This window comes from Schistocerca americana, chromosome 8, assembly GCF_021461395.2.
Source record: "Schistocerca americana isolate TAMUIC-IGC-003095 chromosome 8, iqSchAmer2.1, whole genome shotgun sequence".
Lineage (NCBI taxonomy): Eukaryota > Metazoa > Arthropoda > Insecta > Orthoptera > Acrididae > Schistocerca > Schistocerca americana.
This window is the reverse complement of record NC_060126.1, coordinates 449,823,287-449,884,234: the sequence shown is the minus strand read 5'-3', so window position 1 is coordinate 449,884,234 and position 60,948 is coordinate 449,823,287. Positions and strand designations below refer to the sequence as shown.

At 44.0% G+C, this 60,948-nt stretch overlaps 1 protein-coding gene across 1 annotated transcript; it reads right to left on the bottom strand.

Moving 5' to 3' along the window:
• Nucleotides 1–2,698: 2,698 nt before the first annotated feature.
• On the bottom strand, nucleotides 2,699–27,865 carry LOC124544926 (serine protease inhibitor I/II-like). Its single transcript, XM_047123671.1, has 4 exons — nucleotides 27,710–27,865; nucleotides 15,220–15,369; nucleotides 10,190–10,309; nucleotides 2,699–2,876 (listed from the first exon to the last, which is right to left on the bottom strand). The coding sequence occupies exons 1-3, from the start codon at nucleotides 27,786–27,788 to the stop codon at nucleotides 10,194–10,196; spliced, it is 345 nt and encodes a 114-aa protein (XP_046979627.1). The 5' UTR covers nucleotides 27,789–27,865; the 3' UTR covers nucleotides 2,699–2,876; nucleotides 10,190–10,193.
• Between the last annotated feature and the right edge of the window lie 33,083 nt (nucleotides 27,866–60,948).

Genomic DNA, 60,948 nt, shown 5'->3' with positions numbered 1-60,948 from the left:
GGCCACATCGGCCGGCTGTATTTTCTCCTTTCATCAATTAAATTCAGTATCTCTCCTGTTACCGAAGGATTTCTACTAGCCCTCGTCTTTTTACCTACTTGATCCTCTGCTGCCGTCACTATTTCATCTTTCAAAGCTACCCATTCTTCTTCTACTGTACTTCTTTCCCCCATTCATGTCAATCTTTCCCTAACGTTCTCTATGAAATTCTCTACAACCTCTGGTTCTCTCAGTTTATCCAGGTTCCATCTCCTTAAATTCCCACCTTTTTGCAGTTTTAACCTACAGTTCATAACCTATAGTTTGTGGTCAGAGTCCACATCTGCCCCTAGAAATGTCTTACAATTTAAAATCTGGTTCCTAAATCTCTGTCATACCATTATATAATCTGTCTTAAACCTGTCAGTATCTGTAGGCTTCTTCCATGTAAACAACATTCTATTATGATTCTTGAACCAAGTGTTACCTATAATTAAGTTATGCTCTGTGCAAAATTCTACCAGGCGGCTTCCTCTTACATTTCTTACCCCCATTGCATATTCACCTACTACGTTTCCTTCTCTTCCTTTTCTTACGACTATGTACAGAAAATGGCTGAAATTTTGCGATATAATCCTAATAACCAGGTATCGACAACTTTGAAAATCTTCTTGTTGTCTTTATTCGTTTTCAAAATACAGTGGTTCGGAGTGACCCTATTTCTATACGTAAAATCCGGTATGAGACGAAATCTAAATGATATGTAAGAGCATCAAATTCCTCAAATTTTAAGGACATTTATCTAGATGAGCCATCTCTTCGTTTTTCAAAAATATTCATCCGTTATCAAGAAACACCACAAAAATTAGTTTTTTGGGTACCAAAACCCTACCGCGATTCCGAAACGGCTGTGCACGTGATATGGCTGTAATTTTTACGATGCGTTCCTAAGATCCCAACCTCGAACAACCTCGAAAATTTTGATCATACCTTTATCCGTTTCTGAGATGCAGAGATTCAAATTTACCGTACACGTACACTTAAGATACGAGTGTGAAATCTGGTGTGAGGCGAAAACGTAGTTTATTAAGTGGCACAGCATGGAGAAATATGCTGATAAGTGTCTCCATTATCATATGAGTACTTCATGTTGTAGTACTGAAGCATATCCAAATTTTTTCACATAAAATCAGATCTGAGGTGTAAGATTAGTTTTGTTTTATTTCATTTTTGCGTAAGTAATCAAAATTTTACGGAACAATACACTTCTTTTCATATAAGTTACATGCCCTGCTGCAGCAGGAAACCACCAACAAATGCCCCTGTCGGAGCATATAAAATGCGAATACGTTCCTGTATATTTAAAAGGCACTGACTGAAAAGTGGGGTACCAACTGTTTAAGTTTACCTTCCTCGGCAACTTCAAAAATTTTCCCAAAAATTTCGGCATGCGAACATATTCGCCCTTTTTTATGTTGAAAGAGAAGAAGACAGTGGGAATGGCAAAGAGATGGAAAAGTAATAAATACTTTAAGATAGTAGACAGTGCTTGTATTATAGAAAGAGAGGAGGAGATGACTGCATTGTGAGAAAAAGAGACGGACCCAGTGCTACTGGAACATAGTTGACGGTGACTGAACAGTGTTAGGAAAAGAGGGAAAGAGGCAGTACCAAAGGGAGAGGAATAAAGAGAAGGAGAAAGTGGAAGTGCGCGAGAGCCGGTGATAATGAGACACTGAGTATACGACTATGGCAATGGGGAAGAGAGAGAAGCTGACCGCGAGAAGAGATAACAGCAATAGGAAGGAAGGAATGAGGTATTAGCATTAAGAGAAAGCAAGAGGGAGAAACTGACAGTGAGAGGAGACTGTAGTAGTAGGACAGGACGAAAGGGACGGTGGCTTTGGCACAGGACAAGACAGGCACAAAGAGTTAATGACAGTGAGTTGGGCTGATTGAGTGAGTGAGTAAGGGCAACTGGGAGTGGATGGGTATGAGAGACTTACAGAGATGAACATCCACGATGTGAGAGAGTTACAGTGAGGGGGCGCTCGTGGGAGTTTGAGGTGATTTGCATGTTTAAAAAAGATCGAATATGTTCACGTACCAAAATTTTTGGGAGCATTTTTAAAGGTAAGGTTGAATGAGACAGCTAGTACCCCACTTTTCGGCCAGAGTATTTTAAACAAATAGGTAAACATTTGAATTTTTGTTATCCGATAGGAATATTTTCAGATTGTTTCAAAATATTAATCCTTAAGAAACAAAGAATTTTCGATTATGGTAATTTTAATGTAATTTTGTAACAGGTTATGAATATGACTTGTTTGGTCTGGTTTACAAGGTTGTAAATATCTGGCGCTGTTGCGCCTCGTGCAGCCTCGTGCTCATTTTGCAGCCAGCCGTTCTTCTGAGGCAGGCTGTCTCGTGGAGAGTTGGTGATGCGTCTGGGTAGCGTGGGGACTGATGCTCGAGTTGTGAGATGGTATGGACATCTCGGAAGGATGGAGGAACAACGATGGCACGCAGTCTTTGCTCCACTCAACTCCGTCAGGTAGAAGGAGCCGAGGGGGACTGAGGGCGAACCGGAGGGAATCTGCTGTAGCCATATCCACAGAAAGTAGAGATCTGTTGCAAGAAGAGTGGCAGGATCTAAGTTTGTGGCAGACAGCTGCCGGTAAGTGGAAACGTCTGCCAAAGCAAGTAAAGCAACTCCATGTTATGTTCTTGATTAATGTATTTCTTCTATTTACAATAAAAATAGCTGCTATATACAATGAAAGTCACAGATTGGGGAATACGTGTTGCATCTGGACGTGTGTAATGTCCTCTATGCGTCCGTTGAGAAATATCTACAAACAACATTTAATAAGTTGCGCGTCAGACAGCGTAGGTTCCTGAAAGAAAAGAAAACAGTGACATTATTTTCTAGAGTGAATACAATATTTTATCTTCCTGGGGCATTTTATTCTGTCGTTACAACTACAAGAACGACGGAACGAAAATCCCCTTGGAATGGTAAAGCAACTAGGTACAATATGGTCACACAAACGAAGAATACAGTACTTTGTTATTAAAAATGTTCTCTGGTCTTATTATCTCTATGAGTCACTGTATTTCGTGAGTGTACATTACATGTAAAAAATAACAGAAATACTCATGAATGCAGTTGTTAATAGTGATATAAAACATAACTTTCTTACAAGCTCAACTGTCGCGCGGGATTAGCCGAGCGGTCTAGGGCACAGCAGTCATGGACTGTGCTGATGATCCCGGCGGAGGTTCGAGTCCTCCCTCGGGCATGGGTGTGTGTGTGTTTATCCTTAGGATAATTTAGGTTAAGTAGTGTGTACGCTTAGGGACTGATGATCATAGCAGTTCAGTCCCATAAGATTTCACACACAATTGAACAACATACAAGCACAATTATCCCTATTTAAACGAGTACATCTTTTCTCTAGGGATGAATTGCAGCCGCGAATGTGAAGCAAATAAAGCAATGATTTTCGTGTACTTGAATTAGCAGCTACCACAAAAGATTAACCAACGTCTTGCTGATAGCTATTTTGAAACTCAATGAAGAAAGAAATATTTCGATTTCACTTGTTGATGATTTATCACAGAGAGAAATCATTAATCTACGTAGCCTTATGTACCACTGTCACTTTTCATACTTGATGTTCAGTTCGTGAATTATATGCGGGTATAGTGACTCTTCCTAAGTCTCCACAGACGGAAGAAATACGTTGCCTGACTGTTCCAAGAACGTGGGCTCCCGGAATTCACATATAAGGGGTGATCAAAACGTATCTATTTGAGGGCGTTGCTACAGCGTATATGCAACGTAGTGCATATGGTGATTTGCAGAAATATAGATGAAGACTTCGATTTGGATATATAAACACCGACATGTAGGCAATGTAGTGTGGCATTCATGTCTCTCCGAAATGCGTGCAGTAAATGCCGAAACGTGAACTATGGCGACGTTATTACCAGATGCGGCCAAACAGGACCAACGTGCTGCTGTTCTCGGAGGCCGAAGCACAAACACTGGTAGACATTCATGGGAAGGCGAAGAATGTGTAAGGGGCGACACGTCTGATGAAAACTGCCAACTTCGTCAAGGGGGCATTCTGCTTCATGATGAAGCACATCCCTATATCGCAAATTTTGTAACACGGAAGCGACGTCAACTCCAGTCCGAAATACTTTTGCACCCGCCCTGTAATCCTAACCTCTACCCATGCGATTATCACGCCTTTGGTTCCTTAAGAAAGGCCTTGAAGGGTCGACGGTTCCTGTCGGACAAGGATGTGCCGCAGGCAGTTAAGGACTTCTCCAAGCTGCAGGACACGGTGCCTTACGAAACGGGTGTGTTCGATCTGGTACATAGGTACGACGATTACCTCAATGCTTACGGCTTTATTGCCTGATTCGCAACCGATTCTGGTCTGTGAGGCCTTCGAAGGGAACATTTTCGATCGCCCCTTACAGTAACCGGATCTCTCTTACTGTCCGTCACTGGAGTTGAAGGAGCATGTTGTGACACTTCCTAAATGAACATGGGACGTTCTGCGGTGATCTACTGTGGGGCATCTGCATTTTTCCAATCAGTCCTCTCTGATAAGGGTGCGAGACTGAGCAGCCACACTTAATTGTCTGCAGTAAGGGGAGTTTGCAAGCTATCGCCTTCGTGTATGGGTTATACTTTTTGAGGATTCTTCTAATAAGTATATGGCATCGGTATTTCCTACGATTGATTTTATGTTGTCGTTCCACTTGAAACGACTGCCTCCGTAGCCGAATTATTATGGAAGGACACAGGTTAGATTCTCGGTACGTCCTCAGATGTTTCTTGAGGCGGGGAAGTCTGGTACGGGATCCAATCAGCCCTTGTGAGACCAGATCAGGAGGTGCAGAAGCACCGGAACCGTCAGGACGCTCTACAGGCAATGGCTGTTGGAGGGAGTGATGACATGCTAATCAAATGTCTTACGATCATAGATTGCTCATATTGCTGCCTTGTAGGCAGCAGTCGGGCAGTCGGAAGCCTAAGGCTTCATCGATGATTGATTACATTTGTGTATGCATATCAGCTGCCAATCCTGCACCTAGCGTTGATTCTTTGTAGGTGTTCCTGCATTTTGCTATTTTATAGTGCTGCACCTTCTTCATGTACTGCGTCATGCACGAATTGTCGTGTATATCATCCTATGTTATCCACTAGCTCATTTATATAGTCAAGGGTTCTATTTAGAGTCATCAGTTTTCTGAATGGTTTGATACGGCCCGCCACGAATTTATCTCCTGTTCCAACCTCTTCATCTCAGAGTAGCACTTGTAGCCTACGTCCTCAATTGTTTGTTGGATGTATTCCAATCTCTGTCATCCTCTACAGTTTTTATCCTTTACAGCTCTCTCTAACACCATGGAAGCTATTCCCAGATCTCTTAACGCATGTGCTGTCATCCGGTTCCTTCTTCTTGTCAGTGTTCTCCAGACCTTCGACGATTCTGAGGAGAAGCTTCTCATTCATTATCCAATCAGTCCACCTGTTTTTCAAGTTTCTTCTGTAACGCCGCATCCCAAACGCTTCAATTCTCTTCTGTTCCACACCATTATCACATAATGCTGTGCTTCCTAAAGTTAAGGTCCATGTTTGATACCAGTAGACTTCTTTTGGACAGGAATCTCTTCTTTGCCTGCGCTAGCCTGCTTTTTATGTGTTCCTTGCTTCTCCCGTCATGGATTATTTTGCTTCCAAGTTTGCAGAATTCCTTAACTTCATCCACTTTCTGATCAGCAATTATGATGTTAATTTCTCTCTGTTCTCATTTCTACTACTTCACATTACTTTCGTCTTTCTTCGGTTTACTCTCTATCCACATTTACTACTGATTATATTGTTCATTCAACAGACCTTGCAATTTTTCCCTTTCACTGAGGATAGCAACGTCATCAGGGTATCTTATGATTGATCAGGGTATCTTATCATTGATATCCTTTCACCACTGCTGGATCTTTCTTCTATTTATAACACTGTTTCTTCGATGTGTAGATTGAACAGCGAGGGTCGAAAGATTGCGTCACTGCATAACCCCTTTTTTAAACCGAGCCCTTCGTTGTTGGTGTTGCAGTCTTATTCTCTCTTGGTAATAATCCTACTAAAACACTTCCTGGGGATACACCCAAAGCTACTTTTGCACTTAACATTTCTCCCATTTCTCCGTTGAGAATAGCGCCTTGCGCTCTTTCCTGGCCTTATGCTGGAAAATCCAGATTATCAACCCACCGGCATGATGATCTGGATTCTGGAATGTTAGTGGTATAGAACGCCCGGATACCCTTCGTCTCGTCACCTCCCACAAAGAGAAAATATGGAATGTGTTCCCCAAGTGCCTCATATGTACTTGTCTACAATACATACGATTTTATCTGTATTAAAAAGAGCACCGCTCCTGTATTTGGGGGCTTTATCAACTGGACTTGACGAATAACGTTGACTGAATTGACACGTGCTGCTAAAATGATAACAGGCTGGTATAAATACAGATTCACAAGGATTTAAAAAAAACTCCTCATTACACATAGGAACCGGTAATACGAACTGTTTTTTAATCCGCTATGGATTTCTTAAGGTATACAAATAAGAAATGAACTACCATTTAAAATGGATGTGAATTTAAACAGAGACATGGTGGCTTCATGAAGAAAGACGTTAAAAAATTCCCCGAAATGTGGTTTTTCTAGCAACAAAGCAGAGTGAACCAAACCAACGGAAATAATTCCAAAGAGGCGGTTCGTTGAACGTGCTTCTATCAAGTTTACCGCGGCGGTGTAAAATCCTCGCTCGTACAAAATGAGCAACGATATCGACCAGAACTTACAAATCAACTGCACAAAAAACAACTTTCCACATCTGGCCAAAAAACTATTGTAAATTACGACATGGAAAACCAAACTAGGAAGCCGAGAATTTATCTGTATAGCGGATGATGACGATGTTGTTTGGTTTGTGGGGTGCTCAACTGCGCCGTCATCAGCTCCCGTACGAAGTCCTAATTTTTTACACAGTCGAGTGTATAGTGGACGTTCGGTTATTAACGAAGAGGAACCCGTCTTCGAGGCGAAACAGACAACATAACTTACCGTGCTGAAGACTTACTTGAAAGATGAAGAAATTCGCTTATTTACGCGGCTGTCTTTAACGTCCGTGAACAGCGATTACGTCAGTGGCAGAACTGTCTTGAACTCTGCGACTGTGCTTAGGCAGCATTCGAAGTAAACCAGCGTGCCAGATGATGAATTACTGTTCTCACCTCAAGATAACTTTTACGCCAATAACAGAACTTCTCTGATGCTGTTAGTTTCATGAGTTCAAGAAATTCATTTCATTCACACAAAGGCACTGTCACAACGTCTTCTGTCTCGAAATATGACTGGCATCCCTGTTTATGTCCTCCTGTGCGTCATCTTGAGACGCTACTGCCATGGCTTTTAAATTAAAGAAATCTCTAAAACTGGTGCAAGCACATGGCCAGTCCCTCCATTATCAGCCTGAACAGCATACTTGAAAGGTGTTATAACTGATGCACTATTTAGTGACTGTCACTATTCGCCAAAATGTACATTCCCATTCCCGTACCCAGGGGGATATCCTTGTGTACAATCTGCGCAGAAACACAACAGTTTAGCGGATGAATCAGTACACCAGTGTTCTAGAATTTTAGAGACCCAAACTACATCCATCGCCACGGACAGCAAAGGTTACATGCCAGTGCCTATTGCGTAAGCCAGCGATCACTCCTTGTTCATCTCTCCAGCAAGAGACGGTGAAATAGCGGCCATATGTCCTTTACATACTTTGGCATCTCGTGCACGCTTTCTTGCATAAGTTGCTCGTGAAAACAATAAATGGCAAATAAGCAATGGACAGTCTTTAAAACAACACATAATTTTCTGTAGTACTGGACTTACTAACCATTAAAATGGAATGGAAGGAATTGGATCATGGCCCCAATACAATGCCACGCTACACTTTTATCTGTAACCCCACACAGAAATGCTTGTTCTTTATCAGTGTAGCGTTTACTAACCACAGCATCATGAATTTACGCAACAACCCCAGCGCTGATGGTCACGAGACAGCCCTTGTGACTTCCTCACATGCAACAGGAACGACCGTTCAAATGGTTCAAATGGCTCTAAGCACTATGGGACTTAACATCTGAGGTCATCAGTCCCCTAGACTTAGAGCTACTTAAACCTAACTAACCTAAGGACATCACACACATCCATCCCCGAGGCAGGATTCGAACCTGCGACCGTAGCAGCAGCGCGGTTCCGAACTGAAGCGCCTAGAACCCGTCGGAACCACCTTAGTGGGTAAGGTTCAGCTTCGTAGGAAATTCCATTAAGGGACCTTATTTATTTCCAGCCGTGCTGAATAAAAATACGTATGCACACTTTCTTAGAAAAATTCTGTCAGTTGTTCTAGATGTGGTACTGATGATGAAGTCCCATACTGCTCAACAGAGCGTAGGGGACGATGCGGGAGACCCGCACCGCTGTACTAGGCACGGTCCTGGCTTAGGTGGTTTTCCATTGCCTTCCTCCGTCCGTAATGAAGATGAAAGATGGTGATGAAGATGACACAACAACACCCAGTCATCTCCGGGCAGGTGAAAATCCCTGACCCCATCCGGAATCGAACACGGGGCCCCGTGCTCGTGAAGCGAGAACGCTACCGCGAGATCATAAACAGCGGACAGAAGTGATACTATGGGATACTTACTTCCAAAAGTACGGTGATATGGTGTATCAAGCGAAGCTCAAGGCTGAAATGAAGGTATCTTGGTAAAGAGGAGGCAGGATGTCATCGCGGGTGATTAATGATCGACAGGTGTTGAAAAAATGCAGGTGTGTCCAAGGGACGTATGTTGGGCCCGTTGCTGTTCATGTTGTATATTAACGATCTTGCAGACTATATTAATAGAAGCCTCAGTTTTTTTCAGATTATACATTCACCCACAACGAAGTACTGTCTGAAAAAAGCTACACAAATGTTCAGTCTCATCTTAAAAACGTTCAAATTAGTGCTTTAAATATTCTGAAATGTAAAATTGTACACTTCATAAAACGTAAAGCGTCGTGTCCTTTGACTACAGTATGAACGAGTCGCAACTGAAACCGGTCATCTCATACAAATACTGGGTGCAATAATTTGTAGAGATATGAAATGGAACGATCACATAAGCTCAGTTGTAGGTAAACCAGCTGCAGTCCGTCTACAAAGGAAACATCACAAAACATTGGTCCGACCCACCCCAGAATATGAATCCAGCATATGAGTTCTCTACTAGATGCGACTAACAGGACATTACGAATTGTCACATGTTTGTTTGAAGCATGGGAGAGCGCCATGCTGAACAAAGCGGACAGGCACTCGCTTGAAGGCAGACGCGAACTGTCACGACAAAGCCTTCTTGTAAAGTTTAAAGAACCACCCTGGTTTGCGGAGTACGCGTGTAGACGTAGATATCAATAAGCAGCACTGTATGTGGTACAAGAGGCGGCTATCCACTTACTCTTCCCGTGTTGCAGAGCATATGCTCGTACTAAATGAAGAATTCCCTGACATGTGGATAGCGAGGAAAGCTGCTGTAAAACAGCCTACTGGAAATGTGCAGTGCAAGCGATGAGAAACAGAAGTGTGCTAAAGTGACACAAAAAACTACATTTCCTTAAGGGAAGTATTCACTTTCTGGATGACGGACAGTGACAAAATATTATTGAGTGCACTCCTTACAGCTCAGAGCACCACTTGTACTGGTATTTGTTCGACAGCGGTTAACTAACGGACCTTCCAAAACCTTCAAGAAGCATCCGCGAGTCTCCGGGAACAGACAGGTCAAATAGTATTTTCGGCAATGCAGAATGGAATACGGATGTTCTATCAGGGTGCTTTCTCTTATGGAGTACAGTCATGCAGCAAGCAAGCAGTCGAAATCAGCGACGTAAGGTCAAATGGAAAAGTGTGTGACATAAAGGCAAACTTTTGTAGGAAAACGATTTGCCTCGATGAGAAGACGTAAAAATGTTTGAAGTATTTTCCCTGTACTAGTTTCCCTATATTCCTTCTGATAGTTTAAAGTTAGCATTCAGTTCCACTTACAATAGTCATTGTGAATCTTGTGCTACTTCTACTCACCATACTAGCTGTTCCCTTCAGAGCAACCAATGGAGGCACAGATCACAGACTTCCCATCCTCACCGCAGAAGCACGTGTTACAGTTTTGTTTGAATGTTGTTCCCGGCTTACACGAAACATCTGAAAAAAGAGCATTAACAGCCAGAAGATAGGTGGAGAGAATCCACTGTAAACTTGGATTAGTAGAAAACGACGTCTAGCAACTTAATAGAAGAGGAGACAGAGATAACTGTCGAAAAACTAAGAGATCCAATACTGTCTTAAGTTTCATAGAGCATTCAAAGATGTTAGCACAGACCAGACAACGCGCGTCATAACTACCATGTTATTTCAATCACTTACCTGCATAGGAACTACATTAATGAAGATGATTTGAGAAGGTACTGGACTCGCATTATGGAAGACTGCGTTTCACATCTCCTGGCACCCACCCTAACATATTTATTGACAGATGACTCTTTTTATCAGTTAACCATGACTCATGGAAGTGAATCGACTGTTGTGCCCCCCCCCCCCCCCCCCAAAAAAACGAACAAAGAATATAAGCAGTGGAGATGTGGTTTCTAAGAACAGTAGCTGGGTACACACTCTATGACAGTAGGAGAAATACTGAATCAGGTAGGAACTGGGAGTGAAAAGCTTAAATAAACAGATTAAGGAATACAGAAACAACTAGAATGATCGTGTCAACAAAACAGAAGACGACGGAATACTAAAATCAATGATGAATTAATACACAGTGGGCAGAAGATTTTTAGGAAGATGGAGGAAAAGGTGGAAAGATCAGTACAGTCAAACAATGAGGCAGATACATAATACATGCAGAAAGAAGAAAAAGGGCAAGATCTCATCGTACATTCTTTCAAACTATACATCTTCTGCGTACAGAGCTGGCATAAATACTACCGTAGTAGTTGAGCGCCTCAGAGAGAACCTGCAGAACGTCGTGAAGAAGTTTCGTGATCATACTATTGTAATAGGGGGAGACTTCAATCTACCAGGTATAGAATGGGATAGTCACACAATCAGAACTGGAGCCAGGGACAGAGACTCTTGTGACATTATCCTGACTGCCTTGTCCGAGAATTACTTCGAGCAGATAGTTAGAGAACCAACTCGTGAAGCTAACGTTTTAGACCTCATAGCAACAAATAGACCGGAACTTTTCGACTCCGTGAATGTAGAAGAGGGTATCAGTGATCATAAGTCAGTGGTTGCATCAATGACTACAAGTGTAATAAGAAATGCCAAGAAAGGAAGGAAAATATATTTGCTTAACAAGAGTGATAGGGCACAAATCGCAGAATATCTGAGTGACCACCATCAAACGTTCATTTCTGAGGAAGAGGATGTGGAACAAAAATGGAAAAAATTCAGAAACATCGTCCAGTACGCCTTAGATAAGTTCGTACCGACTAAGGTCCAAAGCGAGGGGAAAGATCCACCGTGGTATAACAATCATGTACGAAAGGTACTACGGAAACAAAGAAAGCTTCATCATAGGTTTAAGAGTAGTCGAATCATAGCTGATAAGGAAAAGCTGAACGAAGCGAAAAAGAGCGTAAAGAGAGCAATGAGAGAAGCATTCAACGAATTCGAACATAAAACATTGGCAAACAATCTAAACAAGAACCCTAAAAAGTTTTGGTCATATGTAAAATCGGTAAGCGGATCTAAATCCCCTATTCAGTCACTCGTTGACCACGATGGAACCGAAACAGAGGACGACCGAAGAAAGGCAGAAATACTGAATTCAGTGTTCCGAAACTGTTTCACTGCGGAAAATCGTAACACGGTCCCTGACTTCAGCCGTCGCACGGACGCCAAAATGGAAAATATTGAAATAAACGATATCGGAATTGAAAAACAACTGCTATCACTTAGTAGCGGAAAAGCATCCGGACCAGACGAGATACCCTTAAGATTCTACAGTGATTATGCTAAAGAACTTGCCCCCTTTCTATCAGCAATTTATCGTAGATCGCTGGAAGAACGTAAAGTACCTAGCGACTGGAAGAAAGCGCAGGTCGTTCCCATTTTCAAGAAGGGTCATAAATCAGATGCGAATAATTATAGGCCTATTTCGCTTACGTCAATCTGTGGTAGAATAATGGAACATGTTTTGTGTTCTCGTATTATGACGTTCTTAGATAATACAAATCTCCTTCATCATAACCAACATGGATTCCGCAAACAGAGATCATGTGAAACTCAGCTCGCCCTATTTGCCCAAGAAATTCACAGTGCCGTAGACACTGGCGAGCAGATTGATGCCGTATTCCTGGACTTCAGGAAGGCATTTGATACGGTTCCGCACTTACGTTTAGTGAAAAAAAATACGAGCTTACGGAATATCGGACCAGGTTTGTGATTGGATTCAGGATTTCCTAGAAGAAAGAACACAACATGTCATTCTTAACGGTTCAAAATCTGCAGATGTAGAGGTAATTTCGGGAGTACCGCAGGGAAGCGTGATAGGACCTTTATTGTTTACAATATACATAAATGACTTAGTTGACAACATCGGTAGCTCCGTGAGGCTATTTGCAGATGACACGGTTGTCTACAAGAAAGTAGCAACATCAGAAGACTCGTACGTACTCCAGGAGGACCTGCAGAGGATTAATGCATGGTGCGACAGCTGGCAGCTTTCCCTAAACGTAGATAAATGTAATATAATGCGCATACATAGGGGTAGAAATCCATTCCAGTACGATTATGCCATAGGTGGTAAATCATTGGAAGCGGTAACGACCGTAAAATACTTAGGAGTTACTATCCGGAGCGATCTGAAGTGGAATGATCACATAAAACAAATAGTGGGAAAAGCAGGCGCCAGGTTGAGATTCATAGGAAGAATTCTAAGAAAATGTGACTCATCGACGAAAGAAGTAGCTTACAAAACGCTTGTTCGTCCGATTCTTGAGTATTGCTCATCAGTATGGGACCCTTACCAGGTTGGATTAATAGAAGAGATAGACATGATCCAGCGAAAAGCAGCGCGATTCGTCATGGGGACATTTAGTCAGCGCGAGAGCGTTACGGAGATGCTGAACAAGCTCCAGTGGCGGACACTTCAAGAAAGGCGTTACGCAATACGGAGAGGTTTATTATCGAAATTACGAGAGAGCACATTCCGGGAAGAGATGGGCAACATATTACTACCGCCCACATATATCTCGCGTAATGATCACAACGAAAAGATCCGAGAAATTAGAGCAAATACGGAGACTTACAAGCAGTCGTTCTTTCCACGCACAATTCGTGAATGGAACAGGGAAGGGGGGATCAGATAGTGGTACAATAAGTACCCTCCGCCACACACCGTAAGGTGGCTCGCGGAGTATAGATGTAGATGTAGATGTAGATGTATTATTGTGATGAAGATTGGATACCTGTCTTTCTTGGCTAAAAGAATGCATTCAATACGCTAATCACAGCGTCAGTTCAAAATAGTCCGTTAGAACTTACCCACAGTTACTTCTGTTTAGAGTTAACAGGTTCGTATTTCAGTTTTTATTACCCACGCAGCTCTAGACAACCAACAGACTGCCCACTATCGTGTGTCCAAATTGGAGTGGCGTCCATTTGTTTACCTGTCATGATTTATGGTTCAAATGGCTGTGAGCACTATGGGACCCAACTGCTGAGGTCATCAGTCCCCTCGAACTTAGAACTACTTAAACCTAACTAACCTAAGGACAACACAAACATCCATGCCTGAGGCAGTATTCGAACCTGCGACCGTAGCGGTCACGCGGTTCCAGACTGTAGCGCCTAGAACCACTCGGTCACCCCGGCCGGCTGTCATGATTTATGTGAACATTTTATGTAGGTCGTTTTTGACTGTATTATTTCCGCCCTTCATCGTATCGGTAGCAGCATTACGCCACAAATTTTGACGAGACTTTTGTAAGTCAGGAGAACGCGGTTTGACCTGACAGTAAATAAAAAGAATTTTAATATTTCATCTGAATAAAGGTAAGAATTTCGCTGACGGAAAAGGGATTGAAAAAGGCTTCTAACCTCCCCCGATGTTATTCAGTCTGTACATTAAGCAAGCTGAGAAGGAAACCGGGGACAAATTCTAAAACAAAATTAAAGTTCAGGGAGAAGAAAATCAACTTTTCGTTTTGCCGACGACGCAATTCTGCCAGCGACGATAAAGAATTCGAAGAGCAATTGAACGAATAGGGTTTTGAAAAGAGGTTATGCTATGAATATCAACAAAAGTAATACAAAAAGGTAACGGAAAGTAGTTGAATTAGATCTGGTGATACTAGGGAGATATACTAGAAATGAGACACTGAAAGTAGTAGCTCGTAGGTAGCAGCTCGTAGTTTCGCAGCAAAACAACTGACGATAGCCGAAGCAAAGAGGATACAAAAAACAGACCGGCAATAGCAAGAAGAGCCTTACAAAAAGACAAAATTGTTGTCATCGAATATAAACTTAAGTTCAAAAAATGGTTCAAATGGCCCTGAGCACTATGGGACTTAACTGCTGAGGTCATCAGTCCCCTAGAACTTAGAACTACTTAAACCTAACTAACCTAAGGACACCACACTCATCCATGCCTGAGGCAGGATTCGAGCCTGCGACCGTAGCAGTTGTGCGGTTCCGGACTGAAGCGCCTAGAACCGCTCGGCCACAGAGGCCGGCTTAAACTTAAGTATTAGGAAGTCTTTTGTGAAGATATTTGTCTTGAGTGTAGCTGAAGATTAGAAGGGTAGGCGTACATCGGATGACTAATGAAGTAAGGAACTGAAACGGGGGGGAAAACATATGTCCGTCACAATTTCAGTACAGGAAGGGATCGGTTGGTACGACTCATCATGGGACATAAAGGGACTAAAGACCACAAGAACAACAAAAACAAAAACCAAAAAACACACAACATAGTAACAACAGTGAGTACGCTATCGAACAGGCCAAATGAATAATACGGCATGGTGGAATGTGTTCAGTTTCTCTCACTAGGAGACTACATTGCCACCATGGATACACTGTATTATTTGTAGTCGACGTACCCCTGCGGCGACGGTCGGGACACTCCATGGCTGTGCAGGACGCCGACAAGCCGTCGATTTCGCAGATACACTCGTTGCAGTCCATCAGGAAGGTCGAGTTGGGGACGCAGAATTGATCCTCACGTTTTATCCGGAGCACCTTCTTCGCACCTGCACATAATAGGTTCATCGAAGATACAGAGTGCTTCAAGATGGTCCGACATCTCATAAGGCAAAAAGTACCCTCCTCCATTCAATACTTTCCTCGAACAATCTTTCCTTATGAGATTTATGTATACTTCTAGAAGCTCCGAATCGGGCCGTTCAGTTCTATCGTATTCTATTACGAAATAAGTTCTTGTTGTAAAAAGTGTTCCGTTTATTTTTACAACGTTTGACAGATTCACAAATCACTTTATCTGACATGAAGTTGACGAAATTTAAGCCACTTGGCCACATGCTTAACACCATTACTCTTTATTATGGAGTGAAAATTTTCTGTAGGTTACAGAAATTCGCTTCTTTTATTTTACACTGCAATCTCAATTTGCGGAATATAAAAAATGGCTCTGAGCACTATGGGACTTAACATCTGAGGTCATCAGTCCCCTAGAACTTAGAACTACTTAAACCTAACTAACCTAAGGACATCAAACATATCCACGCCCGAGGCAGGATTCGAACCTGCGACCGTAGCGGTCGCGCGGTTCCAGACTGAAGCGCCTAGAACCGCTCGGTCACACCGGCCGGCTGCGGAATATATTCCAAAAGTGGGAAAAACAAGTTAGTTGCTCATTGCGTGTAATTTCTTCAAAAATAACACAGGCATTACTGAGTTCATTTAATCTATGAGTCCATAAGTTATCCATCAGACTAGAACACATTTATTCCTGATAATGATGAAAATTAATTCTTGTGCTAGGCTTTCCATTTACTATCATCCCCCCAGAGGTTGAAAATACCGCTATAGTTGTAAGGTTCTTTTATTTAACAAAGGAACAGTGTCGGGCTCTTGTACTCCCATCTTCAGGTGTCGTAAGTTGATGCTGATACCCCGACCGCCGCGGTGGACGTGCGCAAGACGCGGCGTGCTACCAATGAGCGCAGGGCACACAGCGTCTTGTATACACCTGAAGATGGGCATATAAGAGCCCGAAACTGGTTGTATGTTAAATAGAAGAACCTTAAAACTGCAGCGGTGTTTTCAACATCTGGTATAATGCTCAGTTGCAGATATTCCTCCGACAAGATTGTTTGTTACTATCATCGGTTCGAGAAAGTGTTCTCTCACTATAGTTTTAACGCTTCAGTCCAAATTTGACCTAAGTCTTCGGACACGCACTTGAAAAAAGAATTTTATTGCACGATAGATTGGTCAACTACAGATGAGAAACAGGAACATAACATATTTACGAGGTTATTTCTGCACGACCTTACACTCTTTTACGCACGCACAGTGACCTACATTTAAAAAAATAAAATTCGATTTTTTCGTGCAATTTTCTCTTTATGTCTTTTACGTTACGTTATGATTCTACTTGATTTTATAAACATTACACGCAACTCTGTGCTGTTTTCTCTAATCGTGTCCGCTTCTAGTATTCAGAAATGCAGTTTATGCGAAAGAACATTTTTCTCCCAATGAGGATTGTCTATGATCAGTGTAGGCACTGTATGCTCTATGAATGTAACATGTATTTCAGTTGTATTGAAAATTCAATTGCCACATTCGTGTCGAAATCACTGGACCAATAACAGAACTATCCGTGACCTGAGATCAGCTGATACAGGGTGTTTCAAAAATGACCGGTATATTTGAAACGGCAATAAAAACTAAACGAGCAGCGATAGAAATACACCGTTTGTTGCAATATGCTTGGGACAACAGTACATTTTCAGGCGGACAAACTTTTGAAATTACAGTAGTTACAATTTTCAACAAAAGATGGCGCTGCAAGTGATGTGAAAGATATAGAAGACAACGCAGTCTGTGGGTGCGCCATTCTGTACGTCGTCTTTCTGCTGTAAGCGTGTGCTGTTCACAACGTGCAAGTGTGCTGTAGACAACATGGTTTATTCCTTAGAACAGAGGATTTTTCTGGTGTTGGAATTCCACCGCCTAGAACACAGTGTTGTTGCAACAAGATGAAGTTTTCAACGGAGGTTTAATGTAACCAAAGGACCGAAAAGCGATACAATAAAGGATCTGTTTGAAAAATTTCAACGGACTGTGAACGTGACGGATGAACGTGCTGGAAAGGTAGGGCGACCGCGTACGGCAACCACAGAGGGCAACGCGCAGCTAGTGCAGCAGGTGATCCAACAGCGGCCTCGGGTTTCCGTTCGCCGTGTTGCAGCTGCGGTCCAAATGACGCCAACGTCCACGTATCGTCTCATGCGCCAGAGTTTACACCTCTATCCATACAAAATTCAAACGCGGCAACCCCTCAGCGCCGCTACCATTGCTGCACGAGAGACATTCGCTAACGATATAGTGCACAGGATTGATGACGGCGATATGCATGTGGGCAGCATTTGGTTTACTGACGAAGCTTATTTTACCTGGACGGCTTCGTCAATAAACGGAACTGGCGCATATGGGGAACCGAAAAGCCCCATGTTGCAGTCCCTGCATCCTCAAAAAGTACTGGTCTGGGCCGCCATTTCTTCCAAAGGAATCATTGGCCCATTTTTCAGATCCGAAACGATTACTGCATCACGCTATCTGGACATTCTTCGTGAATTTGTGGCGGTTCAAACTGCCTTAGACGACACTGCGAACACCTCGTGGTTTATGCAAGATGGTGCCCGGCCACATCGCACGACCGACGTCTTTAATTTCCTGAATGAATATTTCGATGATCGTGTGATTGCTTTGGGCTATCCGAAACATACAGGAGGCGGCGTGGATTGGCCTCCCTATTCGCCAGACATGAACCCTTGTGACTTCTTTCTGTGGGGACACTTGAAAGACCAGGTGTACCGCCAGAATCCAGAAACAATTGAACAGCTGAACCAGTACATCTCATCTGCATGTGAAGCCATTCCGCCAGACACGTTGTCAAAAGTTTCGGGTAATTTCATTCAGAGACTACGCCATATTATTGCTACGCATGGTGGATATGTGGAAAATATCGTACTATAGAGTTTCCCAGACTGCAGTGCCATCTGTTGTCGAAAATTGTAACTACTGTAACTTCGAAAGTTTGTCTGCCTGAAAATGTACTGTTGTCCCAAGCATATTGCAACAAACGGTGTATTTCTATCGCTGCTCGTTTAGTTTTTATTGCCGTTTCAAATATACCGGTCATTTTTGAAACACCCTGTACTTGTCTCGTTGAAAGAGGAATTTTTAAGTTTGTTGTTTCGTTGACAATGTACAGCAGGCACATCCAACAATTGCGCCCGGCGGGCGCGCTCGCGCCCCGTGGGCGCAAAACGGTGTAGTTCAGCGCCCCGTCCGCGACCGTGTGTCGCTAGTGTCGCCATAGGGGGAGACAGAGAGAGAGAGAGAGAGAGAGAGAGAGAGAGAGAGAGCTGCAGAGCGAGTGAGACCGCACAGCACTGCTCTGCGCTGGACCGTCCCGCGGTCAGATCTAACGAAAACAAAATAATTTTATGTACGGGATATAGAGTCTCGTTCTTACTGTTAGCAGTTATAAGTAAGTATTTTTTGTTATACTTCGTGCTACAATTTTTTGTATCCCTTTTCAGAGTTTAGAAATCGGATCCTTAGTTTGCTGTTTTGTACGTAATAATTTTAACTGACCAAGTTTGAAAACTTATTAAAATAGAAATAAGGTTATAAAGCTCTTTAATTGTGACAGTCAACATTGTTATAGAAGACAATTAACATTTTACACGTTTTTCTTTTTCGAGGAAACGATTTTGTCTAGGCTTGATACAATATTACGTGAGACTGCTAACGTCAAAGAATTGGTCAAATTTGAAATGAACGGTTCTTAGTATTAGCAGGCTTTAAAAGAGAGGAAAAGCGCTCACAAATATACGTGGAACCAAACATTGAGAGAACTTTGCCCACGTGCTTATGCAAAAGAGGATATTTCTCTCGTGGAAGACAGCTGCAAAAGTCATCTAAAGTTTTACACATAAGAAAGCGGTCCTTCAGGCGGATACGGCACTGTAGGTCAATCAGCTCTAGTTGAAGCACTTGTGAGACGTCCACTGCCCGAAGGGAAAACGGGCGAACAAATATATCTGCCGGCTGGCGTTCGGGCGCTCCGCACGGCCAGCTAAGCGCCGCGGCTCGGCCACTGCAGCAACACACGAATTCGCCCGGGGCGCTGGCCGCGGGCGATCGCGGGCGCTAGCGCCCCAGGGGCACAGTTAGGACGAGCCTGATGTACAGTCACATACGCCATTAAATTTCTGGGGTCTAGTGAAGCAGGGGATACAACCCGTCGGCTTTGACCAACGACGTAATACATTACTCATAGATAATAATGTCTTCACTTTCAGCCATAGATAGTAAAACAGTTCTGCGTTGCGGATAAGCGCTATCATTGTACATTAAAATAATTGAATTTGATTTTTAAAAGAGATCCCTATATATTGCTCAAAATATTCTTGGTGTGAATTTATTTAAATAATTGGTTGTTTGCAATTAACTCGGTACTTAATTTCATTCTTAGTGATACTGAGGTAATTTGGACTATTACTTCCTTACTTTAGGACAATTTTTAGTATCTCATTTCCGTTTGTAGGTATGGATCTATCTGTTCTAATGAACCTGGATGATTTGAGAGAGGCTATGGGCGAAGACATTTTGGCCACGATTTGTTTTTTTACAAATGTGTGGTCTCGTTGCCGAGAATGTTCGACGTCATGAGTGCGCCGAACATATGCGCCTCACAAGTGTATCTCGTCGCCGTACACACGACTTATCGTATGGCGCTGCAGCAAAGGTCGGTTGTGGCGGTCCATCAGACGAGGGACGTGGTTCGAAAAATCTAAGCTCGCCTTGAGAGACATTATGAAAATCACGTACTGTTGTGTTTGAGATATCCTGGGTAGCTGTGTGTCCATGAATGTCGTGTGAGTAAGCGTACAGTTGTGGATTGGTACTCTTTTTGTAGGGAAGTTTGTGGGGAATACATGAAATATAGGGAGCCGTTGGGGGGGGGGGGGGATGGGGGTGTTATGAAGGAAGTTTTGGTCAGCTTAATTGAAGATCACGTTGCAGAGGGTTCCATTGTAATTTCAGATGGTTTTTCTTCATGTAGGGATTTAGGAGAAAGGGGTTATCAGCATCTCGTAATTAACCACAATTTTGAGTTCAGATCATTATGCTAAGGGGCTTGCACAAATAGCGTAGAGGTTTATTGGTCAGCTGTGAAATCTCTTTTAGCGAAGGGTAAACGCCTGATTTCCACACGTCAAAGTCACTTACACGAATATTCATGGAGGCGTAGTATTCCCCAAACATACTGCCCGTTTAAATGTTTCGTTAAACGTGTTGGGCAAATGTACCGTCCGAAATATGTTAGCTAATTCCACATTAGGAGGGGTGAGGGGGGGGGGGGGGTGAATGTGTGTGTCTGTGCGTGTATGTGTGTCTGTGTCAGTGTGTATGTGTGTGTCTCCGTTAGTGTGTGTGTGTGTGTGTGTGTGTGTGTGTGTGTGTGTGTGTCTGTGAGTGTTTTCGCAATGTTTTGTTTGTTGTGTATGTGGGTGTGTGATTTTTGTTGATGTCTTTCTAGGCGAGCTTCGGTTCTTTTAAGAAGTTCCTGTGTGGTAAGTTCAGTTTTCCATTTTTTTCTTTTACTGAATTTGACTATTTTGACGTATTTCATTTTTGTGTTACACCATTACGTATGTTTTTTAGCGCTCCAATACGTAACAGAAATTTTGCAGCTGTCGTTCTTCTTTCGTTTCCCAGCACTAGTATCAGTACGATTTTTTCGAATCTGTACTAGCAACGTTACAGGCGAAACGTCCGACGCAACTAAAATTTGCATTTCGTCCTTCAGTTGACCTCTAAACTGACACTACCTATTCGAAAAGAACGACATATGTAACATTTATTAGATTTACCTATATATGTCAACTGGAGAGCAGGATACAAATGTTGTGTATAGCTATATAGCTCAACTAAAGAATGGGATATTATTGTCACTGCTGTGATCAAAACTATAACTTTCAGTCGATACTATTAGCATCGCAGGCGAAAAAAAAACTGTACTTCATAGTGATGTACGAGATACAAACTGTATATGTGTCGTCGTAATGCCTCTTCGCGTAGTTCAACTGAGGTACAGGTTGCAAATGTAACATACGTTCATTTCCACGTTTTCGTTAGCAGTGTACATATATATACAGGTCAACGAAGTATGGGATACAAATATTATGTACGTAGCTCCTTCTGCCATCGGTAGTACTACTATCTGCGTAAGAACTATTAGTGGTAGCGAAGGCGAAAGAAACAAATTTGTATCCCGTACTTCAGTTGACCTATATAATTCAACTGAATAACAGGATATTAATGCTAACGAAAACGAAGAAATCGACGTACGCTAACCTTGTATCCCGTACTGTAGTTAACCAATACATTTCGAATGAGGTTCGAGATACAACCCATATATATGTGACGTGAGGTATTCTATGCTACCAATATTTCCATCCATTTTTTCCCCTTCATTTTCCACAGAAATAATACGATACAAACACGCGATATCCTTAACGTGAAAATACTACATGCCTTGATATATGTCAACTATATTTTTCGTCTCTCGTATTCCTTTGTTTCTGAACAGTCTTATCAGCTCTTACATCTGTGTAATAAATTATCTCTGGCCAATTCTGACGTCACTGGTCAAATCCGACGGATTGTATCCCCTGCTTCACTAGACTCAATTTCTGGCGTGCAAATACATAAATTCCACCTTTTCTTTTGATAGTTCAACTGAGTATCGTTCAGCCGTCTTCAGAGTGAGCTGAAAGACTGACATTCCAGCACTCGCTCCGTCCTTTTCAAGTCCCGGACCGCGTCGCTGTGCATGCAGCCACAGATTCACAAGGCACCAGAGACGTTCATCAGCGGCAAAGAGGTACAACATATGCATTAATTAGATCTGTGGCTGCGCGGTCGATTTACGCTAGGATATCGATGTGTAGCTGTGAGCTGTACTGGGGCGACGTCTTTGTAAGCTTACTACGGAAAGTGCCGGATTCCATGCTTTATTCAAGCTGAAGTCGCTATCTCTATTTATTAAAATTATCAGCAACAGAATTTCACTTGCCTATTTCACTCTGAGTCCGTCAAAGATGATGTCGAGGCTAAAATTTCGACGTTTTCGCTCACTATATAGAACCAAGTGAACGAAAACGTCCAAATTTTAGCCTCGACTTCATCTTTCTGGAAGTCACCAGTGAAAGAAGCAATTGAAATTCGGTTGGCGACGAAGTTAATTAATGGAGGTAGCGGCTTCAGCTTGAATGTATCATGGAATCCGGCACATTCTGTAACAAGCATACAAAGATATAGGCACAATACAGCTACCAGTGATATATCGGTAGCCAGCGTGGATGGACCACGCAGCCACAGATCTAATTAATACATATGTTGTATCTCCTTGCCGCCGATGAACGTCTCTGGCACCTTGTGTACCTGTGGCCGGGTGCTTAGCGGCGCATGCCGCTGAAGATGGCTGAACGATTCACAGCCGAAATATCAGAAAAGGAAATGAAAATTTTGCTGCTGCACGCCCGAAATTTGGTGGAGCAGTGATTGCGTCGCGAAAACATGAAGACGCACGGAGCTCTGATAGTTTCTAATCGATACAGTAAACGCTGGAAATACAGTGTTATATCCAGACAACTCCGCATTCCTTATTGTTTAGTTTACAGCAATAGTGTTGCGTATCATTAATGGGGACATAGCACGTGGAGACACCATAAACGATTCTCGCAGGATTCTCAACAGTAGTGACAGCTTAATAAATATGTGTAGATTATTCATAGTTATTCGCTGACTGGAAATTAAGCTTGGGATCAGAGATGGATATCCTTAGGAAAACACCTATGGTCACTGTCTACGATGACCCTTGCGTGCATGGGAGAAAGGCGAGGAACTTCCAGCTCATTTTGTAAGATCGCCGATTGTCGTTATAGTAACCGACTACATAAGCAGAATGCCTGAGAGGCACGGTATACGGACTACGTTTTTTCAGTTAACACGAGATAAAAGACTCCTTCCGACGTAGAATAGATGTGCGCAACCCTTTTCCACACTGCAGGAGTCTATGGCAAATGATATACATAGGCGAAACTGGAAGGTAAATAAAAAGAACGCATTAAAGAGCGTTACCACGCAGTTAAGACAAAATGTAAAATCAGCGGCAATGGAACACCAAGAAGAATGAGATCAGGTTATGGCTTTTAAGGACATATGCTTACTAGCAAGGGAAAGTAAAAATTCCAGAAGGAAAGCCGGTGAAGCTTTTGAAATACAGGGTGACAATTATTGAACTGTATCAAACACAATCCTCATGGCTTCTGAACGGTTTGCGTTAGAACGTTTAAACTGCACGGTTGGCCGCGGGGCATGACGGGAATTAGCAACCTAAGCGCACGCGCCTTGTTCTTGCTGGCAATTTCCAAGTGAAAATGTCACAGTACAGCGAGTCTGAGCATATAGCTCTTGTGAAGGCCTACTATGCGACCAATAACAACCCAAGTGCATCTCAAAGCAAGTTTGCGACCGAGTTCAAGCAGAAGAGAACCGGTCCATGTCTGCTAACAATCAAGAATTTGATTCGCAAGTTTGAGAGAACGGGTAGTGTTCGTAATGACAGTGTTGGCAATGTCAGCATGCAAACGCCTGAAAACATCGGGAAGACACGCTCTGTGTTTCAAACCATCCTCAGGCAATCGGCCAGACGAACTGCACAACAGGTGGGAACCGTTCGGAAGACACTGCGACAAATTGTTGTTGAAGATCTGCATCTCTTCCCGTACAAAATTCAAACCAATCAGCCATTAAGTCCCAGGGTCATGGAACAGCGGTTGTGCATCGCCAACACTGTTGTCCACAGAATTGACGAACAGGACTTTGATGTGAATATGGTTTGATTTAGCGATGAAGCCCACTTTCATTAGGATGGGTTCGTCAGTAAGCGAAATTGGAGCATTTGGGGGACTGAGAATCCACATTTCACGATCTAGAAGTCTGTTCACCCTCAATGGGTGACTGTGTGGTGAGCAATGTCAAATCACAGAATAATCGGTGCGATATTCCGTGATGGCACAGTGACTTCCGGCCGGTGCGTGAAGGTTTTGGAAGATGATTTCATCTCCATTATGCAAATTAACCCTAATTTCGACAAGATTTGCTTGTTCATGCAAGACGGAGCTCGACCGCATCGAAGGAGGAGAGTGTTTGATGTCCTGGAAGAACATTTTGGGGCCTACATCTGACTCTGGGGTACCCAGAGGTCACAGGTATGGGCCTCGATTGGCCACCATATTCTCCGCATCTGATCATATGCAACTCATTTTTGTTGGGCTATATTAAAGACAAGGTGTACAGCAATAACTGCAAAACCGTTTTTGAGCTGAAAACAGCCATTAAGAAGGTCATTGACACCATCGATGTTCCGACACTTCATCGCTCATGCAGAATTTCGCTATTCGTCTGTACCAATCCATCGCCAACGAGAGGAGGGATATCGAAAATTATATAATCTAAATCCGAATATCTTTAGTGAGGGTTACATGTTCAGTAAAGTGTGTTGCATGCCGTAGTCTGTAACTAATGTAAGGTATTTTTTCATGGAGTACAATAATTGTCACGCTGTGTTAAAGAGTGATTGGAGCTTGAATATAGATGCCGGCTACAGACTTTCGTTTTGGTGGGCACCCACTATCAAGGAGCCGGCCAGAATGGCCGAGCGGTTCTAGGCGCTACAGTCCGGAACCGCGCGACTGCTACGGTCGCAGGTTCGAATGCTTCCTCGGGCACGGATGTGCGTGATGTCCTTAGGTTGGTTAGGTTTAAGTAGTTCTAAGTTCTAGGGGACTGATGACCATAGATGTTAAGTCCCATAGTGCTCAGAGCCATTTGAACCACTATCAAGGAAGTAAACACCCAGCCACGGCTAACGAGGAACGTAAACAAGTACTTGTCGGCCACAATATTATTCACCTGGGAGTGAGAAAGCTTCGGTCGGCTTATCGGGAGCTTTCATCGTGATATCTGACGGCACGCTGAAGCACTTCAAAGTATAGCCACAACTGTCTTAAAATCATTCACTGTGTGATGTTCTTTTCTTAGCCACCATTGTACTTGTTTACTGTAAAGTCACCGCGTGTTTCCCCTAAGGACCACGGGAGGCCGACTGCAGTAATATCGTGGTCGGCTAAGGCCAGGAAACAGCAGAGGCGGCACAGCAGCTACAATATTTTGGATCCCCTTTCTTACAATGCCTGCATCGAGTATTTGCCCACTGATGTCGGTCAACCAGTGGCAGCGTGCTTTTACCCGGTAACTCCACTTCTCCCATAAGGCTCGTGAAAATTAGCGTTTTGTAAGTGAAAGTGACACGGTCTTTCGGGCATGTTCAGGTATCCAGGGACACCAGGAAGAAGATTCTGCCAAAGAAATGGTAGGCTGATCAATGAAGGAGGATGAAGAGGATAAAAATGCGGCGTAATGAGGCACAAGAGTTCACCATCAATAATTATATTGCTGTTCAAAAAAATGGTTCAAATGGCTCTGAGCACTATGGGACTTAACTTCTGAAGCCATCAGTCCCCTAGAACTTAGAACTACTTAGACCTAACTAACCTAAGGACATCACACACATTCATGCACGAGGCAGGATGCGAACCTGCGACAGTTGCGGTCGCGCGGTTCCAGACTGTTAGGCCTAGAGCCGCTCGGCCACTCCGGCCGGCTATATTGCTGTTCTTTCAGCTTTTTAAAACTAGATTGTTCCATGAGAAAAGGTAGTTAATTTATTTGCCGTATGTATTAAAGAGCTAAATATCTTACAGGAAAATAATCTCTCTTTTAACTCATAGCGTTGCCGAAACGCCGGCTGGAATACATAGAAACACTTAGAGTGTTCGGCGTATCTTCATTGAAATGACAGAAGTCATGGATTACCACTGAATTCCGTGTCGGACCTCCTTTTGCCTGACTTCCAGAAACTCGACGTGCCTTGGGCCCAAAAAGTCTCTGGGAGCCCGCGCACAAATACTGAGCCATGTTGGCACTACAGTAGTCCATTACTGAGAAAGTGTTGACAGCGCAGGATATTTTTCACGCACTGACTTCCTGATTATGTGCCATAAATGTTCGATGGGATTCATGTCGGGCGGTGTGGGAGGCCAAATCATTCGGTCGAACTGACCTTGAGAGGAATAACGAACAATTGCGGCCTGGTGACATGTATGGGAACGTGAAGACCATGAATGGCTGCAAATAGTCTCAAAATAGCCGAACATAACCATTTCCAGTCGATGAATGGTTCTTTTGAACCAGAGGACCCAGTCCATTCCATGTAAACACAGCCCACACCAGTATGGATCCACCAACAGTTTGCACATTACCTTATTAGCAACGTGAGCCCATGGCTTCGTGGGGTCTGCGCCACACGTGAACCTTACCATCAGCTCTTACCAACTGAAATCGGGACTCGTCTGACCAGGTCATGGTCTTGAAGTCGTCTGACTTCCAACCGATACGGTCAGGAGCCCAGGAGAGGCGCTGCAGGCGATGTTGTGTTGTCAGCAGAGGCCCTCGAGTCGGTCGTCTGCAGCCATAGCCCACAAATACAAAATTTCGCTGCCCTGTCCTAACTGATACATTCGTCTCACGTCCCACACTGATTTCTGCGGTTATTTCACGCAGTGTTACTTGTGTGTTAGCACTGACAACTCTACGCAAACGCCGCTGCTCTCGGTCGTTAAGTGAAGGCAGTCGGCCACTGCTTTGTATGTGGCGAGAGTTAATGCCTGAAATGTAGTATTCTCGGCACACACTCGACGCTGTGGATATAGGAATACAGAATTCCCCAACAATTTTCGAAATATCAATGCACTGCTCTTTTATATGTACCTTCTGTACTATCGCTATCTGCATATGTGCATATCGTTGTCCTACGGCTTTTGTAACTTGACTGTGTGTTATGTGTTTAACACTATCATGGGACCATGAGCGTTTCGAAAATAACAGATATTTCGGTATGGATAACCGCACACTGCTACAAACAGAATGTATTAACGCACTTTTCTCCCCCCTCCTCCTACAATCCACCATTCTGCTCCCACCGTAACCACCACCACAACCACCACCAGGACCACCACTAACACAAACATATTCTTTCGCTTTTAGCACACTCAGTACAACCAATTATATAACGTATCGCTTGTTTTCAAACTCAGAACTGTATTGTTTGCACGATCCTTAGTCTCACAGAGTAAAATACGACGAAATGATTTGGAACAGACCTGCGTTCTGTGAGTGGAGAGTGTATTGTCGTGGACTTACCTTCGTCGGCTCCTACAGCGCTACCGGTCGCCAAGGCGATGAACAAGAGCGCGGCCACCGCAGATAATACCGCCTTCATGGCTGGAGGTCACCCCTGCAACTGGCAGCAGTTTCCGCCGCCGTTGCCGATGGCACAGATGACCAACGCAGATACCTTGTGCTGTGCCCTCTGCCACACAAGGCGCAGCTGTGCCTGTTGCAGACATCCTGTGTTATCTCCTGGCAACTTCCACTGAAACTAGTGCGCTGTAGCATCAGAACGTTGCGGCAGATACTGCCCTCGAAGGTACAGGCGTTTGTCTTCTTTGCCACTGTGCAGGTAAGTCACCAGTAAATATGCTTAGCGGCGTGTGGAACCTGTAAACTGATTTTCTTCACTTTCTATCAGCCTCAAGGACAGACTCGTCAACCAGTCTGGATCTATGCCCACCACGTGATCGTTTTTGTCCGAGGTGTGTGTGTCGTTACATTATTCTTGTGGTCTTCATTTTAAAAACTGATTCGACGCTGCCCTTCTCGCAACTCTAACCTATGTGAGCCTGTTCTCCTCTTTGTAACTGATACAGCCCACATCCATTTCAACCTGCTTACTATACCCTAACCAAGGCCTCCCATCTACAATTTTTACCCCTCACACTTGCCTGACATTACCAAATTCAGGATAATTTTTAACTGGATATTTGTTACCCTAAAGCAGCTTAACACGCAGTTCACCAGTAGGGTTGAGCGAGAGGGCAAGAGAGTAGCGTTCACATTTGAAAACATGCATAATCTTTTATTTAAATAAAAGCCAATGACCTTATGTCTTCAGTAAAATAGCTTAAAAAGAACACAAGTAAGAATTTAAACAACTTGTCGAATACTAATGAGAAAATGGGATTAGCAATTGATGTCTGCAAAAGATCTTTTAAGTGGTTAAGAAATTAAGCAATTTGCCAAATATCAACAGGTATCAGATGTCAGCCAGTCTGCTTGTTAGTAATCAAAATCTGACACTTACAAAATTTTTCAGTTGGCTTTTGAATATAATGCCTTAGATGATTCCAGCAAATTTGGTACAGTTAACAGTAGCATCACAAGCAGTGCATCACGTCCGTTGGTGTCGTAAGTTCAGAACAAAGAAAAGTTATGCAGGTACAATTCAGCCCCGCGACAGGTGGGACAACCCGACGGACGAGGTGGGGAGAGTGGATTCTTCACCCGCTGTCGTGCCGGTGTACAGGACATGTTCCGTACAACGTGAACTACGACAGACTGAGAACTAACCTTAGAAAACTAGTAGCAGCGCACAGCTTTACAAAGGGTGGCACATATTTCATTCTATTACCTTTTAAGAGCCAAACATAAAGGAATAAAAAACATCTGGCCAATCAGTGAATATGGGAATAAACAACAAAGCACGTAAGAACTGGTAGCACTCCGATTAACGGAATGAGAAAACCAATACGACTTACGTACCAACAAAATTAATTTGCAGACAGTTATTCGTACTAATTATGCAGCAGGAGCAGTCACTAAACACTATTTTGAAATGGAAGAGAATTAGAAGTCTCTGGTTTCTAACATGTTTTGCAGTAGGACAGCAGGGACAAGAACGAATCGGGGAGCTCTTGCTAACGTAAACACCACTATTTCAAATAGCTAAACAACAGACTTTCAGATGTCAGACTTGATTTATCTGCTAAATGTTTTGCAAATGCTTAACTAAAATGATTTCAGTGAAAAGGCACTCTGATTTAATTAGACTGCACTGTTTTTAAAAGGAAGAACAACACACAGTACACACCTCAACGTGGTCCACGGTAAGCCACTCGAAATATGACCAATTTAAACAGGCAGTTTTGATTAACGTAACTCCACTAGCTCTGTAACACAGACCACGCAACTTTCACACATTTCACATACAGTTGCGACTAACATCTGTGATGAAACGGACTCGCTTCCCCTAAGGTAAACTTCTGTTCTTTCGGAGTGAGCCCCCATAAACAGGAAACACAGCAGACCTTCTGGGAAGGAGAAACTAGTCGCAGCACTACGACCTTAACAAAACAAGGCGCTGAAGCCACAGAAAGTCTCACCAAAAATATCTGATCAATCGGTGGCGAAGTGGCACTCAAAATCTCCACACGCTGGGCACAGTCAAATTTCCAGTCCCATCGCAACCACAGCCAACCCAAAACAATAACTGCGCGGGATGAGGTCTGTGTCCCCTGAAGCCTATTACTGTCGCCTCCAGACAGCCAAGTTAAACCGGCCTCGCACCCCACAAGTACTTCTTCCAGTTAGGCCGGCCAATTCAATCTGTCACTCTCGTGCCGCTCAAGCCGGTCTTCGAGGAGAGAACCACCAAAGATCGTGTCCCCGATCAATTAACGATGCGAGCCGGCACGGCTCAACCTTGATGCCTCAAACTGCGTCCTATCAACCGATTCCTTCTTTCACTCATGTTGTGCCTTTCATTTCTTTACTTCCTAGCCGGCCGCTGGTGGCCGAGCGGTTCTGGCGCTACAGTCTGGAACCGCGAGACCGCTACGGTCGCAGGTTCGAATCCTGCCTCGGGCATGGATGTGTGTGATGTCCTTAGGTTAGTTAGGTTTAAGTAGTTCTAAGTTCTAGGGGACTAATGACCTCAGCAGTTGAGTCCCATAGTGCTCAGAGCCATTTGAACCATTTTACTTCCTAGTTCAGTTCAGTTCAGCACCTCTTCTTTAGTAATCCAGTCTACCCATCTAATTTTCAGCATTCTTCTGTAACACGACATTTTAAACGTCTCTATTTTCTTCTTATCTAAGCACCTTATCATCCAAGTTTCACTTCCGTGCAAGGCTGTACACCACCAAATACCATCAGAATAGACTTCCGAGCACTTTCAGTTTATAATGTTTAGAAAAGTATCTCTTTTAGAAACGCTTTTCTTGCCATTGCATATCTGCAGTTATTTTCTCTCAGCTTCGGTCATTATTAGTTATTTTCCTACCTCGTTGTCCAAGTAGGAAAATTTATTTACTACTTTTAGGACATCACATTCCAAACTGATCTTCCAAGTACTTCGCTGTCTCTGACGGAAGTGCAACGTCATCACCAAACTTCCAACCTCTCACTCCCAAACTTTAATTCCATTTTCAAATTTCTCCTTAATGTGCACACTGAATAACATTCCGGTTGGCTACAACGCTGCATCACTTTCTTCTCAATTAATGGTTTCGGTACTGTTTGCAGAAAGCTTTTCGCTCGAAATTTTGTTATTGGACGGCATAATCGTTGTATTTGTTTAGAATATTTACATGTTCCCCATCTAAAAATATGTTTTTGAATCGAAGCTGTTGGAACTAAGAGGGCGGGTTGTCATAGGCTGGGAGTGGGGCTAAAATGTACTCTTCGGCGACCAGTAGGTATAGTCCGTTTTTGAGTAGAATATCTGTTGTACGCGAGAACTCCAAAATGCTTACTGAATTATTTCGTTAGATGAGCAGAGACGCTTCAAAGAAATCGCCGATACTGATGTGGTTTCTGACAAGGGCACTACGTCTACTCGTCATTGCCGATTTCATCCAGATTTATGGTATATACTGGTCTTGTCTAGGAATGAAAGTGACAGAAGTAAAAGCTCCAGACGGAAAAGTGTTTGGAAAAAATATCATTTTGGCGGGGGTCGAGTGAATAGCGTCGTTTCCAAGGAGCTGCTTGGGCAGCGGGAAAGGTCCTTGGATCGAATCCCTAAAGGGAAACCTTTCTTTGTCCAAAATTTTTGCTTTACTTACATTACAAATAAACATAAGAATCCTAAGTATATTGTATTTGATGTGATTGAACCCTATGTGCAGTGGGACAAATTTGTTGTTTTAATTGACTCGCAGGGACGAGAAACAAATCCACAGCAATACGACGAGAGTTGTAAAGATGAAGAACGACTCCCAGATACGTACCGGTAGTGTAACCCTGGGATGTCTACTTTTATCGTCAGCTAAAGGATTTCATCAGAAAGCTTCGAAACTGCTCTTATCTCGTCGAGGGAGAAAAAGAAATCATAGCCTGAGAAGACACCATCAAAATGTATTTCACTGTATATCACAAGCGATCTCACCAATATTTGGCGAAGTAATGTGTTGCATGGACGACGAGAGAGGATCTTACATGAATATAAATCAAGTTTATTTTTGATGAGAGACTTGAAAACAACTGTCTAAATGTAAAAAATGCGGCGTTCATAACGTGGGCAAGACGTTTTTGTTGTGGACTGGCAAGACAGCCAATCCACAGTGACGGGTAGCCGAAAAGCACGCGTTTAAGCTCACGCAGGATGGCGTGAGGTCTGGAACAGGTCAGGGATATGAGACTAGCAAAAATAGTACGTATCTGTTGGAATACTTAACTTTAACCCATAATTGGTGAACATCGGTCTGACGGTACATGCATCGCAAGATAAAAAGCAGTTGATAATGGCGCCTTGCTAGGTCGTAGCAAATGACGTAGCTGAAGGCTATGCTAACTATCGTGTCGGCAAATGAGAACGTAATTTGTCAGTGAACCATCGCTAGCAAAGTCGGCTGTACAACTGGGGCGAGTGCTAGGAAGTCTCTCTAGACCTGCCGTGTGGCGGCGCTCGGTCTGCAATCACTGATAGTGGCGACACGCGGCTCCGACGTATACTAACGGACCGCGGCCGATTTAAAGGCTACCACCTAGCAAGTGTAGTGTCTGGCGGTGACACCACAGTTTTTATGTTGAATATTACCCCAGCACGTGTAAATCACCATCTGAATGATAATAAAAGTGTCTAACTTTGTACGCGAAGTTCTTGCGCACGTATCGTAATCCTTACCCGAAATTGATTTGGAATCGCAAATTTTGCTTTGCCTTTCATTTTCATGCCGTTTACGAAAATATTAATAAATGCAACATACTGAGCATAATTGGGTTTATTTACAGTTAAAGTAACGGGAAAAGTGATAAAAAAAATCCGCATAAGGACTCTGTTCCACAAGCGTCGGATTACCGTTTAGTACTCGTTCCACTACGCCAGTTACTGCCTGGAAACTGCCCTAACATAAACGACTTATGCCTCACCCTATCTGTGCCAAAACTGCTATTTTTTTCTAAACGCTTGGCCATCTGTAGCTTCCATTTCTTCCACTTTCATTTCTGGCCAATACCTCGATATACCTTAAATTTGGACGATATCGGCGATGGTGAGTAGGCGCGCACCCCTAATGAGTAGAAAACACGTATGCACTAGTTCTGTAGGGAATAGGAGCAAAAATGCCTCACTATTCCGTTACCGAAACTGCATGTGACGCGCAATACAAATTGCGCTGTATGGTGGAGGAACAACATATTAAAAATTCCCCGGCTTAATACTTTGTCGTTCCTGACAACCTTCCATGTCTTACCGTTCAAGAATATAAAGCTGCTAACCTCTCTCTGACTGACGAAACTGGTTGTTTCTGGTGCAATAGCAAATACACTCCTGGAAATGGAAAAAAGAACACATTGACACCGGTGTGTCAGACCCACCATACTTGCTCCGGACACTGCGAGAGGGCTGTACAAGCAATGATCACACGCACGGCACAGCGGACACACCAGGAACCGCGGTGTTGGCCGTCGAATGGCGCTAGCTGCGCAGCATTTGTGCACCGCCGCCGTCAGTGTCAGCCAGTTTGCCGTGGCATACGGAGCTCCATCGCAGTCTTTAACACTGGTAGCATGCCGCGACAGCGTGGACGTGAACCGTATGTGCAGTTGACGGACTTTGAGCGAGGGCGTATAGTGGGCATGCGGGAGGCCGGGTGGACGTACCGCCGAATTGCTCAACACGTGGGGCGTGAGGTCTTCACAGTACATCGATGTTGTCGCCAGTGGTCGGCGGAAGGTGCACGTGCCCGTCGACCTGGGACCGGACCGCAGCGACGCACGGATGCACGCCAAGACCGTAGGATCCTACGCAGTGCCGTAGGGGACCGCACCGCCACTTCCCAGCAAATTAGGGACACTGTTGCTCCTGGGGTATCGGCGAGGACCATTCGCAACCGTGTCCATGAAGCTGGGCTACGGTCCCGCACACCGTTAGGCCGTCTTCCGCTCACGCCCCAACATCGTGCAGCCCGCCTCCAGTGGTGTCGCGACAGGCGTGAATGGAGGGACGAATGGAGACGTGTCGTCTTCAGCGATGAGAGTCGCTTCTGCCTTGGTGCCAATGATGGTCGTATGCGTGTTTGGCGCCGTGCAGGTGAGCGCCACAATCAGGACTGCATACGACCGAGGCACACAGGGCCAACACCCGGCATCATGGTGTGGGGAGCGATCTCCTACACTGGCCGTACACCACTGGTGATCGTCGAGGGGACACTGAATAGTGCACGGTACATCCAAACCGTCATCGAACCCATCGTTCTACCATTCCTAGACCGGCAAGGGAACTTGCTGTTCCAACAGGACAATGCACGTCCGCATGTATCCCGTGCCACCCAACGTGCTCTAGAAGGTGTAAGTCAACTACCCTGGCCAGCAAGATCTCCGGATCTGTCCCCCACTGAGCATGTTTGGGACTGGATGAAGCGTCGTCTCACGCGGTCTGCACGTCCAGCACGAGCGCTGGTCCAACTGAGGCGCCAGGTGGAAATGGCATGGCAAGCCGTTCCACAGGACTACATCCAGCATCTCTACGATCGTCTCCATGGGAGAATAGCAGCCTGCATTGCTGCGAAAGGTGGATATACACTGTACTAATACCGACATTGTGAATGCTCTGTTGCCTGTGTCTATGTGCCTGTGGTTCTGTCAGTGTGATCATGTGATGTATCTGACCCCAGGAATGTGTCAATAAAGTTTCCCCTTCCTGGGACGATGAATTCACGGTGTTCTTATTTCAATTTCCAGGAGTGTATTTCAGAAAGTGGTAGCATAGACGAATTTGAATAAAATTTCCACATCCTGTTCAATCCTGAGAGAAAGTTTTGTATACCTTTATCTGAAATGTACAAATTTCGATACTTTATGACCTGTAGACTGAGGTGAAAATAAGAAAACTTTCTCATTGTGACAGATTGTTCAGAAAGTCTGTAGCATGATCGTGCTACTCAAAATAGAAACATGTATAACAAACAATCTGCATTTCATGCATTTGTTTAGGCACCTTATATATGTTAAAGGAAACATTCCCAGTCTAAAATTATACAGGAATTGTCCTGAGCTAAAGAAATGTAGGAAAATATATTTACCTTGCAGACGTAGGCCTGTGTCTTCTCGTTAAAGTTTGAATGATCTGTTGCGCTCCGCTGGTCACAAAATGAAACAAAACAGTTTCCAAACGGAACCCAGAAACTCGGTTAATCCTTCCAGTCCGGAGTGGGGCAGAAAACTGATGTCGTTAAGCTGCGGCAAGTAGAAAACCAAACCCGCACAACCATGTGGGCCAAGGTGGAGAGGGAACGAGATGTACCCAGCTTTTATTAGTTACAGAAGAAAGCTGATAACAGATACAAGTTTCATTTAGAATGTTGATGCTTCAGTTGATATGGGTTTATTTGTCTATAGTCATTTTTGTCTCAAAGTTCATGTTTTGAAGTTGCGCTTAAGTTTAAATAATAATCGAATTTTTCAACTGACTGCATTTGCTGGCCACTAGCACTGTAGCGTTGAAGCATGCTGCACTTATTTAAAAACACTGAGAATATTAGTATGGTGTTTATGTACGTGTTTTTGTAACTGAAACGCTGATGGTGTTTGTAGAGAGTGCGGTAGATTGTTTACTAGCAGGAGAGTATCGGATTCCAGAATATTTACTTGTATTCGTTAAACTGCGTGAGGCTGGTGCAGTGCCTAACAGTCATATCTGATCTGTGCAAAAAATCAGCAGTTGGTGGATGATGTATAAGACATTATTCAATTCATAGAACGTAATCCAATTAAGAAGTACACACAGAATTTCTACACGTAAGAATATGGACTCATACTGCGGGCTTTCCAATTGAAAATGTGATGTGATGAGATGGTCCTCAACTACGTAACCTCAGACTCAGAATTGAAATATTAAAAGTTTTGGCTGGTTTAGTTGTCTAGTGGCTGGGATACGTAGTTACCGCATTACAAGCCAAATACTGCTGAGTCTACAGCATACATGATGAATATACACATGAACCGAATGAACGAAGGTTCCTATCACTCGGCAATTGCGAATTTTGAACGTAACATAGACGTTTAAAAATGAAAGACTGCAATTAAATAAATTCTGCAGGTACTATTTTAACGACTTTAAATGATGAGTACGATAGCAGAAGTACCTTTAAGAATGCCCTTTATTACTGTAAAACACTTATTGGTGTCAATGGCCCAGCAATTAAATAAAATATAAGTTGAATAACAGGGAAACAATAGATTCCTACTGCATGTAATTAGTTATGATCAACAACATAGCTTGCGAGATATTCATTTCTAAACGCATACTTCGTCTTCACTGCAGAAGCCACAGAAATCTCAGAAGTGCACAAGTCGGCACTACGAAATACACTCCTGGAAACTGAAATAAGAACACCGTGAATTCATTGTCCCAGGAAGGAGAAACTTTATTGACACATTCCTGGGGTCAGATACATCACATGATCACACTGACAGAACCACAGGCACATAGACACAGGCAACAGAGCATGCACAATGCCGGCACTAGTACAGTGTATATCCACCTTTCGCAGCAATGCAGGCTGCTATTCTCCCATGGAGACGATCGTAGAGATGCTGGATGTAGTCCTGTGGAACGGCTTGCCATGCCATTTCCACCTGGCGCCTCAGTTGGACCAGCGCTCGTGCTGGACGTGCAGACCGCGTGAGACGACGCTTCATCCAGTCCCAAACATGCTCAATGGGGGACAGATCCGGAGATCTTGCTGGCCAGGGTAGTTGACTTACACCTTCTAGAGCACGTTGGGTGGCACGGGATACATGCGGACGTGCATTGTCCTGTTGGAACAGCAAGTTCCCTTGCCGGTCTAGGAATGGTAGAACGATGGGTTCGATGATGGTTTGGATGTACCGTGCGCTATCCAGTGTCCCCTCGACGATCACCAGTGGTGTACGGCCAGTGTAGGAGATCGCTCCCCACACCATGATGCCGGGTGTTGGCCCTGTGTGCCTCGGTCGTATGCAGTCCTGATTGTGGCGCTCACCTGCACGGCGCCAAACACGCATACGACCATCATTGGCACCAAGGCAGAAGCGACTCTCATCGCTGAAGACGACACGTCTCCATTCGTCCCTCCATTCACGCCTGTCGCGACACCACTGGAGGCGGGCTGCACGATGTTGGGGCGTGAGCGGAAGACGGCCTAACGGTGTGGGGGACCGTAGCCCAGCTTCATGGAGACGGTTGCGAATGGTCCTCGCCGATACCCCAGGAGCAACAGTGTCCCTAATTTGCTGGGAAGTGGCGGTGCGGTCCCCTACGGCACTGCGTAGGATCCTACGGTCTTGGCGTGCATCCGTGCGTCGCTGCGGTCCGGTCCCAGGTCGACGGGCACGTGCACCTTCCGCCGACCACTGGCGACAACATCGATGTACTGTGGAGACCTCACGCCCCACGTGTTGAGCAATTCGGCGGTACGTCCACCCGGCCTCCCGCATGCCCACTATACGCCCTCGCTCAAAGTCCGTCAACTGCACATACGGTTCACGTCCACGCTGTCGCGGCATGCTACCAGTGTTAAAGACTGCGATGGAGCTCCGTATGCCACGGCAAACTGGCTGACACTGACGGTGGCGGTGCACAAATGCTGCGCAGCTAGCGCCATTCGACGGCCAACACCGCGGTTCCTGGTGTGTCCGCTGTGCCATGCGTGTGATCATTGCTTGTACAGCCCTCTCGCAGTGTCCGGAGCAAGTATGGTGGGTCTGACACACCGGTGTCAATGTGTTCTTTTTTCCATTTCCAGGAGTGTATATCTATCTCTCACGACCACACGCAAACTCCTCCAAAGTCTTTCCCGCGACTGTTCAAAAAAATGGCTCTGAGCACTATGGGACTTAACAGCTGAGGTCATCAGTCCCCTAGAACTTAGAACTAATTAAACCTAACTAACAGACTTGACAGAAAATCCTAGGAAGTTCTGGTCTTAACGTTAAATCAGTAAGTGGCTCGAAACAGCATATCCAGACACTCTGGGATGATGATGGCATTGAAACACAGGATGACACGCGTAAAGCTGAAATGCTAAACATCTTTTTCCAAAGCTGTTTCACAGAGTAAGACCGCACTGCAGTTCCTTCTCTAAATCCTAGAACAAACGAAAAAATGGCTGACATCGAAATAAGTGTCCAAGGAATAGAAAAGCAACTGAAATCACTCAACAGAGGAAAGTCCACTGGACCTAACGGGATACCAATTCGATTCTACACAGAGTACGCGAAAGAACTTGTCCCCCCCCCTTCCAACAGCCGTGTACCGCAAGTCTCTAGAGGAACGGAAGGTTCCAAATGATTGGAAAAAGAGCACAGGTAGTCCCAGTCTTCAAGAAGGGTCGTCGAGCAGATGCGCAAAACTATAGACCTATATCTCTGACATCGATCTGTTGTAGAATTTTAGAACATGTTTTTTTCTCGCGTCTCATGTCATTTCTGGAAACCCAGTATCTACTCTGTAGGAATCAACATGGATTCCGGGGCCGGCCGAAGTGGCCGTGCGGTTAAAGGCGCTGCAGTCTAGAACCGCAAGACCGCTACGGTCGCAGGTTCGAATCCTGCCTCGGGCATGGATGTTTGTGATGTCCTTAGGTTAGTTAGGTTTAACTAGTTCTAAGTTCTAGGGGACTAATGACCTCAGCAGTTGAGTCCCATATTGCTCAGAGCCATTTGAACCATTTCAACCATGGATTCCGGAAACAGCGATCGTGTGAGACCCAACTCGCTTTATTTGTTCATGAGACCCAGAAAATATTAGATACAGGCTCCCAGGTGGATGCCATTTTCCTTGACTTCCGGAAGTCGTTCGATGCAGTTCCGCACTGTCGCCTGATAAAGTAAGAGCCTACGGAATATCAGACCAGATGTGTGGCTGGATTGAAGAGTTCCTAGCAAACAGAACACAACATGTTGTTCTCAATGGAGAGACGTCTACAGACGTTAAAGTAACCTCTGGTGTGCCACAGGGAAGTGTTATGGGACCATGGCTTTTCACAATATATATAAATGACCTATTAGATAGTGTCGGAAGTTCCATGCGGCTTTTCGCGGATGATGCTGTAGTATACAGAGAAGTTGCAGCATTAGAAAATTGCAGCGAAATGCAGGAAGATCTGCAGCCGATAGGCACTTGGTGCAGGGAGTGGCAACTGAACCTTAACATAGACAAATGTAACGTATTGCGAATACATAGAGAGAAGGATCCTTTATTGTATGATTATATGATAGCGAAACAAACACTGGTAGCAGCTACTTCTGTAAAATATCTGGGAGTATGCGTAAGGAACGATTTGAAGTAGAATGATCATATAAAATTAATTGTTGGTAAGGCGGGTACCAGGTTGAGATTCATTGGGAGAGTCCTTAGAAAATGTAGTCCATCAACAAAGGAGGTGGCTTACAAAACACTCGTTCGACCTATACTTGAGTATTGCTGATCAGTGTGGCATCCGTACCAGGTCGGGTTGACGGAGGAGATAGAGAAGATCCAAAGAAGAGCGGCGCATTTCGTCACAGGGTTATTTCGTAAGCGTGATAGCGTTACGGAGATGTTTAGCAAACTCAAGTGGCAGACTCTGTAAGAGAGGCGCTCTGCATCGCGGTGTAGCTAGGTATCGAATATATTGCTTCCCCCTTCTTAAACCTCCCGAGGAGATCCCGAATGCAAAATTAGAGAGATTCGAGGGCGCTCGAAGGCTTTCCGGCAGTTGTTCTTCCCGCGAACCATACGCGACTGGTACAGGAGAGGGAGGTAATGACAGTGGCACGTAAAGTGCCCTCCGCCACACACCGTTGTGTGGCTCGCGGAGTATAAATGTAGATGTAGATGTAGAACATAAGGACATCACACACATCCATGCCCGAGGCAGTACTCGAACCTGCGACCGTAGCGGTCGCGCGGTCCAGACTAAAGCGCCTAGAACCTCTTGGCCACTCTGGCCGGCCCCGCGACTGTCCGTCGCGACTTTCCGTTCAGCACTCTCCTGTCCTTTGCCGTACCCTCAAATCGATGCTCCTCCCTCACTTCCATACAGCCACTACATATGTCCTTTTTGGAATGATCGCGGTGATTGGCTAGAGCACTCCTCCCATGTCTTCAAGCCAAATCACACTAACAAACGTATTGAAACAGATATGAAATACTGGATTTACATTTAAATAACTTGAAATTAAATAAATATTCCTACGGCTATACCATAAGCACGCTCTAACACACATTATTAAATACGTAAACAAATGAAATAAACATACATCAAAGGAATGGAACAGAAGTAAGCCAGTAGCTTAATGTCTCTGTGCTTTCTAAAAAACAGTAAATAATTGACCAATTTCTTCATTAATAGTATATATAGGATATAAACAAAGACATAGATGAATAAATATGTTTATAAGCATGTTGCTACCGTTTTTTGGTGTAACTGTGAAGTACTTATGGAATGACGCGATCGATAGTAATCGGCCACTTTGACCTCCAATAACTCATGTTCTAATCAAGTTACATGCCTGTAATTTATACCAATTTAGGTTTACACTAATAGCTTTCTAAAGACATCGGATGAACCGTTTAGATTTCGGAAATTCGTTACTGGATGTTACTCGTACAATGTACAGTCAGATACTACAATTTAAACTAATAAAGATATTGAAAATCTGTTTACACAATCAAAATTGTCGTGCAAGTGATGGTAATGTACATGTTTATTTTTGAGATAACATGATTCCTTTGGCTACTATTAGCCGGCCGTGGTGGCCAAGCGGTTAAAGGCGCTACAGTCTGGAACCGCGCGGCCGCTACGGTCGCAGGTTCGAATCCTGCCTCGGGCATGGATGTGTGTGATGTCCTTAGGTTAGTTAGGTTGAAGTAGTTCTAAGTTCTAGGGGACTGATGACCTTAGAAGTTAAGTCCCATAGTGCTCAGAGCCATTTGCGCCATTTTGGCTACTATTATTTTCTATGTGAACTGTGAAGCGTCTGCCATTAAGGTTTCACAAAGTCCCTGCATGTCTCCTTCATCGACACAGCGTCACCATGGAATTCCCAGCCATGCGGTCAGCTAGACCACGTGGTCCGGCTGTTGTGCGGCAACACGTGGTTGCTAACGAGCCGCGGCTTGCCGAACGGCCCGAGCAATGGCCGCCAACTCTGAACTTAAAATATTTTCAAGGTGCCACAACTCGCCCATTACCTCACAATACATACGCTCAGCCTCTATTGTTACCATTTACGGCGAATTAGATCCAGACACCTTCGAGAAGGAGATTATAACACGAGCGTCTGGTGCGTGCTATATTACAATGATACTGCTGCCTCTCTCAACTCCAGCAATTAAGACACAGCTGTAATCCAATGATTGATAATCTCAGGAAGTGAATGGTGACGGGTATTATGAAGAACAGTGACGTTTATCAGGTCAAGAACAGAACCTTTTTCTGTCTAAAGCACGACTCATAGCAAGCCCTGTGAAATACGCACAATTAATTAATGTTCCCATGTCACTATACAGCATCGGTCCATTCACACTGAAACTTCCAAATGAATTAATGTGGCTCGAATAATCTTTAAAAAAAAAGAACAGATTAGCAATTTCATCCAAATAGTGTTGGCCGGCTCATATTGTTATCTCGACTATGTGGTTCCCGCCTACCGACTGCTAACAGTTACTAAGCAACAATCAGACTTTACACTGAGGTGACAAAAGCCATGGGTTGGCAACACACACACAAATGCAGGTGGCGGTAGTATCACCTGCACAAGTACAACAGGCCAGTGCACCGGCGGAGCAATCTTTTGTATTCAGGTGATTCGCGTGAAAAGATTTCCGACGCGATTGTGGCCGCACGACGCGAGTTAACAGACCTGAACACGGAATGGCAGTTGCGTCTAGACGCATGAGACATCCCATTCGAGAAATCGTTAGGAATTCAGTATTTCGAGCTACACAGTGTCAAGAGTGTGCCAACAATACCAATTTCAGGCATCACCTCTCACCAAAGACAAGGCAGTGGTCGACTGCCTTCGCTTAACGACCGAGAGCAGCGGCTTTTGCGCAGAGTTGACAGCGCTGACAGACGACTGCATGAAGTAACCTCAGAAATCGATGTGGGACGTAGTAAGAACGTATCCATTAGGACACTTCGGCGAAATGTAGCATTAATGAGCTATGGCAACAGACGACCGACGCGAGTACCTTTGCCAAGAGGATGACGTCGCTTGCAGCGTCTCTCCTGGTCTCGTAACCACATCCTTTGGACCACTGACGACTGGAAAACCTTGGCCGTGTCAAATGCGTACCGATTTCAGCAGGTGAGAGCTAGAGTGTGGTACAGACTCCAAGAAGCCATGGTCCCAAGCTGCCAACAGGATACTGTCCAAGCTGGTGGCTCCATAATGGTGTGGGCTGTGTTGACATGGAATGGACGTCCTACGACTGGGAATGGTGATGTTCTGCAACTTGGAGATCATTTTCAGCCGTTCATAAACTTTATGTTCCCAAAGAAATATGGAACTTTTTTGGATGACAACGTGCCCCGACACCGAGCCACAGCTGTTCGCGATCGGTTTAAAGAACGTTCTGGACAGTTCGAGCGAATGATTTGGCCACCCAGATCGCAGACATCAATCCCTTCGAACATTTATGGGACGTAATGGAGAGGCTAGCTCGTGCACAAAATCCTGCACCGTCAACCCTTTCGCAATTATGAGCGGCTATAGAGGAAGCACGGCTCAACATTTCTGAAGGGGACGTGTGGAGTCCAAGTCACGTCAGTTTGCTGTACTACCCCAGGCAAAAGGAGATCCGAGACGATATTAGGAGGTACCTCATGACTTTTGTCACACTGTCAGTGGGCAGGAACTGCAACACAGGGAGGTAGCTGCAACACGGTTACTGCGATCAAGCAGTTCGATAAACTGATTTTCAAGTGTTACAAATAAAAACAAATAGCTCGACATGTGATGATATAGGATCCTCAGAAGAGGCTGATAGATGACTGGAATTTTGTTATTGGCTACTTGCTAACTGCAGAGTAATCCAGTTAATGATGTTTAGTGACGAAGCATTTTTCACTCATGGCGGTATCAATAAAACTCGTAAATCACATCGGTGGATTGGTGTTCTAATGGAAACCCACATCCCTTTGTTGAGAAACATTTTGAGGAACTCTTCTGTAAATTTATGGCTTGGTGTTACGATCAGCTGACTGGGCCTGTTGCGTTATTGTATTGCCATGCAAGACTCCGTTATCTAGATTTTCTTGAGCTCCCAGCATTATTGAAAGAAGTTCCTTTGGCTTCACGGACCGGTGTGTTCCTGAAGCGTGATGGGGCCCCTGTGCACTTTAGCCGTAAATTGTCATGTTTTCTTACCACCAAAGACCCCCTATCTTATCCCTTCAGATTTTTTTCCTGTGGGGATGATTAAAGTCGAAGTCAACAAAGAAAAAATAAACACTAGAGACGATCGTTCGGATTATGAGAGTGGTCCATCGTAAAAGACCGCCAGGTCCACCTCAGAAAAAATAGATTTGGCGTCGTCAAGAGAATTCGAAAGTACGAGGGTAGTTCAATAAGTAATGCAACACATTTTTTTTCTCGGCCAATTTTGGTTGAAAAAACCGGAAATTTCTTGTGGAATATTTTCAAACATTCCCGCTTCGTCTCGTATAGTTTCATTGACTTCCGACAGGTGGCAGCGCTGTACGGAGCTGTTAAAATGGCGTCTGTAACGGATGTGCGTTGCAAACAACGGGCAGTGATCGAGTTTCTTTTGGCGGAAAACCAGGGCATCTCAGATATTCATAGGCGCTTGCAGAATGTCTTCGGTGATCTGGCAGTGGACAAAAGCACGGTGAGTCGTTGGGCAAAGCGTGTATCATCATCGCCGCAAGGTCAAGCGAGACTGATCTCCCGCGTGCGGGCCGGCCGTGCACAGCTGTGACTCCTGCAATGGCGGAGCGTGCGAACACACTCGTTCGAGATGATCGACGGATCACCATCAAACAACTCAGTGCTCAACTTGACATCTCTGTTGGTAGTGCTGTCACAATTGTTCACCAGTTGGGATATTCAAAGGTTTGTTCCCGCTGGGTTCCTCGTTGTCTAACCGAACACCATAAAGAGCAAAGGAGAACCATCTGTGCGGAACTGCTTGCTCGTCATGTGGCTGAGGGTGACAATTTCTTGTCAAAGATTGTTACAGGCGATGAAACATGGGTTCATCACATCGAACCTGAAACAAAACGGCAATCATTGAAGTGGCGCCACACCCACTCCCCTACCAAGAAAAAGTTTAAAGCCATACCCTCAGCCGGTAAAGTTATGGTTACAGTCTTCTGGGACGCTGAAGGGGTTATTCTGTTCGATGTCCTTCCCCATGGTCAAACGATCAACTCTGAAGTGTACTGTGCTACTCTTCAGAAATTGAAGAAACGACTTCAGCGTGTTCGTAGGCACAAAAATCTGAACGAACTTCTCCTTCTTCATGACAACGCAAGACCTCACACAAGTCTTCGCACCCGAGAGGAACTCACAAAACTTCAGTGGACTGTTCTTCCTCATGCACCCTACAGCCCCGATCTCGCACCGTCGGATTTCCATATGTTTGGCCCAATGAAGGACGCAATCCGTGGGAGGCACTACGCGGATGATGGAGAAGTTATTGATGCAGTACGACGTTGGCTCCGACATCGACCAGTGGAATGGTACCGTGCTGGCATACAGGCCCTCATTTCAAGGTGGCGTAAGGCCGTAGCATTGAATGGAGATTACGTTGAAAAATAGTGTTGTGTAGCTAAAAGATTGGGGAATAACCTGGTGTATTTCAATGTTGAATAAAACAACTCCTGTTTCAGAAAAAAAATGTGTTGCATTACTTATTGAACTGCCCTCGTACATTGAAGTCAGGATTTAGGAACGTCAGCTCTGAAGTTCATCAATTGCCATTGCTGAACACTTTCTGTTAGAATCTGTTTGGCTTACATTATAACAGCAGTATCTATTTAATCGATCAAAATTGGTCACAAGTTATACGGAATGTCTTATTCGACTTAGTCTGTACTGCGAACTCCTAAAATATTTACTGTTCCTTCTGAAACAGATTGTAAATGATGTTGCAAAAGTGTACATCCAAACTTAATTGATAATATCTTACTGGTTACATTACATTTTCATAGTTGCATAGCAACGAATTCTTGCGTGTGCGAAGCAATTTCGGTAAGCATTTACTAGTGGTCGATCAAGCGGCGTACTACATCGTCGAAGTGTTTGTTTAAAAGTCGTGATTCTTACGTTGCAACTCAGCGTGAACTCCGCCAGTGCTTCAACGTAGGCCCGGGAGAAGATATTCAAACCAGTTACACAATCATTTGTGGACCCATATCTTGAGAGACACAGGCTCAGATTGAAAACGAAAGTCAACAAGCCGATCATCGTCAGAACACTTGGAGCCACGAGCGAGATCGACTTACAGCTCCTCAAGCGCATCTACTATACTTGTACACCAGTCTGACGGCAGCCTAAAGCGGATACCGTGTTATAAATTGCGCAAGCTTACAAAATTACTGAAGACCTCGGTCTAATTGTAAGCGACGAAGCTGATTTCCATTTACCTGATTATGTTAACAGTCAGAACTTGGCCACATAAAAACCATAAAGACTTTCACCAACATCCCCATCTCTATATCAAAGTAACAGTGTGGCGTGCATTTATGAAGAGGTATTTAGAACTGTACCGTACTCGTCTGTGAGAACTGACGGCTTAACAGCTGCGGTCACTCCTGAACGTTTCCTGTTCGTGCTTGAAAATTTCCTGGCACCCGAGCTAAGAAGAAGATGCCCCCCATCATTACCGAATGTGGTTCCAGTAACACTGGTAAATGCTTACACAGCTAACATTATGATGGATTCTTTGAGTTTTAAATTACCTGTTCGTAATGGTGACAACGACTAGCGTGCACTTTGCCCCGTATATAGACAGGTTAAATCATTAAAACCTGCACCGCAAATATTGCGGAAACGGAAAGTGCCATTGATGTGCGGTTTTTACAGGATGGACTGGTATTCAAGGGCTCGTATTGTTAGCCAATAAACAGATTGTAATAATACTTAGAGAGTGTATTTCCTGTGCAAACACACATTTTTTAAATAGAATAATGCCTATTTAGAATGTCAGTGGTGTTTGTTGTTCTAGTGCGGGTCGTTTTCGCATTTTTGAAAAGTCTCCACTTCGACACTTGTTTGTGCGATTCAGCCTGCGTGGTTGTTACGTACGATGTTGTTGTATTTTTGTCTACAGTGTGCTTGTGTGTTCCTTGAGTGCATTACGACTTGCTAGCTAGTTAGTGTGTGACTGTCCAAGCAGTAGGTCGCCAGTGGTGGATGGCATTTACCAGAGCACAAAAAGCCGACATGCTCATGGTGCGTTTAGAGTGATGGAAAAATGCAGTTCGTTCTTGTAAGGTGTGTGCGGCAAGATATCCCAATAGACTTCCATCATCTCGGCAATTGTTTATTAACTTCTTCAGCCAGTTATGCGAAACTGTTAGTGTAACACCTGGACAACGTAACAGAAGGAAACAAGGGAAAATAAATGTAAATGTCGTGTGACTAGGGCCTCCCGTCGGCTAGACCGTTCGCCGTGTGCAAGTCTTTCCATTTGACGCCACTTCGGCGACTTGCGCGTCGATGTGGATGAAATGATGTTGATTAGGACAACACAGCACCCAGTCCCTCAGCGAGGAAAATCTCCGACCCAGTCGTGAATCGAACCCGGGCCCTTAAGATCGACATTCTGTTGCTGACCACTCAGCTACCAGGGGTGGACAGTAAACAAATGACGACAGAAGAAGGAGCAAGTAGTGTTCTTGCTGCTGTTACAGTTATCTGCACGTTAGCTCCCGCGCAATCGCACGAGGAAGTGACATGAGTGAGGCAAGAATCCTACGCACTCTCCACCGACGTAGGTTCCATCCCTATCTCACATCTCTCCTGCAAGGGCTGGATGGAGATTATGAGAATCTTGTTAACTTCTGTACACTGGCATTAATACAGGATACTACAGATGTATCATGTACCTTATTTAGCGATGAAGCCACATTTACCAATCATGGCCAGATAAACCGCCAAAATATGCACTATTGGTATGTTGACATTCCTAGTTGTTTTCGTCAGGTGGAACGTCATTGTCCGTGGGGTGTAAACGTGTGGTGTGGTATAGTGAACCATGAGCTCATAGTCCCGTTTTTCATTGACGGAACATTGAACGCGAACAAGTGTCGTAGCCTGCTAACAGACCATCTACAACGCATGCTGGAAGACGTTCTTCTGCAGACTAGAATGTACCTGTGGTACCAACATGATGGCTGTCCAGCCCACAGTGCACGAAGTACTATAGTATTTCACGAATTGTTTCCAAATCGTTGGACCCAGAGGACCTGTACTTTGGCCGGCCCGTTTCTCGGATTTGACGGATGTAGATTTTTCACTGGGGAAAGCTGAAAGCCGCTGTCTACCAACTACACTCGATGATATGCAACGACGTATTACTTGTCGATGTATAGGCATTGTTCCACTTAACAAGTCGACGAGCCCCATTCTGTGAAAACCAAACATCAATAGCATCTTCCATTTCCGCAATATTTACGGTGCAAGATTTAGGTGATTCATCCTATGTGTATAGGGTAGGTAAACGGAGCAAGTACATTGGCCGAAAAAAATAGGGGCCATCGCCAGAAAATCTGTGTACTATCAAATCTATTTTTGACAGCTTGAGCACGGAACATCAAGAGCGCAAACGAAACATGCATACCACTTAAATGATGTCATTTTCAAATCCAAAGGCTGACTCGGTTGGACAGGTTTATTTCCTACAGCTCTTAATTTTCTCAGGCAGCCCAATATGTTGTACCATGAAACTCGTTGACGTGTGTGTAATAAGCCAGATATCATTAATTAAACACAATCAGACCTTATTGACGTACACTCCACAAACGATGGAAGATAAAACCGAGGCAAAACTGTTACAAATAAAAAGGCAGGTAAGCCTAAGTCTCTGTAACGAGTGACGGTACTTTGTATGGAAATACGTACTGATAAACTGTTTAGCAGTAAGTTGAGCTTTTGTATTTCCAATTACTTAAAACTATCAGTGAAATCTTTTACTGTGTATCGACATTCTCATCTATATGTAATACATATGCAAGGTTTTCGACAATACTCATATCTTGTACTTATTTCATTTTATTGAAATTGGCAATTTAATTAAAATTTTACGAACTTGTGGGTTCTGAAAAAGGACCTTCCGTCTTCTTAGGCTGAGAGGTCATTGGAGACAGTTCGGTCTCATCTTGTTACTGTTTCTTTCTTAGCACTACTAGTGAAACACTCTTAGGGTAATTTTAGGTTATACCTACGGATATAGCATTTTCGAACGTAGCTGGTAAAGCCAAAATCGGGAACAACATTCTTCGAAAGCTTACTGGGACCTCCTGGGGAACTAAGGCGCCTGTGTTAAGGTCCACAGCCTTAGACCTGTCATACCTGCTCGACCTCGATCGACAGTGTTAAGGCTGTGAAGAAAGACGTCCAACTGCATCAACCAATGTGAATAATTACGCTATGGATTCGGAGTACAAACGCCCTAAAGCTTCCTGTTCTCAGAAATATCCAGCCTCCATCTCTAAGATCAGTAGCTCTCTGAAGATCTAATGCAATATTCAGAAGAATCATTGGCTACCCATTCATCGAGATATTACAGGAGTAGAACACCAATGCTTGAAACCGAAGAAGATGTCATGATGCTCGGTCGTGTTCAGCCCTCTTTCACTGTCAAACGATTCATAGAAAATTCTGTGGGAGTAGTCACATATACTTGAGAACCATTCCACGCGGACACAAGTATTCGATCTCCCAGACGTCAGCAGAGGATCATGAATTTAAACGGACATGGAAGGCTTGGTTATCTAAGGCACTGGTGATTAGATTAGATTAGATTAATTATTCATTCCATAGACCCACAAGAGAGAGGATCCTCCTGGATGTGGAACATGTCAGATAAACACATTACAAAAATGTAATTAGAAAAACTTCAGTTTCATTAATTTTAATGATCCTCAGTCAATAAACAGTAAAATTATGTACATGAATTAAAATTAAACTTCCACTATTTACAGACTTAAGACTTACATCTGCTTTCCATACATCCATCATTCACACAGTTGGCTGTCACAACCAAGTATTGTCAAAAATTAAAGTATAATAAATTTTCATTACAATGGTCTACTGCACTTGTTGGATGGAATAGAAGGAGTTGGCCACCAAAAATTATTTTAAATTATGTTTAAATTGTGCCTTGTCTGAAACTAAACTCTCAGTGGTTGCTGGTAACTTATTGAAAATATGCATTACTGGGTACTGGACTCCTTTCTGGGCAAGAGTAAGTGATTTTAAATCTTTATGTATATTGTTCTTATTCCTAGTATTGATACTGTGTACTAAGCAGTTAGTTGGAGAAAGAGATGTAATATTTACAACAAACTTCATTAAGGAATAAATATACTGAGAAGCTGTGGTTAGTACGCCCAATTCTTTGAATAGGTTTCGACATAATGGTCTTGGATTTACACTACACATTACTCTAAAAACTTTTTCTTGGTTTGTGGAGTTACGACAAAATATGATACCATATGACATTATGGAGTGAAAAATAAGCAAAATATGCCAGTTTTTTTATATTTATATCTCCTATGTCTGACATCATTTGCATTGCAAACACAGACTTGTTTAGGCACTTTTGCAGTTCGTTAGCATGTCGCTCCAAACTGAATTTATTGTCAAGTTATAATCCCAAGAATTTTTCACTCTCGTCTTCTTCTATTTCCATGGCATTATAATTTTTGATACACACACTAGAAGGAAATCTCTTGGTAGTTCTGATCTGCATACTATGGGTCTTTTCAAAGTTTAATGGCAGTGAATTGGCAATGAACCATTTATTAATGTCAGTAAAAGTCTGATTAGCTGCCCTTTCTAAATTTATATTTGATTTACTGTTTATTGCAATGTTTGTATCATCTGCAAATAAGACAAAATTGGCATCTGGTAATGTAACAGATGACAGGTCATTAATATACACAAGAAAAAGTAGTGGACCTAGTATGGAACCTTGGGGAACACCACATGTAATTTATTCCCAGTCGGATGATGTCCGATTGCCTACTGCTGAAGTGTTATGTAATGACACCCTTTGTTTCCTCAAACCACTTTGCAGCACTACCAGTGATCCCATAATATCATAATTTACTTAAAAGAATGCTGTGATTCACACAGTCAAAAGCCTTTTACAGGTCACAGAATATGCCAGTTGCCTCTAATTTGCAGTCTAAAGAATTAAGGACATTTCACTGTAAGTGTAAATAGCCTTCTCAATATCATAACCCTTAAGATGCCCAAACTGTGACTTTGACAGTATGTTATTTTCACTAAGGTGCTTAGGTAGACACTTGAACATAACCTTTTCAAAGATTTTTGAAAAAGCTGGCAAAAGTGAGACTGGTCAGTAATTAACTATATCCCATATGGTTTTTATTTTATTGCTGAATGTATTTATCTTCTTCTCATAATGCAGGTGTTTAGATTTCTTGATAACTTTCTCCTGTACTGGAGGAGGATGGACTAGTTCTACAAAATATGACTACAATGCCCTCCTACAGTCAATCCACCATATCGTTGCTGTCTCCAACGAGGATACAAAGGAACGGGACATTACCACGCATCAGATGAAAAGATCGCCTGGATCAGATCTGGAGATTTAAGATCTTACGAGCCTGGACTGTGCACATTTGTCCACAAATGTTGTACATAAGTATTTGTTTTCACTGTAGGATAGGCAAACAAATGCATTTAATTTTTGTATCGGCTCGTTTGTTATTTTACCAAATGTACTTCTTATCTCCCAGTGAGTGTCATTCGTTTATAAAAACGTACATAAACTTCCAATTCATGTAGTATCTTATAATTTTTACAAATTTAGAGTCAGGTGTTTTCTTCCTCCTCTTCCATTCGATACACGAGCAAGCGCGCACGGAAACGCGCACACAAGCGCATACCTGCACATGCAACTGTGACAGAAATTAAAGAGTTTCAATTATATTACTATAACATTGTCAAAGCTGACATGTTACATGTCGCTCTCCACGTGTGATGTCTTTTCAGTGTTCATGACCGGTACAGTAGCCTCTTTTATCACGATAGTCGCTTAAAGGTTGATAATGGCGTTGTAAGTGAAGCACTAGAGCGGGTACTAAGTGAAGACAACATTCCTCGATTGTCCTTTGAAAAGGAACATTTGAAGATAGGGTTCTAAAAGAATTTGTCAGATATCCAGGCTATCAAATCAAAGTCTTGAGACTTAATGCTTTTTTTCCATCATGGTCTCTTCTTTTGTTTGTTGCCTTCAGAAAAACTCACGAGTTGTCACGTCCTAAGGAAAATAAAAAGAGGCTTAAGGCAAAACATGAAGTGAAGAAGACTAGATTGGTTTTCTCAACATAATGACGGAATAGTTTTTCCAATTTATTTACGACTGAACGAACTGCGTAAACATATTTAAGATGCGAAGGTAGATGCTGTTTAAACAGTATCCTGAAAGGGCTCTCCAATCTTTAACGCAGGCAGCTGCCTTGTCGACAAAAGGGGACAGCAAAGCTCTCCAGGCAGGCTAAGTAACTTTCATTTTCAATCAGGGCTAAAAAATGATGTAAAAACAGTTATGTATGGTGCCTTAAATTGTGCAGTTAAAGTGAGGAGAATAAGTTGGTACTAAGTAGAGGAAAGTTAGGTACAAACTCGATCACATGAAACATTCTTTAAGATTTTAAGCCGGCCGAAGTGGCCGTGCGGTTAAAGGCTCTGCAGTCTGGAACCGCAAGATCGCTACGGTCGCAGGTTCGAATCCTGCCTCGGGAATGGATGTTTGTGATGTCCTTAGGTTAGTTAGGTTTAACTGGTTCTAGGTTCTAGGGGACTAATGACCTCAGCAGTTGAGTCCCATAGTGCTCAGAGCCATTTGAACCATTTTTTTAAGATTTTAATTAAAAATCCAGTGTAGTAGACATTTCAAAGGTTTTATTTTGAGAACGAAGATATAAACTTCATAAGACGAGACAGGTATTTTGCAAAAGTTACACGATGTCTTCCACTGTTTCAAGAAGATTGTAGATTGCTGCCACGTTCTTCAGAACTGGAGTCATCCAATGGTTCACTGATCTCTGGAAAATTACTGCAAAAATATGTTATAAAAGTTCAGAACAATTGTAAAAATTATCTTCTTTAAAAAGAAGATAATGCCATGAAGTCAAATAATACATAATACATCTCAATATTTATACCCACCTTCCATAAAATGATACTGGAAATGACTATATTAACTATGTCAATAAATAAACAATATTAAGTGCGTTTTTACTTTAACTAGAAAAAGATTAGCTGTATTGAAAAATATTACACTCGCGCTACTTTAAAGGTAGTTGATTATTGCAGACTGTCGATTAGGGTCTCAGATCATTACGAATGCACATGGGTCCAACTCAAATGATCAAATTCCATACCTTACTGTGTCAAGTAGAAGTTTACATCGTAATTGTTTCATTACAATATATACAACACATATATGGAAATTCGAATTTGGAAGAATAATTCAAGATAAAAATGTGAAATATTGGACCACATACTTAGTTTCATAGTCGATGGATCATTTCCACAATAAACTTTAGTGATGTGGAATCACATCACAAATTAATTTGTAAATATGGCTACATGCTCGACACTTGTAACGTTTTATTTTTTTATTTTTTAAAAATATACAGATGTGAGTTAGCATTCCAATCCAGCAGCTTCTGTGCAGCACAGTAATAGAAATTCTTTTATGGAATCGAAGGAGTTGTCTAATAGAAACGTTTCCAGTTTGTTTTAGAATTTTACTCTGCTATCTCTCAAACATTTTATATCACTGGGTGAGTTGTCAAAAATTTTAGCCACAGCATTTTGCACCTCTTTTTGTGCTAAAGACAGCCTTAATGTCTCCAGAATGAGATTTTCACTCTGCAGCGGAGTGTGCGCTGATATGAAACTTCCTGGCAGATTAAAACTGTGTGCCGGACCGAGACTCGAACTCGGGACCTTTGCCTTTCGTGGGCAAGTGCTCTACCAACTGAGCTACCCAAGCACGACTCACGCCCCGTCCTCACAGCTTTACTTCTGCCAGTATCTCGTCTCCTACCTTCCAAACTTAACAGAAGCTCTCCTGCAAAACTTGCAGAACTAGCACTCCTGAAAGAAAGGATATTGCGGAGACAGCCTGGGGGATGTTTCCAGAATGCGACTGTCCGTGAAAGGCAAAGGTTCCGAGTTCGAGTCTTGGTCCGGCACACAGTTTTAATCTGCCAGGAAATTTCATATCAGCGCACACTCCGCTGAAGAGTGAAGATCTCATTCTGGAAACATCCCCCAGGCTGTGGCTAAGCCATGTCTCCGCAATATCCTTTCTTTCAGGAGTGCTAGTTCTGCAAGTTTTGCAGGAGAGCTTCTGTTAAGTTTGGAAGGTAGGAAACGAGGTACTGGCAGAAGTAAAGCTGTGAGGACGGGGCGTGAGTCGTGCTTGGGTAGCTCAGTTGGTAGAGCACTTGCCCGCGAAAGGCAAAGGTCCCGAGTTCGAGTCTCGGTCCGGCACACATTTTTAATCTGCCAGGAAGTTTCAGCCTTAATCTCATTTTTCCTTAACATGTACATTATTGTCTCTTTTAAACTGCAGTGGATTATTTACAACACACTTGATGAGGAGCAGTAGTCAGAATACCCAACTCCTTAAACAGATATGTAAAAGATGATCGTGTTTGACAAATTATCCTTAGAGTACGTCTTTTATCACTAAAGACATTTTTAAGGATGCGCTATTGCAGAATATTATTCCATATGACATTACTGAATGAAAGTATTCAAAATATTTCAACTTACTAATTTGCCCCTCCCCAAGATTTGCAGTGTTTCCAAGTTCGAATGTGGTTCAACTAAGTTGTTTTAGGAGTCGTAAAAGTGCTTTTTCCAGTTCATACTCTCATCAAATGGGGGCCTATGAATTTTGAAGTTTACCCCTTATTTATTATTTCCTCAACATGTGTTACACTTATAATCGGAGCAGTACTGCTAGAAGTGCAGAACTGAATGTATTGTGTCTTTTTAAAACTATGAGACCTTTCTCAGAAAACCAGTCAATGATATACTTTGTGTGTATGCCTGCACTGATTAAAATACTAGTATCATCTGCAAAAAGAACTAATTCTGCTTGTTGTATATTAGACGGATGATCACTTTTGTGCATGATGTACAATAGTGGATCTAAGATTGAACCTTGGGGAACCCCATACACCGTTTCCCCTAGTCAGGATGATGTCCCCAGACTACAAAGCACTAATTACAAAGTACGACATTATCCATTATGAAGTATGACATTATCCATTGGTTGGCTATGCCGTAAAACCCATTAAACTTCACTTTATCTAAGACAATACGGTGATTCACACAGTCAGGTATAAAGGGCGTTCAAAAAGAAACGAGCTGGAGACATAATTACAGAAACCAGTACCTGTATGTTAGAAGTATTGGCCCTGGCTGTTGAGACACTTGTCCCACTGTGACGTAAGGCGGTGAATGGCTGTCTCATAAAATTCCCAGTGCTGCGATGTTAACAAGTTCCATACGTACAGCTGGACGTCGTCGTCCGAGTAGAATACTTTGCCCCTCAGAGCCTTTTGAAGGGGACCAAAAATGGCGTCTGGATTGTATGTAAGGTGCCAAAGAACCACCCATTTGAATTTGTGCAGGAGTGCCGTGACCGTGTTAGCCGTGTGAGGCTTTGCATTGTCGTGGAGTGGAATGACCCCACGGGTGAGATGATTACCTGGTCAGTTTGATTTGATCGCTTGGCGAAGGCTGGTCAAGATTTGCGAATAACGCTGGGCATTCACTGTTGTCCCATGCTGCAGGAACTGAATCAGAAGGAGGTCATTTTTGGTCCCCTTAAAAAGGCTCTGAGGGGCTAACGATTGACCTCTGACGACGACTTCCAGCTGTACGTGCGGAACTGGTTAACATCGCAGACCCGGGAATGTTGCGAGACAGCCATTCACTGTCTTAGGTCACAGTGGGACAAGTGTCTCAACATCCAGGGTCAGTACAGGTACTGTTTTCTATAATTATGCCTCCGGCTCGTTTCTTTTTTGAGTGCCCCTTATGCAAACGGCGCTATTTTATTATTTAATGCTTGTAATATTCAGTGAGTGAACACGTGAATGGCATTCTCAGTAGAGCAACTCAACAAAAATCCAGTCTGTGATTTGATGAGGATATCATTGTTGCTCATGTGGAATACTATACTAGTATACATCACCTTCTCAAAAATCACGGAAAAAATGTTAGAAGTAGACAGGTCGCTAGTAATTGATACGTCTCCTATCACCGTCCTTGAAGACGTGTTTGACAACGACAGATTTCAGTCTCCCTGGAAAAATGCCGTGAGGTAGCGAGGTAAGATAGGGCAACGTTTAAATGAAACAGGTCTGAAATTCTTTGGTACTACACTATGAGATTTGTCAACAGAGGCATGTAACGATAGTTCCTTTAGCTTTATGGCTAAATGTTTGGGTCCTGTATCTCTGTTATATCATTGCACATTAATCTGACAAAAAATCCTACACTTATGTATCAGCATCATCTGTAGCAGTGTGTAACTCCCTTTCCTGCAACGATGTCGTTTAAAGCTCATAATGAAATGGCATCTATACGGTAGCGGAAGCTTTCGGAGGACTTCCAATCATTCAACAGTCAAGAGTCTACCACAGTTTATGGTAAGCTGTCAGCGTAAAGTCGACTGTGCACCCCTGTCTCTCCACTATATAACAAATGACTGAGAGCTCGTTATTGCAATTAACTCGTTTCTCAGGAAGAAGATATTTCTGATAAAAACATGCTGAAACTACCTGGCAGATTAAAACTGTGTGCCGGACCGAGACTCGAACTCGGGTCCTAATTGCCTTTCGCGGGCAAGTGCTCTAACATCTCTTTTTGTTGATTTCATTTTGTTCGTTAATGTCCGCTCTTTTTGTTCGGAGCGGACGTAAATTTGTGGTAAGATTTTAAGGGACGAAACTGCTTAGGTCATCGGTCCTTAAGCTTACCTACCACTTAATCTAACTTAAACTAACTTATACTATGGACAACACTCACACCCATGTCCGAGGGAAGACTCGAACCTCCGACCGTGACAAGACTCCCAAGACCACGCGCCTACCCCGCACGGCGGGAGCAGACGTCCCATGACGCTTGTTCTAGTTCACCGTTGATGCATTAACTCAGTTTTATTTTATTATAGAGCGTAGCTAACACTCTGACCGAACACGCTGAGCTACCGTTCCGACAAGCATCTGAGCTACCCAAGCACGACTCATGAGCCATCCTCACAGCTTCAGTTCTGCAGTACCTCATCTCCTACCTTGCAAACTTCACAGAAGCTCTTCTGAGCTCTTCCTGTTTACGTCCCTTCCGTGTGGTCGCGAGTGTCCGTAGTTGTTTGCTACTTCATCGCCGCTAGTTTAGAGTCCATCACTACCGACATAATATGGGACGTTCATACAGGCAAACCGCCATCAAGATCAGTTTTCAGTCCGATCATGCGCGGCCGCGGGCTTTTGAAGTGGAACGTTTTCTACGCGAAGACGTTAACATTGATCCGCAGGCTATAATTGGTATCCATCTCTGTATCACGAGCAATGTTGTCGACAAGTTAGTAAGCGCCGAGGTGTGCAACAGAATCTTGCGCGCAGAAGCGAACGAATTCAAACATTCTGATGGCCATATTGGGGCAGTCCCCATCGATCACGCGGGGCTCTGCCTCCGTTCGATACAACTCTTCGAACTCCCGTTCGAAGTACCACCGGACGTAGTCACAGCGGCTTTCCAGCCTTACGGCAGAGTGGCGAGCTGCATGGCCCAGTTCTTAACGGGATACGATAGACCAAATTCAACTGAAAAAACATGTACCATCCTATCTTGCCATCGGTGGATGTTGGGCGATTATTATATATGACGGACAGGCACGTACGTGCTCAAGTTGTGACCAAGAAGGACTGTCAGGTCGGATTGTCTCCGATGACGGCTTGCTCAAATCCCGACAGGTGAATCTATGACTGCTTCTACTACGGTGACGACCCTTCCTCTCAATTATATCGGGCTTGCACGAACGGCCACCCTTTCCGATACTGACCACATTCGTCCGACAGAGGCCCCCAGTAACGAGGCCATGATGGATTCTGCAGTACCGGATCCAGCCACTACAACAGCGCCCCCTCCTGAGGACCATCACCGACCAAACTTGCAAGAGAGCACGGATGACAGGATGGATATTGACCCACGTGTTGTGCCGACAGCGGCTTTTCTTCCAGACACCGGAACAGCTGAAGAGATCCACTCCGACCCCACAGAACAGCAGGATCACATGCAGGCAGCCGCTGCCGATTACGAACCAGTGGCGGCGAAGGAGTCTGCGCCGAGTGCCGCAGCAGCCACCAACATCCGATGTTATATCATGGAGACTGGGCGGACGACGGTGAGGAAAACTCCTTGCCCATCGCGTCGGACGACGGGTGGGGGAATTCACCACACCAGTGTTGATCTTTTTCCACCATCAGTGACAGCGATGTGACAGTCTGACGTCACGTGCACACACCCCTTACAAGGGTGTTGATAGCCAACACGCGTGCAATGGATAGACCTCAAACTTATCGTGTTGCGACTTATTATCAACACTATACGAACGCGCGCTAAGTTAACGCTTCAGGATATGTTGAATTCTGCTCCCATTGATATAGCCCTTCTCCAGGAGGTGTAATTCGACGACTTCTCAGGCAAGTACGGTTATGACGCACGCGTCTCTCCAGCTTCCACATAGGCAGCGGCGTCGCTGTACCTCTCCGGAAGGGATAGTGGCGTACGATATATCTTTCTACCTGGGGCAAGAGGAATGGCACTCACAGTACTGGGTGTCCACCATATCTATAACTACGCACTTTCCGGTACACACAAACGTCGCAAACTTCCACTATTCTTTGCGAAAGACGTCACCCCGCTCTCCTAAGGCCGCCACGAGCATCTGGTGTTTGGAGATGCCTGCAACTGCGTAGTCACTCAGAGACCAATTCCCATGACATAATCCGTGCCCAGAACTCAAGACCCTAATCCGAGAAATGCAGGTGGTGGACAATTGGTAACTTCTTCATGGCCACCGACCGTGATTCGCACAATTCACGAGTCACTCTTCCAGTCGCATCGACCGGATTTATGTCTCACGCTCTCTTTTTCCACTGGGACACAGGGTGCGGAACTGTGACCTGAAGCTTTCTCGGACCACTCATCTTATATCTGTGACATCGCCCTGCAGTGACAACAAGTGTGGAGAAGCCGCATTCCATGGAAATTAAGCGTCGCTCAGCTGTCGTACGCGGATTGCCGCCAAGCCGTTGAGGATACCTGGCATTCGTGTGAAAATAGCCTCTGCGCGTATCCCAAAACGATCCACTTGTGATTGGACTGCGCCAAACCGGCACTGAGGCGAACATTGATAACCTACGGTCGCGACCACGCTGCTTGGCGTAGACACACACTCGATTTTTACTTCAGATTGCGATGCTATGGCGACGTCCCCGGAACGACAAACGGCGATCCACCGTGCTAAGGCTCAGATCATCGCTAATATGCGAGCCACCTAGAGGGGGTAGAGGAGGTGGAGGGGGTGGTCATCCGCTCGAAGACGCAGGATAGGATAGCGATCGAACGTCCGTCTATGTTCCACGTACTTCGTGAACTCGAACAACGTCAAAGAGCACTGATACTGTAAGGGGTCCGTAGGCCCTTACTATAAGTTTTGCGACAGCACAGGTCGACAGGACAAACAATCGATAGTGTGTGTCGGGTTGCGAGAGCGAGAGCGAGTGTTGAGAGAGTAGTGTGGTACGCGCTGTGGGCCGAGCCGGGTGGAGGTCTGTTGCTGGAATGCAAGACCGTACCGACAAAGGGAGTGGCCATCGCTGTGGTTTAACCCCTTTGTGTTAGGAATATTCGGGAAAGTGAAAAAGTATAATTACTAGTGTGATTCAGTGATATTTTTGTGCCGATATTTGTAATTACGCGTCTACCGCGCCGGCATCATTTGGATTGCAGTGTTGGATTGCAGTGTTGGATTGTAGTGTTGGTTTACAGTGATTAAAATTTGCGTGTGACGATAATGAACAACGAAGAGGCCTGTGCTGAGATTAGCCGTTATTAATTCTGTACGACGAAGGCAGTGGCTGTCTCTTTACTTTGTGTTTTTGTGATGAATATAGGTGGTTGACTAATGAAGCTGTGTCGTTGTTCTTCTTGCCACCAGACATTTTATTATTACAGCATTCGAGAAGGACAAAATGGAATGTAACAACTCCGTAGCAGTCCAATCCGATTGCCAGCCCCATTAGGTACACGGTCACATTAATTAATATCTGTTTTGGGCTGCTATCAGATCTCGATCGAGCGGGATAAGTCAGTAATAATAAACCGGAGTGTTACAATACGCTCCATCGACACAGAGGAGGGTCGTCGCCTCAACACGCAACAAGACACAAGCACAGCGTTCTACGATCATTATTCCCAGCTCTATTCAACTCAGACCACTGATCCGACAGCGCTGGAGAACGTCTCTTAGAAGATTTACGGCACCGTAGCCCCGGCAATGGAAGCGGCCCTGATGGCAGAAATTACGGAAGAGGAAGTGATTGACGCCATTAGAAAAGGAACTGTAAACAAGTCTCCGGGTCCTGATGGCTTCGCCTTGGAATTTTACCAGACTTTTCAATATTTATTGGCCACCCGATGGACGGGCAACTGTCGCAAATTACTATGTACAGTTGTGCCACTCCCTGCGGTCCTTGTAGAAGGGATGATTATTTCTATTCACAAACCGTCCGGGCCGGCCGGTGTGGCCGTGCGGTTCTAGGCGCTTCAGTCTGGAACCGCGCGACCGCTACGGTCGCAGGTTCGAATCCTGCCTCGGGCATGGATGTGTGTGATGTCCTTAGGTTTGTTAGGTTTAAGTAGTTCTAAGTTCCAGGGGACTGATGACCACACATGTTAAGTCCCATAGTGCTCAGAGCCATCTCAACCTAGCCAAACCGTCCGGTGGCTCACGGATGCAGGGCTACCGTCCACTGACGCTATTGTGAGGTACCAGGCAAATTGTGGCACCATGAAAATATTATAAGTTCGGAGTTGGTGTGGCCGCATGGGCAGCTCGGCCACCCGGGGCCCGGCAGCAAACATGTGGTGCAGAACGTTAGCCGGACAATACGGGTAGCCCCAGCATATGGTCCAGCCACGTGGCTGGGAATTCCGTTGTGACGCTGTATCGATGAAGGAGACACGCTGGGAGTGCTAAAGATGGCGGACTCTGTGAAACCTTAATGGCAGACATTTCACAATTCGTATAGAAATTACACTACTGGCCATTAAAATTGCCACGCCAAGAAGAAATGCAGATGATAAACGGGTATTCTTTGGTCAAATATATTATACTAGTAGAACTGACATGTTGTTACATTTTCACGCAATTTGGGTGCATAGATCCTGAGAAATCAGTATCCAGGACAAGCATCTCTGGCCGTAATAACGGCCTTGATACGCCTGGGCATTGAGTCAAACAGAGCTTGGATGGCGTGTACAGGCACAGCTGCCCATGCAGCTGCAACACGGTACCACAGTTCATCTAGAGTAGTGACTGGCGTATTGTGACGAGTCAGTTACTTGGCCATCATTGACCAGACGTTTCCAATTGATGAGCGATCTGGAGAATGTGCTGGCCAGGGCAGCAGTCGAATATTTTCTGTATCCAGAAAGGCCCGTACAGGACCTGCAACATGCGGTCGTGGATTATACTGCTGAAACGTAGGGTTTCGCAGGGATCGAATGAAGGGTAGAGCCACGGGTCGTAACACATC

Coding starts and splice junctions, on each gene's coding strand:
- LOC124544926 (XM_047123671.1), bottom strand. CDS start 27,788: ATGAAGGCGGTATTATCTGCGGTGGCCGCGCTCTTGTTCATCGCCTTG. Junction 15,370..27,709: donor CGCTGTAGGAGCCGACGAAG/GTAAGTCCACGA, acceptor TATTATGTGCAG/GTGCGAAGAAGGTGCTCCGG. Junction 10,310..15,219: donor TCCCGACCGTCGCCGCAGGG/GTACGTCGACTA, acceptor CTCTTTTTTCAG/ATGTTTCGTGTAAGCCGGGA.